Raw genomic sequence first — 68,525 nt, 5'->3', positions numbered from 1 at the left:
GTGCAGTGGCACCATCTTGCTTGACTGCAACCTCTGCCTCTTAGGTTCAAGCAATTCTCCTGCCTCTGCCTCCCAAGTAGCTGGGACCACAGGTGCATGTCACCATGCCCAACTAATTTTTTGTATTTTTAGTAGCGACGGCGTTTCACCGTGTTGGCCAGGAGAGTCTTGATCTATTGATCTCATGATCTGCCCACCTTGGCCTCTGAACGTGCTCGGATTACACGCATGAGCCACAGTGCCCAGCCTTTTTTTTTTTTTTTTTTTGAGATGGAGTCTCGCTTTGTCACCCAGGCTGGAGTGCAGTGGTGGGATCTTAGATCTCAGCTCACTGCAATCTCCACCTCCCAGGTTCAAGTGATTCTTCTGCCTCAGCCTCCTGAGTAGCTGAGACTACAGGTGCATACCATCACACCTGGCTAATTTTTCTATTTTTAGTAGAGACAGGGTTTCACCATATTGGCCAGGCTGTTCTTGAACTCCTGACCTCAGGTGATCCAACCACCTCAGCCTCTCAAACTGCTGGGATTACAGGTGTGAGCCACCATGCCTTCTCTCTCTCTCTCTCTCTCTCTCTCTCTTTTTTTTTTTGTAGAGTTTGTGTTTCACCATGTTGCCCAGGCTGGTCTCAAACTCCTGGACTCATGCCATCTGCCAACTTAGGCCTTCCAAAGTGCTGAGATTACAGGCTTGAGCCACCAGCCCAGCCAGAGATTGTGTATAGAAGCCAGAAATAGCAGTTCTGCAGGTGTGCATCGAACCTGGGCCACATGGCCATCTCTGTGAGGGATGAGACCTGTCCCTGACTTGCAGGGCATCCTGTGTCCTCCAGCAGAGAGATCCACACTAAAGGGCACAGAGCTTGTGACCACCCACCCGCAGTGGAAGCACAAGTGAAGGGACCCAGGGTGCAAAAGAAAGAGACCGGATCTCCTGGGAACAAGCAGGAGGCTGCGGAAAAGGCTGGAGTGGGTTGTTTTCACTTGGGAGTTTGTGTAACTCAGGTGGAGCTGGAAGGCTCCTGGCTGGGCAAGCAGTGTGAGCAGGAGCATGGAGGCTGCGTGAGGGCCCCATAGAGCCGCCACGGGAGAGCTCAGATAGCCGGGTGTGCACAGGGAATTATGCCCCCAGCACTTCCTCATTGCCTTACTGCCCTTAGTCCATTATCTGTAGGAATGATTCTTTCCCTGGGTGTGTGAAGGCTCTGGATCAGGGTGAATGAATGCCTAGAGCTCTGGGAAATTTAACTTGGTTCTGTCAGGGGGCCCTGTCTCCCCTACTTTTTATGGTGCCAGGAGACTAACAGTGAGGATGGGTCTGGTGTATTGGAGCTGCGCCTTGGTCTTCAGAATCAGGTTGACTTTGGCGGGAAACTCAAAGCCAATCCTGAGCTGTTCTGGCATCATCTTATCCCCAGCAACCTCGCTCTCCCCCTGCGACTCCCAGCTTTGCCTCTCCCAACCTTGGCATGTAAAATCCTCCCCCTTCGCTGTGTCCCTGCTGCCTGATCCCAGACACCAATTCTCAGTGGGGCTCAGAGCCCCAGCTTTCTCAGAAGTGAGCTGGGACTGATGTGGTTATGAGCTCATGGTGAGGACAAGGAGACCAAGCCCATGAGGAAAGCATCTTGCCAAATAGCTGCTAAAAGGGAGAACCTCCTCCCTCACGCTGGTTACATGGGAACATTCCCACTCAGAAGATCAGCATAAGATGTTCATTGAAGTTTACTAACCTTAGGGTGTAACAGCTCAGGCCCCGGGATTTCCTATCTCTGTTTCAAAAGATAAGGGATAGCCTCTGTCTCCAAGACGAAAATTCAGATTCTTACAGGATGAAGAGATTATAGGAACGCACACACAGTGAAATCTGAGATCTATATGTGTGATCTGTAGATAATTATTCTTCATGACATACATACACATCTGCAGCCACACACGGAATTATTCAGTAGGGGCACAGGTATTTTATAGAAGACAAAATGTATATCGGGCAAAAAAGATCACATGGAAATAAACCAAAACAATTTTTTTCACTATAAAAATGCTTCAGTAATGGTGTGTGTACAGCAGGGGACGTGGACAGGGAAAACCAAGTGCACACACAGAGGCACAGGCCAGAGGACAGGCTGGGAGTGAATAATGAGTTCACACCGCTCCCTGCTTTCCCCGGTGACTGCAGGCTCTAGGCCACCTCCTCCTCGAACTCGCCCTCCTCCTTGGCCATGGTGTCCTGGTACTGATGGTATTTGAACACCAGGTAATTCATGTTGCTCTTGGCCTGGGTAAACTCCATCTCATCCAGGCCCTTGCTCGTGTAGCAGTGCAGGAAGGTCTTGTGTGGAAACATGGCTGTGAACTGCTCCGAGATGCACTAGAACAGCTCCTGGATGGCCCTGCTGTTGCCAATAAAGGTGGTGGACATTTTTAGCCCTTGGGGCGGGATGTCACAGACAGCTGTTTTCTTGTTGTTGGGGATCCACTCAACAAAGTAGCTGCTGTTCTTGTTTTGGACATTAAGCATTTGCTCGTCCACCTCCTTCATGGACATGTGGCCTCTGATCACTGCAGCCGCCATCAGTTAGCGGCCATGGCAGGAGTCTCAGGCCACCATCATGTTGTTGGCATCCAACATCTGCTGGGTAAGCTTGGGCACTGTCAGAGTCCGGGACTGCTGGCTTCCCTGACTCATCAGGGTGGCAAAGCTGGGAGTGAGGCAGTGTCGGTGGGGGAACGGGACCATGTTCACAGCCAGCTTCCTGAAGTCAGCACTGAGCTGTCCTGGGAAGCACAGACAGGTGGTGACCCCACTCATGGTGGTAGACACCAGGTGGTTCAGGTCACCGCAGGTGGGTGTAGCAGGCTTAGGGTTCTGAAGCAGATGTCATAGAGAGCCTCATTATCCATGCAGTAGGTCTCGTCTGTGTTTCCTACCAGATGGTGGATGGAGAGGGTGGCATTGTAGGGCTCCACCACCGTGTCTGACACCTTGGGTGAGGGCATCACACTGAATATGTTCATGATCCTGTCTGGGTACTCCTCCGGGATCTTGTTGATGAGGAGGAAACCCATCCCAGACCCAGTCGCCCCACCCAGGAGGGCCCGGCCACTTTGCTGCTTTTTTATGTGTTTTTTAATGTACTTCTGGATTTAATATGGTATTTCTTAATTTTATGTTCAGATACCTTTCTGTTAGCTACTATATACCTAACAAATGTTTTCCTATATTTATTTAAAATGTTTAGATTATTAGAGGGCCTGGTGCGGTGGCTCACGCCTGTAATCCCAACATTTTGGGAGGTCGAGGCAAGTGGATCATGAGGTTAGGAGTTTGAGACCAGCCTGACCAACTTGGTGAAACCGTATCTCTACTAAAATACAAAAATTAGCTGGGGGTGGTGGCCCTCACCTGTAATCTCAGCTACTCAGGAGGCTGAGACAGTAGAATCGCTTGAACTGGGAAGTCGAAGGTTGCAATGACCCGAGATCATGCCACTGCATTTCAGCCTGGACAACAGAGAGAGACTCTGTCTCAAAAATAAATGAATAATAAAGTAAATTAATAGAGACGGGTCTTACTATGTTTTTCAGGCTGGTCTCAAACTTCTGGGTCCAAGTGATCCTCTCACCTTGGCTGCTTAAAATGTGGGGATTACAGGCGTGAGACACTGCACCCAGCCCAGCCCAAATATTTTCTTTTTTCTTTTTTTCAGGAGAGTCTTGATCTTGTCACCCAGGCTGGACTGTGATGGCAGGATCTCAGCTCACTGCAACCTCTGCCTTTTGAGTTCAAGCAATTCTCCTGCCTTAGTCTCCCAAGTAGCTGGAATTACAGCTTTCCACCACCATGTTCAGCTAATTTTTGTATTTTTACTAGAGATGGGGTTTCACCATGTTGGCCAGACTGGTCTCGAACTCCTGACCTCAGGTGATCTGCCCACCTCGACCTCCCAAAGTGCTGGGATTACAGGAGTGAGCCACCATGCCCAGCCTTAAACTTCTATTCTTTATAAATCACCCAATGTGTGTATTTTGTTATAGGAGCAGAAAACAAAAAAGAGTTTAGATGTTTTACTCTTATTTAATCAAAACCACCTGAGTCACATGTAGAAGACATTCTTCCTTCTCAGGATTCTGTGACGGCCCTATAACCAGTAGAAAAATGGAACCGTTGGCCAGGCGTGGTGGCTCACGCCTGTAATCCAAGCACTTTGGAGGCCAAGGTGGGCGGATCACCTGAGCTCGGGAGTTCAGGACCAGTCTGACCAACAAGATGAAACCCCGTCTTTAAAAAAAATAAAAAGAAAAAAGGAACCATCATTCTCAGCAAACTGACACAAGAACAGAAAATCAAACACCGCATGTTCTCACTCATAGGTGGGTGTTGAACAATAAAAACACATGGACATAGGGAGGGGAGCATCACACACTGGGATCTGTTGGGGGGAAATAGGGGAGGGACAGTGGGGGGTGGGGAGTTGGGGAGAGATAGCATGGGAAGAAATGCCAGATATAGGTGAAGGGGAGGAAAGCAGCAAATCACACAGCCATGTGTGTACCTATGCAACAATCTTGCATGTTCTTCACATGTACCCCAAAACCTAAAATGCAATAGAAAAATTAAAAAAAAAGGAGACGCCCATGATTTTTGTTTACACCTTTATTTAGGCTCCAATGAAGAAACTTCAGAGGTGTTGGGGTCAAATATAAACACTCTGGCTCCTCCTTCGCTCTGTTGGCCTAGCAAGTGGGTAGGAAAGACTGTTCCAAGAGTGGGTATTTCAAGAAACAAAAGTATGGGCCGGGCGTGGTGGCTCAAGCATGTAATCTCAGCTCTTTGGGAGGCTGAGGCAGGCGGATCACCTGAGGTCAGGAGTTCAAGACCAGCCTGGCCAACATGGTGAAACCCTGTCTTAAAAAAAAAAAGAAAGAAAGAAAAAGAAAGAAACAAAAGTATGTCCTGGCTGGGCACAGTGGCTCAAGCCTGTAATTCCAGCACTCTGGGAGGCCAAGGTGGGTGGATCACCTGAGGTCAGTAGTTCGAGACTCCTGTGTTGCCCAGGCTGGAGTATAGTCATGAGATCTTGGCTCACTGCAACCTCTGCCTGTCGGGTCCAAGCCAGTCTCCTGCCTCAGCCTCCCAAGTAGATAGGATTACAGGTGCCTGCCACTATGCCCAGCTAATTTGTGTATTTTTAGTAGAGATAGGGTTTCATCATGTTGGTCAGGCTGTCTCGAATTCCTGACCTCAAGCTATCCACCTGGCCGGCTTCCCAAAGTGCTGAGATTATAGACATGAGCCACTGCACCTGGCTCATACTGCTTTTTCAGTGAATAGTGTTTCTTTTTTTTTAATTAACTTTATCATCTTTTTCAGACTTTCTTTTTTTTTAAAGACGGGGTTTTGGCTGGGCGCGGTGGCTCACGCCTATAATCCCAGCACTTTGGAAGGCTGTGGCGGGTGGATCATGAGGTCAAGAGATAGAGACCATCCTGGTCAACATGGTGAAACCCCGTCTCTACTAAAAAAAATACAAAAAAAAAAAAAAAAAAAGACGGGGTTTCACCATATTGGTTAGGCTGTTCTTGAACTCCTGACCTCAGGTGATCCGCCCGCCTCAGCCTCCCAAAGTGCTAGGATTACAGGCATGAGCCACCACACCTGGCCAGATTTTCTTTATCAAATTACTCATATAAAGAAAAATGCAGGCCAGACATGGTGGCTCATGCCTGTAATTCTAGTACTTTGGGAGGCCAAGATGGATGAATCATTAGAGGTCAGGAGTTCGAGACTAGCCTGACTAACCTGGTGAAACACTGTCTTTACTGAAAATACAAAAAATTAGCCAGGCATGGTGGTGCATGCCTGTAATCCCAGCTATGCCTGTAATCCTCCAGAGGCTGAGGCAGGAGAATCGCTTGAACTTGGGAGGTGGAGGTTGTAGTGTCCTGAGATTGTGCCACTGCACACTCCAGCCTAGGTGACACAGCGAGACTCCATCTCAATAAAAAAGAAAAAAGAAAAAAAGCAGTTAACCTAAAAAAGGATGCATTCATCTTATGTTCTTATAAGTCCAAAATTAAAAACTACATGAGAAAGATTTAAATAGCACTACCATAGTTAGCAAACAAAAATATAGTGTGCCCACTTACATTTAAATTTCAGCTAAACTCTGAATTTTTAAAGTATAAGCATATCTCAGACAGTATTTGGGTTCCAATTATACTAAAAAATTATTCAGTGTTTAACTGAGTAGTCTGTATTTAACTTGACAGCCCTAAAGTACTGCAATAGCTCCGTAGTTCTTAAACTCCAGCTTGTATTAAAGTGCTTATTAAAACAGGGCTGGCCAGGCGCAGTGGCTCATGCCTGTAATTCCAGCATTTTGGGAGGCCAAGGCGGGTGGATTGTTTGAGGTCATCAGGAGTTCAAGACCAGCCTGACCAACATGGTGAAACCCCATCTCTACTAAACATACAAAAATTAGCTGGGCGTGGTGGCGTGCACCTGTAAACCCAGCTACTTGGGAGCCTGAGGCAAGAGAATCACTTGAACCCAGAAGGCAGAAATTGCAGTGAGCCAAGATCGCACCACTGAACTCCAGCCTGGGCGACAGAACGAGATTCTGTCTCAAACCAAACCAAACTAAACAACAACAACAAAATCCCAGGGCTGACCCAGTCCTGAGTTTCTGATTCAGGCAGTCTGGGTGGCACTTTGTAATTCACATTTGTAACATGTTCCAGGTGCTACTGCTGCTGCTTTGGGACTGCGCTTTGAGCTAATGCAATAGCTAAGAAATAGCGTTCATTTAGAAGTGGCTCTTGTATCAAACTAGTATCAGATGAAACCAAATGAAAAAATAATTATAGTTTATTTTTTTGAAATGGAGTCTTGCTCTGTCACCCAGTCTGGAGTGCAGTTTCACAGTCTCCTCTCACTGAAACTTTCACCTTCTGGGTTCCAGCGATTCTCCTGCCTTAGTCTCCAGAGTAGCTGGGAGTACAGGCATAAACTACCATGCCTGGCTAATTTTTTTTTTTTTTGAAACGGAGTTGCACTTTGTTGCCCAGGCCGGAGTGTAATGGTGCAATCTCGGCTCACTGCAATCTCTGACTGCCGGGTTCAAGCAATTCTTCCACCTGAGCCTCTCAAGTAGCTGGGATTACAGGCACCCGCCATCATGCCCAGCTAATTTTTGTATTTTTGTAGAGAACAGGTTTCACCATGTTGGCCAGGCTGGCCTTGAACCCCTGACCTCGGGTGATCCGGCCGCCTTGGCCTCCCAAAAGTGCTGGAATTACATGCGTGAGCCACCGTGCCCAGCCATGCCTGGCTAATTTTTTTGTATTTTTAGTAGCGATGGGGTGTCACTATTTTGGCTAGGCTAGTCTCAAACTCCTGACCTCAAATGATCCACCTGCCTCGGCCTCTCAAAGTGCTGGCATTACAGGCGTGAGCCACCAAGCCAGGCCCAAGGAGATAACTATACTTTCTGATTGAAACAGAAGGTGGTTTAAAAAAAATTAAAAAAAATAAAAATTGAGCATTATTTTCTAATTCTTTTATTTTTATTTCTTTTGAGACAGAGTCTCACTCTGTCACCCTAGCTGGATCTCGGCTCACTGCAACCTCCGCCTCCCTGCTTCAAGCGATTCTCCTGCTTTGGCCTCCCAAGTAGCTGGGATTATAGGCGCCTGCCACCACACCCGGCTAACTTCTGTATTTTTTAGTAGAGACAGGGTTTCACCATGTTGGCTGGGCTGGTCTTAAACTCCTTGCCTCAAACGATCCGCCCTCCTCCGCCTCCCAAAGTGATGGGATTACGGGAATGAGCCACCGCGCCCAGCCAAAATAAGCTCATTTTTAAGCTATTTAATTTTCCGGTTCCAGCCAGTTTTTCTATTTTTGACACATTGTTCCAATCTTTCGCAGTTGCAAGCAGTGGGAAAAGCAGCCCCCGCTTTTTAGTGCTAAGTATTAAGGTTCTGGATAAACAGGTCAAAAGAAAAAAAGAAAACCGTGAAACAACAAAAGGGAAGAAACTGAAGACAATTCAACTCTAGGTCAGCTATAACTAGCAGAAGTATGTTAATAATCGTCACTAGGGCAAACACGCCTGCAATCAAGACCCAGAGCCTGAGAGTCCCAAGCTGCCCGCAGAAGCGGACTTGCTGGAACACACCGTGAAGATCCCTGCGCAGGCGCAGAAAGCGGCCGCGCGGGCGACGGGGCGTACTGCGCATGCGCACCTGCCTGAAGGGCGAGAAGGGGCCTAATTTCCCCGCCCTCTGGTTCCGCCCCCTGAGCGACGCGCCCCGACGGCGTTGTCATCGGGACCCAGCGGCCGCAGCCAGCCTGTGGCGGCGCCGCCCGCCTCGTGGGCTCTTTGGGCCTTGCGGCAGCAAGAGTGGGAGCGTCATGGAACTTCCAGTAAGGACGGTCAATACGGCCGGGAAGCAGTGGCGCTTGGGCCGCTGCCGGCATTTCTTCTGGCTGGGCGTCGTCTTCGACACGGTGGGCTTAGGGGTGCTGCTCACCGGCGTCTTCTTGGACCCGGCCTTCTACGACATGCTGGTCTACCTGGGCTCCATCATCATCTTCCTCAGCCTCCTCTGGTGGGCTTCCTGGTACAGCGGCAACATCGAGCTGCTCTCGGAAGAGACTTTGAAGAAGGACTCCTGCATGCCCTCCGCCTCCGTCGTGGAGGCTCTGCGCCAGAGCGCCAGCCACCGCCTCTCTGTGAGCATCGGGAACATCTCCGCCAACTGGCTGATGCAGCGGCGGCGCCGTCTGAGGACCCTTCAAAAAGAGGCGTTCCTGACCATGCCTGTCTCCGTCCACATAGAAGAACAGCTGGGAAAAAAGAGCAGGGACAAAGATGGAGAGGAAGGGGTCAGGGGGAGCCATGCTTGTCAAGACTTTGGCAAAGAAGATCTGGGTCCCGAGCCTGAAGGTGACAAAAATTCAGAGACCATTGGCTCCCCAGGCTCGGATGCCCAGCCGCCGTCCATCGATCAACTGCCCCCCACCCATCCGGAGCGGCCTGTGTTGCCTCTTCACCAGCCTGTGCCTTCTGTGCCTTCCATCCTCCAGCCCTCTAAGAGCCTGACTGTAGCCCCCTCCATCTCTGCTACACACCCTGTAGCCATTTGTACTTCTGAGAGCCAGCCTGTGGTTTCTTTGGCCTCTAACAGCCAACCTGCTGTCCCCATGGCCTCTCACAGCCAACTCCGGGTCCCTGCGGTCTCCCTGAGCCAGCCCCTGGTGCTTGTACCCTCACAGGACCCGCTGCGGAATCTTCCTAGGGCCTCTCAAACTCAGCCTCCACCACCTAGTTTGGTTTCTGTAACTCAGTCACTGGCTACCCAGGTCCATGTGGGACAGTCTCTATCTGCCCAGTCCTTTCCTATTGCGGACCCACAGGCCTCTCAGGCTGTCGAGGATCTGCACGCCCTACTTCAAATGCAGCAGGCCATTCCCAGCACATCTGTAGTGCAGGAGAGTTCCTTAAGTCAGTCTTCAAGTGCCCTGAAGGTTCCTGAGATGCCAGTTGCTCAAGCTGTTGGGGCTCCACAACTACTACCCAGCCAGAAACGACATCAGGAACCATCTGCCCTGGCCACTGCATCATCTGCCTCTGAGGCTTTGGCTTCAGCTTCAGACACCGAGACCCAGCAGTTCGTCTCTGCTGTCAATGTTCCAGCCTCCGTGGCAGCGAAGAAAAGTCACCCTCTCTAGTAGGGACCAGACCCCAGCCATTGGAGTGGCTGCTCAAGCCGTTGCCACGTAAGTCCCTTTGGAAGAAGAGTCACCTATATTTGTCCTTAATGGATTCCCCATTTGTATTCTGGTGGTTTCTTCAACCCCTTTTGTCCAAAAATATAAAGTTAATGGAAGCCAAGTGGCCCTGTCTTTTGGGGATTAGCCGTTTTGGACATTGGTAGGTTTTTAAACCTAGAACTCTGCATGGATGAGTGTTATTAAGGTTTTGCCTACTGTATGAGATAATGAAATCTGTTCTTTTTTATTTAGGCTTGAGAGAGAGAGAGAGTGGTGATTATTTTCTTTTGGGAGCTATTAATATAAGATCTAGGAGTGGGTAGGGGGTTTGGGTTCTGCAGGGTTTCTGAAGCGATGATTTCAGATGGTACAGGGATCCAGCATTAAATTCCATTGAGTCCTAGGGAGGGAAAGTTATTGGCTTTTCAAGTCTTTTTTAGTGCTTTTTATCTTATCAGGAAGAATGTCTTTTGTTTGGAGTTAGTGACTTTTTTTTGAGTTGGAGTCTTGCTCTTGTCTCCTAGGCTGGAGTACAGTAGCATGATCTCAGCTCAATGGAACCTCTGCCTCCTGGGTTCAAGCAGTTCTTCTCCCTCAGCCTCCCGAGTAGCTCGAACTACAGGTGCAATCCACTACGCCCGGCTAATTTTTGTATTGTTCATAGAGACAGGGTTTCACCATATTCACCAGGCTGGTCTCCAACTCTTGACCTCGTGATCCACTCGCCTCGGCCTCCCAAAGTGCTGGGATTACAGACGTAAACTACTATGCCAGGCTGTAATTTTGTTTTTGTTGTTTGTTTGTGAGACAGTCTCACTCTGTCACCCAGGCTGAAGTGCAGTGGCATGATCTCAGCTCACTGCCATCTCTGCCTCCCCTGTTCTAGCGATTCTCCTGCCTCAGCCTCCCAAGTAGCTGGGATTATAGGCTTCTGCCACCACACCCGCTAATTTTTATATTTTTAGTAGAGACAGGGGTTTCTCTATGTTGGTCACACTGGTCCCTAACTCGTGACCTCAAGTAGTTCACCCATCTCGGCCTCCCAAAGTGCTGGGATTACAGGCATGAGCCACCATACTGGCCGATTTTTTTTTTTTTTTATTCTTTTTGATGTCCTATTCCAGGTTTAGTGATCTTTAACACTTCCCTATAAAACCAGCAGAAAAAAAAACAAAAACAAGAAAAAAAAAAAAAAACTTCCCTAATGTTACAGTAGGCAGAACAGCTGCATGCAGCTAGAATGTGATAACATCTGTATCTACAAACTTATTTTAATGGATAACTTATACTTGTGCCAAGTGATTCTGGTTTTCTTTTTACAATAGTGATGGCTGCTTTTTAAAATACATTTGTTGGCTGGGCGAGGTAGCTCATGCCTGTAATCTCAACACTTTAGCAGGCTGAGGTGGGTGGATTGCTTGAGACCAGTTTTTTTGTTTGTTTTTTTCTTTTTTTGTGACAGAGTTTCTCTCTTCACTCAGGCTGGAGTACAGTGGCACTGTCTCGTCTCACTGCAACTTCTGCCTCCCAGGTTCAAGTGATTCTCCTGCCTCAGCCTCCTGAGTAGCTGGGATTACAGGTGCCCAGCACCACTTCCAGCTAATTTCTTTGTATTTTTAGTAGAGACAGGGTTTCACCATGTTGGCCAGACTGGTCTCAAACTCCTGACCTCAGGTGATGTACCCTCCTCGGCCTCCCAAGTGCTGGGATTACAGCATGAACCACTGCACCTGGCCGAGCCCAGGAGTTTTTTGTTTTATTTTGAGGAGTTTCGCTCTTGTCGCCCAGGCTGGAATGCAGTGGCACAATCTCGGCTCACTGCAACCTCTGCCTCCCGGATTCAAGTGATTCTCCAGTCTCAGCTTCCCAAGTAACTAGGATTACAGGCACTCAGTAGCATGCCTGGCTAATTTTTGTATTTTTAGTAGAGATGGGATTTCACCATGTTGGGCAGGCTGGTCTTGAACTCCTGACCTCAGGTGGCCCACCTGCCTTGGTCTCCCAAAGTGCTGGGATTACAGTAGTGAGCCACTACACCCGGCCAAGCCCAGGAGCTTGAGACCATCCTAGGAAACATGGTGAAACCCCTGTCTCGACCAAAAAAAAAAAAAAAATTAGCCGGGCATGGTGGCACGTGCCTGTAGTCCCAGCCACTTGGGAGGGTGAGGTGGGAGGATCACTTGAGTTTGGGAGATGGAGGTTGCAGTGAGCAGAGATAGTGCTGTTGCACTCCAGCCTGGGCAACAGAGTAAGACCCTGTCTCAAATAAACAAAATAAATATATTTATTTATATTTTACATGAGTCAATATACAGGTAAAAATTGTACAAGTAAAACTTGGATGATTCTGAGGTTTGTGAAACATTTGGTTATTTATATTATCACAGGAGCTTTCTACTAAATGCCAAGACCCCTTGTGCCAACCTGCTTAATGAATTTATAGGTAAATCTCTTGAAAATGAGTTCCACTTAATTCCCCTACCTCTTGTCAATAAGAAAGGTAGAAAAGGTCATGTGAAGGGCAGAATTGCTGACCCTGCTTTACTGTGGGTTAAATGTGTCATAATAGTGTACATTGCTGAGTATTAATTTCCTGGTCTTTCACCATTTCTCTTTCAAAAATTACCCACTGTAGGGAATGAGGCAGAGCAATATGCTATGTTCTGTATTGTTTAAACTCTACCGATTTTCTCCGAATCTCAGGATTGCTTGAGCCCGGGAGTTCAAGCCTGGGTAATACAGTGAGACCCCATCTTTGTGTGTTTGTTGTTGTTGTTGTTGATTTTCTTTTTGGCGGGGGATGGAGTCCCGTTCTGTCACCCAGGCTGGTGTGCAGTGGTGTGATCTCAGCGTACATGCCATCTCTGCCTCCCGGGTTCAAGCGATTCTCTCATCTCAGCCTCCGAAGTAGCTTGGATTACAGGCGCCCACTACCATTCCTGGCTAATTTTTTTATTTTTAGTAGAGACTGGGTTTTACCATATTAGCCAGGCTGGTCTTGAACTCTTGACCTCAGGTGATTTGCCTGCCTCGGCCTCCCAAAGTGCTGTGATTACAGGTGTGAGCCACCATGCCCAGCAGAGACCCCATCTTTATTTAAAGCAAAAACAAAAACTAATGTTCTCCAAATCTCCTTTAAGAGAACATGTATACATTCTCTGTCTAGATGTATCCATGCATGTATTCTATAGATAATCTGTAGGGGCAAAGCATTTTGGCTACTTTAGTTTTGTACAGTTTGAACACTTGGATTTGACATAAGATATATTCAATGATTTATAGTTATTTCTATTTTTTAAAAAGACAGAAAAGAGCAAAACACCAAAAAAATCACAATTGCAGAAGGAAATGACTTAGTGGAACTGCAAGAACTCATGTTTTTTCCTCTTCATCTTATTCTCTCAAGTAGTTTATATGATTGAAGTAATTCTCTAAGCAATTATTGAAGACTTGAGCTAAGTGCCAGGAATAAGGTAAACAGAAATAAAGATGAAAGGAAGCAGACCTTGCCAGCATAAAGTTTTGTAGTCTTTGTTCTCTAAATCAAAGGAATAATGTTAAAGAGGAAAGAATTTGAGGCAATGAAAGAGAAGGGGTAGGCTACTTAGCAGTCTGGTGGAAGAATTATCTTTTTGACAGGAAGAGCCACACGGTACCCTTCAAATGCTTAATTAATTGACAAGTCAGTTACTGAATTTCTAGGAAGTGCTAGGCATTACATTAGGTACTGGGGATTCATACCTAAATACAATGTCTGTGCCTTCCAAGCACTCACCATCTATTAATAGAGACAGATACAGGCTGGGCACAGTGGTTCATACCTGTAATCCCAACACTTTGAGAGGCCAAGGTGGGTGGATCGCTTGAGCCCAGGAATTTGAGACTGGCCTGGGCAATATGGCGAAACCCTATCTCTACAGAATATACACAAATAAGCCAGGGTGTGCTGGTGCGCACCTGTGGACCAAGCTACTCAGGAGGCTGAGGTGAGAGGATCACTTGAGTCTGGGAGGCAGAGGTTGCAGTGAGCTGAGATCATGCCATGCACTCCAGCCTGGGCAATATAGTGAAACTCTGTCTCAAAAAAAAAAAAAAAAAACCAAACCAAAAAGGTCGGGTGCAGTGGCTCACACCTGTAATCCCAGGACTTTGGGAGGCCAAGGCAGGTGGATCACAGGGTTAGGAGTTCAAGACCAGCCTGGCCAATGTGTTGAAACCCTGTGTCCACTAAAGATAGAAAAAATTAGCCGAGTGTGATAGCACGCACCTGTAATCCCAGCTACTTGGGAGGCTGAGGCAGGAGAATCACTTGAACCCGGGCAGCGGAGGTTTCAGTGAGCTGAGATTGTGCCATTGTACTCCAGCCTGGGCAACAGAGTGAGACTCTATCTCAAAAAAAAAAAAAAAAAAAAAAGAGAGAGAGACACACACACAGAAATTACTACCACAACTACCACAATGTAGTATAATAGAAATCTACTCAAAGTGTTTGGGGTATAGGCATAGTCTGGGTGAAGGATGTTGAGTTGGACTCAAAAGTAGGTGTTACATTGGGAAAAGAAGATGGGAAGAACATTCTGTGCAAAGGGAAAAGCATCAATTAAAAGGTCCAGGGCCGGGCACAGTGGCTTATGCCTGTAATCCCAGTACTTTGGGAGGCCAAAATGGGCAGAGATCAGGAGTTTGAGACCAGCCTTGTGAAACCCTGTTTTTACTTTAACAAAGACAAAAATTAGCTGGGCATGCTGGCACATGCCTCTACTCCCAACTACTCAGTAGGCCGAGGCAGGAGAATAGCTTGAACCCAGGAGGCGGAGGTCGTAGTGAGCCGAGATTTCGCCACTGCCCTCCAGCCTGGGCAACAGAGCGAGACTCTGTCTCAATCAATCAGTCAATCAATAAAAGGTCCAGAGGTGTAACAGTCCGTAGCTTGTTGGGGACGCATTTGGGAAAGGGTTGCCTGATGCTATCGATAGTTAAGTGTACTTCACACTCAGAGGGGGAGAGAGAGAAATATGGAGTGTCCGAAGGTGAAGTAAGCAGGGTAAGATAGGCCTGGATAGTGAGTCTTTCCAGGGAATAAAAACCCATTAATCCTTGCAAGCATTGGGATACCTGTGAAGCCCTTTTAAGAAAGGTAGAGTTGTAATTCATAGTTCCCAGTTCTACCTGTGGCCACTACTGTAAAGTAATGGCAATCGGCCAATTATTAGTGATTAATTGCTAAGGTCTCATTTAGTTTTAAACTGAAAACTGTCCTCTTAGACATTAGCAATAGTTTCTAACCCAAGTGTAGGCTCCATGGGTATTTATGTTGGAAAAATCTTTCAAGTGTTTATTTACTTACTTATAGTTAACATTTTTTGCTACATAGATGATATCGTGTGGAATAAACGTCAAATGCCAGGACACGTTCCTGGGTGATTGGTAATTTAAATAAGTACTTATCTAAAACAAGGGTCAACTAGGTCCAGTGGCTCACACCTGTAATCCCAGCACTTTGGGATTGCGGCCAGGAATTTGAGACCAGCCTGGCCAACATGGCAAAACCCTTTCTCTACTAAAAATACAAAAATTAGCTAGGCGTAGTGGCACATGCCTGTAACCCTAGCTACTCAGGAGGCTGAGGCAGGAGAATCGCTTGAAACCGGGAGGCGGAGGTTGCGGTGACCCCAGATGGTGCCGCTGTACTCCAGCCTGGGTGACAGAGGGACTCCATCTCAAAAAACTGGGTAACACCCCTTCTGGGTACCAAGGAAGGAGAGTTAGGCAGACCTCTGGCACAATTAGTCCCTGAAGAATAATTTACTGCTCATGTATTTCTTTCTATGTATTCTTTATGTATATAATCATATCTTAGTTTGTAGTCGGAGGAATGTCAAGAGCAGACAGGGTGCAGAGCGTGTACTAGGGAAAAACAGCCATACCAGGACAACAATTTTTGGCCCAGTTGGTAGTGCCCCTGCTTGAAAGGGCATGCACTACATGGCAGGCTGGCCCAGGCATCAGCGTTCAGTATCGTAAAGATACCCGCTGTATGGCAGGCTTGGAGCAAGAATCGCTCCTCCTGTAAGGGAGTCGCAGTATCTTGTGTCCAGTTCTTGTGGAAAGCTGGCTTCTGGCAGGCAATCCCTCAACTGTCTGAGGGCTTAAAACCCCTCCAGTATAATCGCCCTTGGTGGCTATGAACGCTGTCAGCTCACTCTGAAGCCGCCTCCTCTAGAAATCATTGGAAGCTGCTAGTAGATAGCTGTATACCCTGTCAGCTCTTTAGCTACTGTGCTGACTCAAAGCATCCTCCTATAGAATTCCTTAGTAGTAGCCTGCCCCTAGATAAGAGATGTTGCACACTGCACCCTCTTCACTGCGCACAGCCCACTTTGCCTCAGTGACCTAATGGGGGTGGACCCCTTGCTGCACACGGCCCACCTTCTTGCCTTGGTGACCTAATAGGGGTGGACCCTTTGCTTATCGCACCTGTGATTATCTTGACCCTATCACTGTTCTTAAGATGACCTCAGTCACTACCCTGCCCCCTAACCTATACCTAATAAAAACAGACGCTCCTGGACATTTGGGGCCTTGCCTGTCTCCACTTAAGTGGCGTTGGCCCCCCGAGTCCAGCTGTGCTTTCTTTGTTTTTCTGTGCCTTATCTCTTTATTTCTCAGATCCAGCACCTTAGCACAATGATAGGGGACACCCCACAACCCTAGTAGGGGTGGACCCTACAAAAAATAATAAATAAATAAATAAATAAAACAAAACGAGGGTCAACAGATATTTTTCTTTTTTTTTTTTTCAAAGTAGCAGGCACCCGCCACCATGCTCATATAATTTTTGTATTTTAGTAGAGATGGGGTTTCACCATGTTGGTCAGGCTGGTCTTGAACTCCTGACCTCAGGTGATCCACCCACCTTGGCCTCCCAACGTGCTGGGATTACAGGCATGAGCCACCATGCCTGGCCCAGATTTTTTTCTATAAAGGCCAAGATAGTAAATATTTTAGACTTTATAGGCCAAAGGCAAAATTGATAATATGTGGTTACTTATGTTACATGGGAGAAAACTCTTAGGAGGCTAAGTCAGGAGGATTACTTGAAGCCAAGAGTTCAAGTCCAGCCTGGGAAATATACCAAGACTCCATGTGTTTAAAAAAAAAAGAGTCTGGGCATGGTGGCTCACCCCTGTAATCCCAGCACTTTGGGAAGCCGAGGAGAATGGATCACCTGAGGTCAGGAGTTCAACACCAGCCTGACCAAAATGGAGAAACCCCATCTCTGCTAAAAAAAAAAAAAATACAAAATTAGCTGGCATGGTGGTGCACACCTGTAATCCCAGCTACTGGGGAGGCTGAGGCAGGAGAATCACTTGAGCCCAGGAGGTAGTGGTTGCAGTGAGCCAAGATTGCACCATTGTACTCCAGCCTAGGCAACAAGAATGTAACTTTGTCTTTCAAAAAAAAAAAAAAATACTTAATCTTTGCAGTTTGTTTTGCTAAGTTTCCAACTTCCAAATTGAGAGTCTACCTTTTTGGTGCCTGACATTTGCCAGCAGTGGAGTTCCCAGTGTATAGGTGGTGATGCCCAGGTCCTGGGCAAACTGATGGCCAGAGAAGAGGCAGACGCTGGGATTGTTATAAAGATCAGGAGTAGAAACTCATATCCCAGCTTGGTCTTTGAGGCTGACATTGGTAGTCCACAGCAGTACAAAAATGCAGGATGGTGAGGGATGCTTCTGGCATCTAATGGGTAGAAGCCAGAGATACTGCTAAACATCCTACAATGCACAGGACAGCTCCTCACAACACAGGATTATCTGGCCCCCCAGAAACCCTGATATATGTGACTCAGAGACATTTCCAAAAGAAAATAGAGAAACCCTGATCTGTAATAATACAAAAAATTGCTCTGTAGTGAGATACTTTAACAAATCTTATTTTGACCTTCAGGTGACTCATTCTCTCTTAGATAGTGATGATATCTAAGGACCACGAGAATCTTACTCATCTTTCCTTTATCCTTATTTGTATCCCGAGTTTGTATCATCTTTGAGTTAACACACATATGGTGCATTTATTAATAATAATAGCTAACAATTATTGGATGTTTATAAAATGCTACACATGGTACTGAGTGATTTTCAGGCATTTGTGACAGTAATCAAAGTTGGGTACCATTATTATCTTCACTTCAAGGATAGTAGATTTGATATTGAGAGGTAATTTTTCCAATGTCAGACAAATGGAGAGCTGGAATAGACATATAGTTGAAGTGTAATATGTTATAAGGTATAATATATGTTTTAAGGTTTCCTTCCAAATTAAAGTTGTTAATGAGTCTTTTCTTAAGCCTGTTGATTGTTCCTTTAGCTGTAATATACCAGATCAATCTATGGGCAACTTCTCTATTTAAAGCTTTACTGGCAGAAAGAGAATGAGAATCAGCAATTCTCCCATTTTCTTGTTTCACTCTAGATTATCATGTTTATAAATAACATCTCAGAAATTGCCTCCCCCGCACCCTCCACAAAACTCACCAGTATTTGTTTCTACAGATTTAACTGCCAACTTCATAAAAGCTCAAATCCTTATCTTCATCTTGTTTTGGGAACCTCCATATGGAGTCCTGACCTCTCTCAGACCAGTGGTCTTAGTAAGACTGCTTCTGCCAAGTGTATCTGTTTCAGTGTTGGGACAGTGTTCCAGTTTCAAATGATAAAATTATTCATTGCCAGACTTTTAAGCCATAATAAACTGTGCTATTCCAAATGAACCTTGTTTTAAAATAAGTCGGTTTTAAAAATAGAGTTCTTTTGTGAAAGCATTCCAGCATTCCAATGGAAAATAATGTCTCACAGACTCTGGGCAGAGTGTACCTAAGTAATATTCCCATAGAAATGGACACTGAAAAATGCAACTCCTTGTATTTAAGGGTATTTTTTGAACTCATTATGAAACAGCTATTAGAAACAGTTAACACAATCAGTACATTCTAATCTGCTATAGTTTATATTTATATGCTCACAACTTGAGTTTTCCATTTTCCCAAATATTTAAAATCTGACTTGGTTGCATATTTTAATGATAATCTTATAAACTTCATTTGGGACTGACTGCCCTCCACTTCTGATTTTCTTCATATCTGTGGATTGTTTGTGTAAGATTGCTCTAAAATAGTAGCTGGGAATGATGGTGTGCACCTCTGGTCCCAGCTACTTGGAAGGTTGAAGTGGTCAGTTTCCGGAGCTGGAGTCATTCTAGCTATGGTGTGCTTCCAGTGTGAATTTACTTAACACCACTGAAATTTAAAAAGGTTAAGATTGTAAGGCCGGCTGCCTTGCCGGGAGCTAAATGGACACACTTATCTCTCCCCATGCCGGCCTCTCCATGCTAACACACTTATCTCTCCCCGTGCCGGTCTCTCTATGCAGGCTCCACACACCCACTCCTGCATTCCTCACTCGACCCCTTCAAAATTTAAAAAGCCCACCAAAGATTTGTCCAACGGCAGCTTAACATTAACCTCCCCAGCCGGTCAACCCACCAGTAGTCCTGCCTGGCAACCAATGGTAGCTCGCCCCATTGGCACCTTGACTTCCCCTCACCAATGAAACTGTCTGCTGTTTGTTTCCCTAGTGATCAATCAAACCCCCATACCAATGAAACTCACCAATGAAACTGTTTGCTCTTTGTTTCCCTAAAGACCAATCAATTACCTCCACTCCCTATAAAACCCCACACCCTGAGAAGCCCAGTGCGACTTCTCTGGCCCCTTCCCGGACCACAGAACCTCCTGGGAGCTGAATAAATTGGATTCTCATTTTCTCACACTGGCCTCAGTTTCCTTATTTTGACTCGGCAATATACCTTACAAAGATGAGGGCCAGGAGCAGTGGCTCATGCCTGTAATAGCAGCACTTTGGGAGACCGAGGTGGGTGGATCACTTGAGGTCAGGAGTTCAAGACCAGCCTGGCCAATATGGTGACACCCTGTCTCTACTAAAAATATAGGCTGACCAAAAGTGACTATATAATTGGAAGTAAATCACTCCTCAGTAATCGCATAGCATTTCATAGGTTTAAATGAAATATTGGTTGGCTGTTTGTTTGTTATCTTCTTCCCTTATTCCTTCCTGACTACATCATTAAGTATAATTATCAGTATACAAGAGGTTTTCAACACCCATTACTAAATTGTATTTTAGCCTGGGCAAGAAAGCAATACTCCCATTCTCTCTCCCTCTTTCTTTTCCTTTTTCCTCCTCCCCATTCTCTCTCTCTCTCTTTCTCTTCCTTTTTCCTCCTCTCCATTCTCTCTCAAAAAAAAAAAAAATATATATATATATATATATAGGCTGGGTGACAGAGCAAGACTCTGTCACCAAAAACAAAACAAAACAAAACAAATGGTTAAGATGTTAAATTTTATGTTATGTATATCTTACTACCAAAAAAAGGGTTACACTGGCAATTTATAAGCCATGTAACATTTATAAATGTCTTTTTTTTTTTTTTTTTTTGAGACTGAGTCTCTGTGTCACCCAGGCTGGAGTGCAGTGGCAGAATCTTGGCTCATTGTACCTCCACCTTCCGCATTCAAGCTATTGTGCTGCTTCAGCCTCCTGAGTAGCTGGGATTACAGGTGCCTGCTACCATGCCCAGCTAAATTTTATATTTTAGTAGATACAGGGTTTCACCATGTTGGTCAGACCAGTCTTGATCTCCTGACCCATTTTGGCCTCCTGCATTATTGGGATTACAGGCGTGAGCCACCATGCCCAGCCTTACAAATTTCTTTCTGGGCTGGGCGCAGTGGCTCCCACCTGTAATCCCAGTGCTTTGGGAGATCGAGGCAGGTGGATCACAAGGTCGGGAGTTCAAGACCAGCCTGGCCAACATGAAACCCCATCTATACTAAAAATATAAAAAATTAGCTGGGCATGGTGGCACATACCCTGTAATCTGAGCTACTCAGGCGTCTGAGGCAGGAGAATCGCTTGAACCTGAGAGACGGAGGTTGCAGTGAGCTGAGATCACACCACTGCACGCCAGGCAGTGCAAAGGATTGAGACTCTGTTTCAAAAAATAAAAAAGACTTTTTTTCTAAGTAATAATTCCATGCAGCAGTTGAGATTCTGTACATAGAAAGTATACCAGATGAGCACAGTCGTTTTAATAACTCTAGAACTACAGTTACGAACTTAGAGAAAAATCAACTTTAATGCAGAATAGAACAAAGACATTGTAGAGGATGGTGTGTTCATATTTGCAGAAGCAGCCTACAAAAAGCCTTTTATCTTGCACTGGCTAATTGATACTAGTATAACTGGATTTTTTTTTTTCTTTTTTGAGATGGCAGTCTGGAGTGCTGTGGCACAATCTTGACTCACTGCAACCTCCGCCTCCTGGGTTCAAGTAATTCTCCTGCCTCTGCCTCCTGAGTAGCTGGGACTACAGGCACATGCCAGCATGCCCAGCTAATTTTTGTATTTTTAGTAGAGATGGGGTTTCACCATGTTGGCAAGGATGGTCTCAATCTCTTGATCTCATGATCTGCCCGGCTCAGCCTTGCAAAGTGCTGGGATTACAGGCGTCAGCCACCATGCCTGGCCATATTACTGGATTTTATCTTGGGTGAGTAGAGGTCATTTTTAAGAACTGTGATTAGTCAGTTTCAGGTGGTTCCTATGGTATGCCTAGAAGCAGAAAATGCTTACCTTGAGAGAAAAATACAAACTACTTTAATTTTCTGATTCTTTTCTTTGTAGATGTGGAGTTTCGCCATGTTATCCAGGCTGATCTGCAAATACTGGGTTCAAAAGACCCTCTCACCTCAGTCTCCTAAAGTGCCAGGATTACAGGCATGAGCCACGATGCCCAGCCAGTTTTCTTAATGAATTAGTTGGTTGTGTACTTTAAAAACAGTAGGGAGTCTCTGTGAGTCTACTCTGGCTCAGGAGACTGCCTGATCAAAAAAATTAAAAAAAAAAAAACACACTAAAATTTTCTGGCATATTCTTTCCATATTTTAAAATATTTTGTTTGTTTGTTTTTTTGTTTGTTTTGAGACAAAGTCTTGCTCTTGTCGCCCAGACTGGAGTGCAATGGCATGATCTCAGCTCACTGCAACCTCCTTCTCCCGGGTAGCTGCCTCAGTCTCCCGAGTAGCTGGGATTAAAGGTACGTGCCACTATGCCTGGCTAATTTTTGTATTTTTAGTAGAGACGAGGTTTTACCATGTTGGCCAGTCTGGTCTCAAACTCCTGACCTCAGGTGATCTCCCGCCTTAACCTCCCAAAGTGCTGGGATTACAGGCATGAGCTACCACGCCCAGCCTAAAATACGTTTTTTAGAAGGGAGGAATTTTTTTTTTCAGGTTCCAACCTGTGAGGGAGGAATTTTTAAATGTAATTCTTTGACCATATATTTCTATACTACAAAATTCAAAAAAAGCATAAAATTAAACACTGAAATCTCCCTACTTATGTTCACTATATGTATCATATCTATATGAAGAGTTTACATTTCCAGTGTTTACTTACTGTGCAGCATGCAGCACCTTGCTTTTCTTTTGTTGTTGTTGTTGTTGTCTGAGACGGAGTTTCACTCTGTCGCCCAGGCTGGAGTGCAGTGGTGCAATCTTGGCTCACTGGACTCCACCTCCCAGGTTCAAATGATTCTCCTGCATCAGCCTCCCAAGTATCTGGGACTACAGGTGCACGCCACCATGCCCGGCTAATTTTTGTATTTTTAGTAAAGATGTGGTTTCTTTTCTTTTCTTTCTTTCTTTTTTTTTTTTTTGAGACAGAGTTTTGCTCTTCTTGCCCAGTTTGGAGTGTAATGGCGTAATCTCGGTTCACCACAACCTCTGCCTCCCAGGTTCCAGCAATTCTCCTGCCTTAGTCTTCTGAGTAGCTGGGATTATAGGCAGGTGCCACCATGCCCACCTAATTTTGTATTTTTAGTACAGACAGGGTTTCTCCATGTTGGTCACTCTGGTTTCAAACTCCCGACCTCAGGTGATCCACCCTCCTTAGCCTCCCAAAGTGCTGGGATTACAGGCATGGGCCACCGCACCCAGCTGGCACCTTGCTTTTCTCACTTAACATATATCTTGGAGAACATTTCATTTTGGGACTTAGAGAGATTTTTTGATTTGTTGTTTATTTGCTTGTTTTGAGACAGGGTCTCCCTCTGTTACCCAGGCTGCAGCTGGATCTCGGCTCAGTCCAACTTCCGCCTCCCGGGCTCAAGCCGTTCTCCCACTTTGGCCTTCCGAGTAGCTGGGTCTACAGGCACATGCCAACACATCCTGCTACTTTTTATATTTTTTGTAGAGACAGGATTTCATCATGTTGCCCAAGCTGGTCTTGAACTCCTGAGCTTAAGTGATCTACCTGCTTCGGCCTCCCAAAGTACTGGGATTAAAGGTATGAGCCACTGCACCCAGCCTACTATTTATGTAATATATACTAAGTGCCAACTACTATAGGGGGGACATAAAGATGATTCAGTCTCTGCAGAAGTCATTTCCCGTCTCTCTTTTTCCTGTTGTACAGCACATAATTAATGAAGTAAATAGTCCACTAGATAAGCCCTAAATAATCAGGCACTTGCTGCAGTTTTGAAAAATTTAAAAAGCCTTATGAAACAAAGTATATTCACAGTAATAAAAGGTAAAATATGCAAAGTGTTACTACTGGGCAATTTATGGACTATTCTTTTCTACAGTATATCTACTGTCGTATGCATGTATCCCCCAAAATTCGTATGTTAAAACTTAATCACCAGTCTGGTAGTATTAAGAGGTGGGACATGATTAAGTCATGAGGGCATGGGATTAGCAACCTCATAAAAGGTTGAGAGGAACAAGCTAGTCCTTTTCATTGCCCTTACATACCTCTGTCATGTGAGGACACAGCATTGGTCCCCCTGGGAGGACATAGCAGCAAGGTGCCATATTGGAAGTGGCCACCATGCCCTCATCAGATACCATCCTGCTGGCATCTTAATCTTGGACTTCCCAGCCTCCAGAACTGTGAGAAAGAAATCTCTGGGGTATTTTGTTTGTTTGAGACAGGGTCTCTATCACCCAGGCTGGAGTGCAGCGGCACAATCTCGGCTCACTTCAACGTCTACCTCCCGGGTGTGCACCACCACACCCACACCCAGCTGTTTTTTGTTGTTGTTGTTCTGTAGAGACTAGGTTTTACCATGTTGCCCAGGCTGATCTCGAACTCCTGCACTCACATAATCTGCCTGTCTTTGCCTCCCAAAGTGCTGGGATTAAAGATGTGAGACGCTGTGCCTAGCCAAAAGTTCTGGTTTTTTTAAGTAACCCAGTCTCAGGTACTTTCTTATATCAGCCACTGTGCCTGGCCATAATTTCTGTTTTTTTAATAAATAACCCAGTCTCAGATACTTTCTATATCAGGTACTTTCTTATATCTGCAAGATAGAAAATAAACAGATAGACTGTACCTATCTGTGTATCTCCCTCATAGGTCAGTTTCCACCTGACTGTAACCACATCAAGTGTCCCATATATCTCATATTTACAAAAAAATAAATTGGCAAATACTGTTATTTACGGAGAACCTGCTCTGTCCTGTACACTGCGACATATTTTGTGGTTTGTGCTTATGTGTTCTGGTCCTTGCAATAGCTCTAAAATAATCTCAAAAAGTTATTCCCATTTTGTAAATAAGGAAATTGAAGTTCTGGGAACATAAGACAATTGCCCAAAGTAATAGAGTAAATGACCAAGCTGGGATTTCTTTCTTTCTTCCTTCCATTTATTTATTATTTGAGATAGGGTCCCTGTTGAAGAATGCAATGGTGAGATCATAGCTCATTGCAGTTTCAACCTCCTGGTCTCAATTGATCCTCACTCTTCAGCCTCCCGAGTAGCTGGAACTATAGGTGCACACCAACACTCATAGCTGATTTTTGTATTTTTCTGTAGAGATCTACCTATGTTGCCTAGGCTGGTCTCAAACACCTGGGCTGAAGTGATTCTCCTGCCTCAGCCTCCCAAATAGCTGGGACTGCAGGCGTGTGCCACCACTTCCAGTTGATTTGTTTATACCAGTGGTTCTTTTGGAAGACTTTTGTCCCCCCAGGGACATTTGGCAACATCTGGAGATGTTTTTGCATGGGGAGGAGGGGAGTGCTACTGTCATCTACAAGGTAGAGGCCAGGGATGCTGCTAAACATCCTACAGTGCACAGAACATCTCCCTCCCCTCCCAACAAAGAATTATCTGGTTGGCTCCAAATCTCAATGATGTCAAGTCTAAGAAACTGCTTTGTATTTCTCTGACAGATTGGGATGAGGAGGACTCTAAATTGTTGTCTTTGAGAAGAATATATATATAATATATATGTACATATACATATATGTGTATATAACTAAAGATATATAGTTGAGATCTTGCATTTTTGTTAATGAATGTAGTTTTTATAAAGATAATCAACTCATAAAATAACTGTTGACTCTTTGGAAAGGAAAATGGAACAAATGAGATACCTGCTATTCGTTTTGTTATTTAGAATTTGTTCATCGGGATCCTCCCTACCATTCAGCCATTTACAAAACATTACTTGAGCATAAATTAATCCCTTCTTGTTCACAGCAAAGATTCATGGAAAGCCATCTGGTATACTGTCACCTCATCTCTCTACCAGTGTTAACTGGATTACAGGAGGGCACCTTATCCAAGTTGGCCAATGAGAAATTCTTTTTTGATACCTTACTATATCTTTATATCCTTAGAACAAATTCTCCTTTTCTGCTTAAGCTGGCTTGACTTAGTTTCTGTTACTACACGCTAAGAGGCTTTAGCCAACAGAGCTACTCTAGAAGTAGTTATACAATTTATCTCTAAGGAAAGACTGCTCTTTTGGAAAAACAGTTTAATGGGTCTTCTGGGTATATGTTAATAGTAAAGCAAAATTTCATTCTGGAATCAAGAAGCTCATTATATTGTTTGTTAGGTTACAAACAATACAATGCACAGTGAATTGAAAGGCCACCCTGGAGGCAGGGTGGTGACTTTGCAGGTAGCGTGTTAATTCTTGCTTGTTTTTTGTCGTTTCTGTTTTTGGAGAGGGAGGGCCTTTATTTTCTTAGACACCCCCCCAACTTTATTTTCTCTGGGGAAAGGCAAAACTGGATAAGGAGGCTTTTCCTGCCAAGACGAGTTGGCCCACAGACAATTTGACTGAATAGAGACTCCACAAAGAATGGACATGACCAAAGAACTCCAACAAGAAATTAGGCTATTTAGTTTCAGGTTTTTCCTTTTTCTTTTTTTTTGAAATGGAGTCTTGCTCTGTCGCTGCCCAGGCTGAAGTGCAGTATCACAATCTCAGCTCACTGCAACTTTTGTCCCCCGGTTCAAGTGATTCTCCTGCCTCAGCATCCCAAGTAGCTTGGATTACAGGCACCTGCCACCACACCTGGCTAATTTTTTGTATTTTTTAGTAGAGATGGGTTTTCACTATGTTGGCCAGACTGGTCTTAAACTCCTGACCTCAAGTAATCCACCCACCTCGCCCTCCCAAAGTGCAGGGGTTACAGGCATGAGCCACCACACCCAGCCAGTATTTTTCTTGTATTATGCTCAGAGTTTCATTTAATCTTTTTAAAAACTTGGAACCCTTAGTCTTAGCTGTGCTTTGGGAAAATAAGGAGTTGTACTCAAGCTTAAGAAGATCTTGCTAGGGCTGGGCACAGTGGCTCATGCCTGTAATCCCAGCACTTTGGGAGGCTGAGGTAGGCAGATCAGCTGAGGTCTGGAGTTCGAGACCAGACTGGCCAACATGGTGAAACCTTGTCTCTAATAAAAATACAAAAATTAGCTGGGTGTGGTGTCGTTTGCCTGTAATCTCAGCTACTCGGGAGGATGAGGCAGGAGAATCACTTGAGCCTGGGAGACAGAGGTTGCAGTGTGCCGAGACCTTGCCACTGCACTCCAGCCTGGGCAATAGAGCAAGACTGTATCAAGAAAATGAAGAAGATATTGCTGGAAGTGTACATTGGCACAGCCTTTGAAAAGCTTCTTGGTACCCTCTTGTAACCCAGTCAACACTGGCTACAGAGATGACATCATATTGCAAGAAATGGCTTCCAGTGACCTCTTTGCTGTGGATATGAAGGTCACTCTTTTTTTTTTGAGACAAGAGTTTCACTCTTGTTGCCCACGCTGGAGTGCAATGGCGCGATCTCGGCTCACTGCAACCTTCGCCTCCTGAGTTCAAGAGATTCTCCTGCCTCAGCCTCTGGGGTAGCTGGGATTACAGGCACATGCCACCATGCCTGGCTAATTTTGTATTTTTAATAGAGACAGGATTTCTCCATGTTGGTCAGGCTGGTCTCGAGCTCCCGACCTCAGGTGATCCACCCACTTCGGCCTCCCAGAATGCTGGGATTACATGCATAAGCTACTGTATTCGGCCACGAAAGTTGCTCTTTATGCTCGACAAATGTATTGTAAATGGCTGAATGGTAGGAGGGATCCAGATTAACAATTTCTAAATAGAAAACAGTAGATGGGCACGAGGGCTCACACCTGTAATCCCAGCATTTTAGAGGGTCGAGGCGGGCAGATCACCTGGGGTCAGGCATTTGAGACCAGCCTGGGCAACATGACAAAACTCCATCTCTACTAAAAATACAAAATTTAGCTGGGCATGGTGGCAGGCAGCTGTAGTCCTAGCTACTTGGGAGGCTGAGACACAAGAATTGCTTGAACCGGGGAGGCAGAGGTTATAGTGAGCTGAGATCGAACCACTGTACTCCAGCCTGGGCAACAGAGCAAGACTCTGTCTCAAAAAAAAAAAAAGAAAAGAAAAGGAAAACCAATCGTAGATATCCAATTTGTTCCTTTCTCCTTTCCCAAAAGCCTTTTGTGCCCCCTCCAACCCAACGGTTCCACCCTAGAAAAATGCTGGTACACATGCGTCAGGAAACTATAGAAGAATATTCAGGCCAGGCACAGTGGCTCTTTCCTGTAATGTCAGCACTTTGGGAAGCTGAGGTGCGAGGATCGCTTGAGCCCAGGAGTTTGAGACCAGCCTGGGCAACATAGCAAGACCTTTTCTCTATTAAAAAAAAAAAAATGCTGGGCGTGCTGGCTCACGTCTGTCATCTCAGCACTTTGGGAGGCTGAGGTGGGTAGATCACTTGAGGTCAGGAGTTCTCGACCAACCTGGCCAACATATAGTGAAACCCCATCTCTACTGAAAATACAAAAATGAACCAGGTGTGGTGGCAGGTGCCTGTAATACCAGCTACTTGGGAGGCTGAGGCGGAAGAATTATTTGAACCCGGGAAGCAGAGGTTGCAGTGAGCTGAGACCTCGACATTGTACTCCAGCCTGAGCAACAGGAGCGAAACTCTGTCTCAAAAAAAAAAAAAAATTAAAAAAGACTATTCGTAGTAGTGATTTACATAATGGAGGGAGAAAAGAAAGGAAATAATTTAAATGTTTGTGGAAAATTGTTACGTCATGATATGTTCATATAATGAATGCTGTGTAGGAAAGAAAATAAACCACAACTATGTTCAACAGGGATTTCAAAGGCATAATGTTGGCTAGGCACGGTGGCTTACACCTGTAATTTCAGTACTTTGGGAGGCTGAGGCAGGCGGATCTCCTGAAGTCAGGAGTTTGAGACCATCCTGGTCAACTCAAAATACAAAAAATTAGCTGGGCATGGTGGTGGGCATCTGTAATCCCAGCTACTTGGGAGGCTGAGGCAGGAAAATTGCTTGAACCCGGAAGGCAGAGGTTGCAGTGAGCTGAGATCATAACACTGTACTCCAGCCTGGGCAACAGAGGGAGACTCCGTCTAAAAAAAAAAAAGCATCATGTTGAAAACAAACAGCAGTATAATACAGCAGGGAAATAACTTTATAAAATGCAAAAAGAAATAAAAGTAAATATAGTGCATTGTTTAGGAGTATAAATACGGTAACTACATGGAGAAAAAATCATGATTGTGACTACTTTCGGGAGGAAAGCAGGTAGAAGGTGGGATCCAAGTGCAGCACACGGTAAGCTTCAATTGTCCTGGTTAATGTTCGGCTGCTTAAATTGGGTGGTACATTCACAGGTGTTCGTTATGTTTATTTTTTATTTTTTGTTTTTGAGACGGAGTTTTGCTGTTGTTGCCCAGGCTAGAGTGCAATGGCATGATCTCAGCTCACCAAAACCTCCACCTCTCTGGTTCAAGCAATTCTCCTGCCTCAGCCTCCCAAGTAGCTGGGATTATAGGCATGCATGCCACTGCGCCCAGCCTCATTATGTTTTTATAACTTACATTAACATATTCTTTTGTACATGTCAAACTTTTTTTTCCTTTTTTTTTTAGAGATGAGATTTTGCTTTGTCACCCAGGCTGGAGAGTGTAGTGGCTCAGTCATAGCTCACTGCAGCCTCCAACTCCTGGGCTCAAGTGATTCTCCCACCTCTGTCTCCCAAAAAACTGGAACTACAGGCATGTGCTGCCATGCCTGGATAACTTTTTAAAAAGTATTATTTGTAGAGACGGAGTCTGGCTTTTTTTCCCCTGCTGGTCTCATTCTGGCTTCAAGTTGTTCTTCTGCCTCGGCCTCCCAAAACTCTGGCATTACAGGCAGAAGCCACCATACCCAGACTCAGACTTTTTTTTTTTTTGAGATGGAGTCTTGCTCTGTCTCCCAGGCTGAAGTGCAATGGGGAATTCTTGGCTCACTGCAACCTCCACCTCCCGGGTTCAAGTGATTCTCCTGCCTAAGCCTCCCGAGTAGCTGGGATTACAGGCACCTAACACTGTGCCTAGTTAATTTTTATTATTTTTTATTTTTTAGTAGTGATGGGGTTTCCCCATGTTGGCCAGGCTGGCCTCAAACTCCTGACCTCAGGTGATCCACTCACCTTTGCCTTGTGAGCTGGGGTGCAATAATTTCTTCTGTCCTTGAGACATAGATGATTTCTGTACAACAGTCCCAAGGAACTCAGAACCAAATAGAGACTCAGGACTGACAGTTACTGATTTTACACTGTTGCAAAACAGATCTATGGTTCTTGTTTAACAAATTGCTGGCTCAGCAAGGTGGCTCATTCCTGTAATCCCAGCACTTTGGGAGTCCAAGGTGGGCGAATCACTTGAGGTCAAGAGTTCAAGACCAGCCTAGCCTGGCCAACATGGTAAAACCCCATCTCTACTAAAAATACAAAAATTAGCTGGATGTGGTGGCAAATGCCTGTAATCCTAGCTACTGGGGAAGCTGAGGCACAAAAATTGCTTGAACCCAGGAGGTTCAAGCAATCCGCTTGTAGTGAACCGATATCACGACACTGCCCTCCAGTCTGGGTGACAGAACAAGACTTCATCTCAAAAAAAAAAACCAAATCGCTGTATTTTATTTTGTGAAATAGGGTATAGCTCTGTCGCCCAGGCTAGAGTACAGTGGTACAATTATAGCTCACTGTAGCCTTGAACTCCAGGGCTCAAGCAATCCCCCCGCCTCAGCTTCTGAGTAGCTCGGACTACAGGTATGTGCCACCCTATGTTGCCCAGGCTGGTCTTGAACTCCTGGAGATAAACACACACACACACACACACACACAACACACACACACACACACACTCTCTCTCTCTCTCTCGTTTTTTTTTTTGAGATGGAGTTTTGCTTTTCTTGCCCAGGCAGGAGTACAGTGTCCTGATCTTGGCTCACTGCAACCTCTGCCTCCGAGGTTCAAGAAATTCTCCTGCCTCAGATTCCCAGGTGGCTGGGATTACAGGTGCCGCCACCACACCTGGCTAATTTTGTATTTTTAGTAGAGACAGGGTTTCGTCATGTTGGCCAGGCTGGTCTCAAACTCCTGGCCTCAGGTGATCCACCTGCTTTGGCCTCTTAAAGTGCTGGGATAAGAGGCGTGAGCCACTGGGCTTGGCCCACACATATACATTTTTTTATTTTTTTTAAATTTTTTAATTTTAATTTTTATTTTTTTGAGACAGAGTTTCGCTCGTTACCCAGGCTGGAGTGCAATGGCGCGATCTCGGCTCACCGCAACCTCTGCCTCCTGGGTTCAGGCAATTCTCCTGCCTCAGCCTCCTGAGTAGCTGGGATTACAGGCATGCACCACCATGCCCAGCTAATTTTTTGTATTTTTTTTAGTAGAGACGGGGTTTCACCATGTTGACCAGGATGGTCTCAATCTCTTGATCTCGTGATCCACCTGCCTCGGCCTCCCAAAGTGCTGGGATTACAGGCGTGAGCCACCGCGCCCAGCCACATTTTTTAAAAAAAATTGATTAATTAAATTTATTTCTAGATGGGATCTCGCTATTTCCCAGGCGGGAGTGCAGTGGTGCTATCTCTTGGGCTTAAGCAATCCTCAGCCTCCCAAGTAGCTGGGACTACAGATGTGTGCCACCACACCCACATAATTTTTATTATTTTCATTTTTATAATTTTTTGTAGAGATGAGCTTTCACTTTGTCACCAGGCTGGGTATTTTTGATAGGCCTGTACAGTTTCTAAAGTTGCAACCTTTTCTCCTCCCAGAGGGTAGGGGCAGCCCCTGTTCTCCCTCTACATCCCCCACAGTTCCTAGGTCTTGGCCTCTGCTGTTTCTATGCTTAGAACATCCATTGCTATTTTGTTGGTGGGGCTAACTCGTGTTCCTGTTTTAAAAGTTTAAGTTTTCAGCCGGGCGTAGTGGCTCACGCCTGTAATCCAAGCACTTTGGAAGCCAAGGTGGGCGGATCACCTGAGGTTGGGAGTTCAAGACCAGCCTGACCAACATGGGAAACCCCGTCTTAAAAAAAAAAAATTTAAGTTTGGCCTGGCACAGTGGCTCATGCTTGTAATCCCAGCACTTTGGGAGGCCGAAGCAGGTGGATCACCTGAGGTCAGGAATTCGAGACCAGCCTGAACAACATAGTGAAACCCGGTCTCTACTAAAAATACAAAAATTAGCCAGGTGTGGTGGCATGAGCCTGTAATGCCAGCTACCTGGGAAACTGAGGCATGAGAATTGCTTGAACCCAATCGCTTGAACCAGGAAGGCAGAGGCTGCAGTGAGCCGGATCACGCCACTGCACTCCAGTCTGGGCAACAGAGCAAGACTCAATCTCAGGGAAAAAAAAAAAAAAAAAGGTCTGGAAACTCCTGTTATTTCTCATTCCAGCATCATCACAGCCTTGAGGCTTTGGGGTAGGTCACTTCGTCGACCTCGTTTCCGTGAAGATAATGTTATCTTGAGTGTCTGTGAGGATGCTGCATTGAGTATACAGCCCAGGCTCCTGGGTCAGCTGGGTTTGAATTCCCTTTCCTCCGTGAGAATCTGGGTTAATCAGAGGGCTTCAGTTTCTTCGATTTGACTGACGGAGGCTTTGACTCCAAAATATTAACACTTGCGTGTACTCGGCCACAGCTTAACAACTCCAGGGTGTTTTCACCCTTTCTTTGGAATCCTCAGAGCTGGATGGAGCCGGCCGTTCAAGTCTCTACCCTTGCGCTTTCTCGCTGGGCTGTACAAGTCCTCCAAGTAGAATGAGGGAATGACTTTGTCGGCGCTCTAGCCCGCCGAGAACGCTCTCCCCAAGCGGGGGCTCTGATTGGCTGAAGGTTGCGCTGGTTCGCGCGACTTCCGGGACAGAGGGCTGTGGCTGGAAGGCACCGCGCATCCGGCGGGAGGTGCTGAAGTCGCGTTGGTTCGGCCCAATGGCGGCGTCGCTGCTTCACACGCGGTTGCCGGGAGATACGGCCGCTTCGGCCTCTACCGTCAACACGCTGGGCACGTCGAGGACCGGGTAAGAGCCAGGCCACTTCCTTCTGCGTGTCCGGACCAAAGCTCAGGACACGGCGTTGGGGAGCGGATTGAAAGGGTCTAGGACGAAGCTAATGGCTAGGTAGGAGCAGGGGATCGAGGGCCATCTCACGTTCGCAGGAGTGAGCTCATTCCTCTAAGTGGGTAATAGACATGGGAGGGGGCTGGAAAAGTAAGTATATTCTTTGTTCTGGAGGCCCCCTTTCCCGACTATGTTTCTTGGTGGTTTCCCAGGCCTGGGTACTGCCTTCTGCGCCTTGACTCCTCTTCCTTCAGGGAATCTCTGGGCTATTTGGTTTAGCTGCTCAATGTTGTCAGTCATGGCTAATAAAATATTACAATTTTTTTTATTTGAAATTTGTTTCGACACACATATTTGTTTAGCAGTCTTTATCTTGTTCCACTTTTAAAATCCCTAACCCACGTAGCATAGTTAGCGTTTAACTTTCAGAGTCATTAGGATGTTATGTTTTTTCATTAATTTACTCTGTGCAAGTGAAGCAGACCTTGTAAAGCATTTAGCATAATATGATTTATAATATTTCTTTCTTTCTTTTTTTTTTTTGAAACAGTTTCGCTCTCGTTACCCAGGCTGGAGTGCAGTGGCTCCATCTCGGCTCACTGCAACCTCTGCCTCCTGGGTTCAAGCAGTTCTCCTGCCTCAGCCTCCCCAGTAGCTGGGACTACAGGCGTGCGCCACCATGCCCAGCTAATTTTTATATTTTTAGTAGAGACGGGGTTTCACCATGTTAACCAGGATGGTCTCGATCTCTTGACCTCGTGATGCACCCGCCTCGGCCTCCCAAAGTGCTCGGATTATAGGCGTGAGCCACCGCGCCCGGCCTGATTCATAATATTTCTTGAGCTCCTGCTTAATGTATTAAATACTGGGGACAAGTAGTTTATCCAAAGACACGAATGTCCCTGCTTTCTACAGAGCTTACAGCCTAGTGGGGGAAGGCACTACAGCGGCCAGTAAATAAATGAACACGATGATTTCAGTTATACAACAGGGTAATAGGGAAAGGAGAAGGGAGAAAATGAATATTTGAGATTTCTCGTGGGGAAAACATCTGACATTTGAGCTTCAACTTGAATGAAGGCAAAAATCCAGGCCGGGTGCGGGGGCTCATTCCTGTAATCCCACCACTTTGGGAGGCGCAGGTGGATCATCTGAGGTCAGGAGTTCAAGACCAGCCTGGCCAACATGGCAAAACTCCATCTCTACTAAAAATACAAAAATCAGCCGGGCATGGTGGTGGGTGCCTGTAATCCCAGCTTCGTGGGAGGCTGAAGCAGGAGAAGTGCTTCTTGAACCTAGGAGACGGAGGTTGCGGTAAGCGGAGATCACCGCACTGCACTCCAGCCTGGGCAACAGAGCAAGACTCCGTCTCAAAAGCAAAAAACAAACAAAGAAAAAAATATCCAGCCATATAGATTTGGGAAAAGAGTATTTCCAATAGAGTGAACAGTAAGTGAAATGAGAAACAGCTTGACATATTTGAAGAGCAGGAAAGACATTACAACTGTAGTAAAACAAGTTCTTGGGAGATGAGGTCAGAGAGGTAGGCAGGGGCCAGATGAATGTAGGACCTTAAAGACCACACTAAGAAATTTGGATTTTTAGTATAAGTGCAGTGGGAAGACAATTTTTGGTTGCTGAGCAAAGGAGAGATTGTTGGAGAAAAGTGGAAGCAGGGAGAGCAGTAAAAAGGCCTTAACAACAGCCCCACTGAATGATGTTGGCTCAATAAATGTTGGCTATTATAATTTTTATTATTTTCATGAACTTAATAGCTTGTTAATCTTGTTTCCGCAGGATTTCAAATATGCTTGCATTAGAAAACGATTTTTTCAATTCTCCTCCAAGAAAAACTGTTCGGTTTGGTGGAACCGTGACAGAAGTCTTGCTGAAGTACAAAAAGGTACGAGGAGATAATGTATGAAGTTTGGTTTTGGTCAGGTCAGAATACAACTATTGCTGTTATACTAAAGACTAATAGAAATGTAAGATGAATTTAGATACCAGTTGAAGTCAAATATTTCATAATAGTTTGATGCTGGCAGTTCAAAATTAAAGTAATAATGTCATTTTTTTCCTGTACCATGGCCCATTTCATAGGTGAGAGTAATTATCTGTTTGCTGAGATTTCACCTTTTCACATGCTTTACTTTCATAGCATCTTTTAACTTTAGCAAGTGCTAGAGTTAAAAACAATTACAGCATTTTATTTTTTGAGGTACTTACCTAAACACAACTTTGGGACAGTAAGCCAGTTCTCTGAATAGAGATTTTTGTTTTGTGGTAGGTTAGAAGCATTTCTACTAAATCTCAGCAGTAGAGGGAAATGACTGGTTGTGTATACGTAATATCCATTTGTATCCACATTTGAGTGAATACTTTCTTAGATCTTCTTGAATTAGATCATTAGGTCTGATGTGTGAAAGTTAGTGTTCCTTTTATAATTTCATCTGATGTTAAACTGGTTAAAAGTCCTGTTGATACTAAACAGGAAACAAAAGCAAACATAACTTAATTCTTTCCCCTTCCTGTTAAGGGCGAAACAAATGACTTTGAGTTGCTGAAGAACCAGTTGTTAGATCCAGACATAAAGGTAATTAATTTTGTGTTTGATCATTAACAAAATTATTGCCACTTTATGTGGACATTAGTTTGCTCTTTGGATCCCGTTCTGTCCTCCAGAACTTGCTCTTTCCAAGGTCCTCTCCTCCTTTCATCTGGTGGTTCTAAACCAAGGACAATTTTACCCCCTAGGAATTTGGTGATGGCTGCAGATGTTTTTATTTGTTACAATTGGGAGGAAGGGGTGCTACTGGCATCTAGCGGATGAATGACGGAGATGCTACTGAACATCTCACGGTGCACAGGGCAGACTCCCATAACCAAGACTGATCAGCCCCAGATGACACCCGTGTGGCAGCTGGGAAACCCTGCTCTAGTGCTTCCTTTCTATTTGACTACCACCTCTTTCCTCCATGCTGCATGCAACTCTTTTGTCTCTTTAAAGCTAAAACAAAACAAAAAACTGTTTCAAGTTCAAGATTTACCTGTCATGTAGTAAAAACTCAATACATTTTGTTTCACTGTTCTTCCTTTACTGCCCAATTTTGAAAAGAATAGTTGATTACCATGGCAATGGTAGTTAGATTGCCTGGGATAAAATTTCAATTTTATTGTTACCCAGAATGTGATCTTGAGAAAATTGTTTTAACCTCTCTGCCTCTATTTTCCACTGTGTAAAACCAAGAAAACAATAGAGATTTTAAAAATACGGAGTGTTTTGTTTTGTTTTTTAAGAGATAAGATCTTGCTGTGTTGCCCCAGCTTCTCACAGGTGGGATCGTAGTGCAGTACAGCCTTGAACTCCTGGCCTAAAATGATCATTTCTCCTCAGCCTTCTAAGTAGCTGAGACTGTAGGTGCATGCCACTGTGCCTAGCTTTAAACATGGAAATATTTAACAAAGATTCAATAAGCTTATATACAAGAAGCACTTACAACAGTCTCTGACTCAAAGTAAGGGCAGTGATTGTTAGCTGATATTTTTGTTCCTGCTGACTGTCTGCACCTTATCATTTCTCACTCACATTTGAGCCCACTCTTCTTATCACTGTAGTAATTACCCTGACAGAGGTTACCTGCGTGTGTGTATTTTTTTTTTTACACACTGATTTCGGTGGACTTTAATTTTTTTGAGATAGAGCCTTGCTCTCGTCACCCAGACTGGAGTATAGTGGCGTGATCTGGGCTCACTGCAAACTCTGCCTCCCAGGTTCAAGCCATCCTCCCACCTCAGCCTCACGAGTATCTGTGCCACCTCACCCAGCTAATTTTTTGCATTTTTAGTAGATTTGGAGTTTTACCATTTTGGCCAGGCTGGTCTCGAACTCCTCACCTCAAGTGATCCACCCACCTCAGCCTCCCAAAGTGCTGGGATTACAGGTGTGAGCCACTGCACTCGGCCTAGACTTGTTTCATAACTGTCTGTTAGGTGCATTTACTCAGAATCATTATGTGTACTCCAAACTTAGCATGTCTTAAAATAAACTCTTTATCTTTCTCTCACACCCACCCTTTCTGCAGACTTGTGTGCTTAACTGTTCGTTGCTTACCACATTATTAAGTTAGGCACCTTGGGGTCTTCTTGAATTTTATTACCCCTCAGATCCATTCACTGGATCAAGTCCTTTGGGAAGAAAAATCTCTGAAGCCTTCCTGTTTTGTTGGTTCTCTCTTGTCTGGATTCTTCCAGTAACCTCTTTAGCAGTCTCTATGTTCCTAGTCCTCCTCTATCTCATACCTCTGTGGTCCCCTCAACCCCCATTTATCCTCAACAGTGTAGCCTAAATTATCTCCAGAATGCACATGTCTAGGCATGTCATTCCCCTACTGAAAAACTTCATGCCTATGGAAAATGAAGATCAACGTGGCCTGCAACCTTGTTTTATGTTTACTCTTTCTAGATACTTTATTCCTGGAATTTGCCACTTTTCATCTTTATGCCTTTGTATGTGCCTTTTTTTGGCTGAAGGAGGTCCCCTGTATGTACTTAATTTGCTACCTGTATCACCATGGGCTATAGCTACATTGCCTCCCTTCTTACTAGCTGTGTGACCAGGGACAAGTTGCTCATTTCTGTTTTAGTGTACTCTGTAAAGTGGGAATCAGTAGAAGTACCTACCTCGTGGAGTAAGGATGACATGAGTTACTAAATGTTAAAGTCTTCATAAGTTGCTAAATGTTAAAATCTTAGAACAGTTCCTAGCATACAGTAAGTGCTATATTAGTGTTCACTGTTATTATTATTGCCATTATTACTATAGTTTTTCCTTTTTTTTTTTTTTTTTTTTTTTTTTGGGTGACCTTCACCTGGACCATTATTGCTATAGTTTTAAAAACTCATGCTCGTTCTTTGAACTGAGCTGAAAAGTCATCTTTAATGGAGCTTTCCCCGGTTCTCTCTAAGCAGATGGCTGTTCCTTCATTCAGTCCGTTTCTCAAACATCAGATCTCTCTATAGATCTGGTTTACAAGGCCCTCTGTGGTCTATTTGCTGCTGCTTTGTTCCCAGATTTATTCTCTGTTGGCTTGCTCACTATACACGCCAGCCATAATAAACAACTTTCAGTTTTCTGAAAACAGACTTTTCCCTCTGTAAGAAGAACTTCCAGAAAAGACTCAACTCTGTTACTGTTTAAAGACAGCTGAAGCATCACTTTCTCTTTAAAGCTTTTCCTGACCCCTGCCTTTTTTCCCAGATACAAAGGGCCATTTTCTTTGTGTTCCTCTGTATTTTGTATCAGCAGTTCTCATTCTTGGTATTTTGACATATCAAGAAGTGCACTAGTTGTGTCTGTTAGTTCAGAGGAGTGTTGCACATAGACGTTTTTTCTTCTTGAGACAGGGTCTTGCTTTGTCACCCAGGCTGGAGTGTAATGGGCCCAGTCATTGGCTCACTGCAGCCTCAACATCCCAGGCTCAAGCACTCCTCCCACCTCAGGCTCCCCAGCACCTGGGATCACAGGCATGTACTACCATGCCTGGCTAATTTTTCTAGAGACAAGGTCTCCGTATGTTGCCCATGTTCGTCTCAAATTCCTGGGCTCAAGCAGTCTTCTCCTGGCTTGGCCTCACAAAAGTGCGGGGATTACAGGCATGAGCCACTGCTCCTGGCTGCTAGTAGAAATAATAATAGTTCAGTACTAAAGCACCAAAGTCTAGCACTGATTGACTTTTAAAAATGGAACAGCTTAAATGTTATCCTTGTAGTTTTGTTGCAGTCTTTTTAGTGGAAAAAGAGATAGGACAGATCTTTTTTATTTGCGCACTACCTTAGCTTGTTTTCTTTGTGCCTTTGGCCTTAGTGAGCTACCATGAATGTTATCCTTAACAGTTGTGAACATTATGAAATTACCATAGTACAAATGAGTTGTGGTTTATTTTACTGCCAGGCTACTTGGGATTTCATCATAAAATGGTTGATCTGTGGGAGTTTGTCACATAGATATGGCATAGTAAGCACTCAGTAGCTGAATTAAAGTGGGGAAAAGGTGACAGCTCCTTCTCTGCATGGAGGGAGGTGTGTGGGAGAATGGACGCAGGATAGCCTTGACTGAGACAGAGAGGTTTGGACTTGCTTCTTTACTGGCTTCTTGGTTGGGCAGATTGCTTATTCATCTCTCTTAGTCTCAGCTTCCTGAACAGCAAAATGGGAGTAACTAAACATCTTGCAGAGTTTTTAGGATTAGAAAAAGATACATATGTAGTGTCAGACACCATGCCTGGCATATGGTGTGTTCTCACTAAGTGATAACTCCCTATGAATATCCCTGTAGGTGTGGCCTTGTGTTGCTTTTATTTATATGTCTAACTCTTTCACAAATTAGGGACTTTTTATTAATGGTTTTTTTTTCTTGTGTAGTATATATGCATGAATATAATTAATATTAATATTTTACATAATTGACACTGTATTTTGTACATTGCTTTTCAAATTTAGCAGTTCTCTTGTCACTATTATGAACAGTAACTTGATTGTCTGAAAAATATTTATTTTTATTTTTATTTTATTATTTTTTTTAAGATGGGGTTTCACCATGTTGGTCAGGCTGGTCTTGAACTCCCAACCTCAGGTGATCCGCCCACCTTGACCTCCAAAGTGCTTGGATTACAGGCATGAACCACCACTCCCAGCCTGTCTGAAAAATATTTAATGGAGGAATGGAGTTATTATTTATACAAAACATATAATATATTTTAACTCATCCACAGTTTTGGTTTCGAAAAAGTTATGTTTATTCATGTCCACAGTTGATCAGCCTAGACTGAGTTTTATCAGCATGCTTTCTCGTCAGTGTCAATATAGAGGAAAGAGAGGTAGCTATTGATCCTCTGTGATCTTTTCATATTTGAGTCTGCTAGAACTCTGTAGTTTTTAAAAGTCCCCGGTGTCAACATTTGAGGTGATTTTAAGGGCAAACAAAAGTGATCACGCTGAAGTATTGCATTGAAGTCTTTTTCCTGTATATTAGAGTTACTAGATTACTTTTTAAAAACAGGTAAGTTTATTATAATATCTTTTTCTGTTTTGGTATCCAGTTTTGATTTCCTTTCAAGTTTGTGACCCCCCAATGTAAATATTCTTGATAAATGATTGTTATAAGATAGCTGTAAGTTTCTGCTATCTTAGAGGATTTGTGGTTTTGAAAGTACTCTTTGTTTAACTTAAGGATGACCAGATCATCAACTGGCTGCTAGAATTTCGTTCTTCTATCGTGTACTTAACAAAAGACTTTGAGCAGCTTATCAGTATTCTATTGGTAAGTTCACCATTTGTTTCACTGACTAGTATGTAATTGAGTACTTTGGAAATAGTATATATTATATTAATAACATGCTGCTTTTATCTTTCTTCCCCAACTCTAGAGATTGCCTTGGTTGAACAGAAGTCAAACAGTAGTGGAAGAGTATTTGGCTTTTCTTGGTAATCTTGTATCAGCACAGACTGTTTTCCTCAGACCATGTCTCAGCATGATTGCTTCCCATTTTGTGCCTCGTAAGTCACCACTCTTTGCTTGCTTGGAATCTTCTCTCTCTTTTTTTAAATACTTCTTTATTAAAATACTACCTTCCCCTTATACATGAGAGAGACTGCTACCATGGAAGATTCCAGACGAGGCCAGGCGTGGTGGCTCACACCTGTAATCCCAGCACTTTGGGAGGCCGAGGCAGGTGGATCACAAGGTCAGTAGTTCAAGAGCAGCCTGGCCAACATGCTGAAATGCTGTCTCTACTAAAAATAGAAAAATTAGCCGGGCGTGGTGGCAGACGCTTGTAATCCCAGCTACTCGGGAAGCTGAGGCAGGAGAATCGCTTGAACCTGGGAGGCAGAGGTTTCAGTGAGCCGAAATTGTGCCACTGCACTCTAGTCTGGACGACAGAGCGAGACTTTGTCAAAAAAAAATAAAAAAGATTGCAGATGCATATTGGCACCAGGTTTGGTAGACATATTTTTCCCATAATAACCCCCGTGGAGGTGTCTAGATTCATTTGTTGCTGTGATTTTTATGAATTGTAATTTGCTTTTTTGAACTTCTGATAAAGTCTTAGAACTCGTCTAGGAATTTTTAGCTGTTTAAAAACTTTTTTCAGATGGTACATTTAATTAGTCATTGTGCTGACTTTGGATTATGGAAAAATAGTTTTTTTGTATAGCTGTTAATTGTCTAGGTCAATGACAGAATAATATTTTCTTTTTCCCTCAAAAGCCCGAGTGATCATTAAGGAAGGCGACGTAGATGTTTCAGATTCTGATGATGAAGATGATAGTAAGTATAAAAAGGTGTAAAGCCTGGGCACAGTGGCTTTCACCCACAGTCCCAGCGCCTTGGGAGGCTAAGATGGGAGGATCACTTGAGGCCAAGAGTTTGAGACCCGCCTCAAGGCAACGTAGTGTAAGATCTTGTCTCTCTAAAAAAAAAAATTTCAAATATTTTTTAAAAAGAGGCTTAAAGTTGAACTAGGCAGGATGGTGTGTGTCTGTAGTCACAGCTACCTAGGAGGCTTAGGTGGGTTTATTGCTTGAGCCCAGGAGTTCAAGTCCTGCCTTGGCAACATGGCAAGACCCTGTCTCTCGAAGTAAAGCACAGAATACCTCCTGTGTCTTAGAGAATGCATGATGAATGAGAAAATATACTGGCACCTATTCTAATAAGTAGACTACAACAAATGACAAAACCTTTGATATAATCTTTTTGTTATATTTAGCATTGATATACAGTCATCTGTCCTGAATGCATTATTTATATAATTAGTCTATTCAGTTTTCATTGATGATTGTGGAGAAAAATCTTGAAATTTATTATTTCTCTGATAAATTGTTCTATTAGCATGTGTTTTTACCTTCAAGTACCTCACTTTTTTTTGTTTTGTTTTGTTTTGTTTTTTTGAGATGGAGACTTACTCTCTTGCCCAGGCTGGCGTACAGTCGCACGATCTTGGCTCACTGCAGCCTCCGCCTCTCAGGTTCAAGTGATTTTCCTGCTTCAGCCTCCAGAGTAGATGGGACTACAGGCATGTGCCACCATGCCTGGCTAATTTTTGTATTTTTTTTAGTAGAGACGAGGTTTCACCATGTTGGTCAGGCTGATCTTGAACTGCTGACCTCAGGTGATCCCCCAACCTCAGCCTCCCAAATGGCTGGAAATACAGGCATGAGCCACTGTGCCTGGCCAGTATATATTTTTAGCTTCATGTGTGTTACCTGTTTTATTTTGATCTTCATACTCTCAACTTTTCTCTTTGCAGATCTTCCTGCAAATTTTGACACATGTCACAGAGCCTTGCAAATAATAGCAAGATATGTACCATCGTGAGTATACTTTTGCTTATTTTGAATGCTTAATTCCCAATAAAATTGTAATCAATAAAATTATAAAATGTTAATAGCATTAAAACTTGAGTCTTACATCACATGTTTTTTTTGGTATCCAGTTGAAGAAACATTACATTCTACAAAAAGTGGCATTTCCATTTTCTATTCATTGTCTTTAATTATTTTTCAAAGTTTGTATGCAGATTCTTCCCCAATTTTGTATGGTGGTTGGAATTTTGCTTTTATCTTCAACAGATATGCTCTCCAAAATTTTCAGTGAGAAACCCCTATGTGTGTTTCTGTCATGCCATATGAATAAAAATTACACTTCTAAGAAATACTTTTCAGGTTTGTAGATTTCTTTTGGAGGGGTGGACTTAGTTCCCACTGCTCGTTGATTATTTGTTATCTTAAAAAAATCCAACTTGATAATTTTTTCTTATTTTAAAAATAGTATACATGTGTAGTGGGAAATGTCAGCTGAATTGCTATTATGCTTCTGTAGGAGAGAAGCTCTCCCTTTGATTTGCTGTTGATGTCAGAGTTAACAGGAGCTTATTTTCCCGAAGTTATTATAGATTTTCTCAGAAGCTATACATTTTTTTTTTTAAGAGACAGGATTTCACCATGTTAGCCGGGATGGTCTTGATCTCATGACCTCATTATCCTCCCTGCTGAGCCTCCCAGAGCGCCGGGATTACAGGTGTGAGCCACCATGCCCAGCCAAGAAGCTATACATTTTAAGTTCCGGTACTGGCTGGGCATGGTGGCTCACGCCTGTAATCCCAGCACTTGGGGAGCCTGAGACCGGCAGATCACCTGAGGTCAGGAGTTTGTGACCCGCCTGACCAACATGGCAAAACCTTGCCTCTCCTAAAAATACAAAAATCAGCCTGGCGTGGTGGCCCATGCCTGTAATCCCAGCTACTCAGGAGGCTGAGGCAGGAGAATTGCTTGAACCCAGGAGGCAGAGGTTTCAGTGAGCCAAGATCATGCCACTGCACTTTAGACTGGGCAATAAGAGCAAAACTCTGTATCAAAAAAAAAAAAAAGTTCCAGTTCTTTGAGGCAGGGGTCCCTATTTGCCTCCTATGTCTATCCATGTTTGCTTTTAGAATGGTAGTATTACTTTTCTAGAAAGTAAAGTTAACATGGCTTGATTTAATTTTTTTAAATAGGACACCGTGGTTTCTTATGCCGATACTGGTAGAAAAATTTCCGTTTGTTCGAAAATCAGAGAGAACACTGGTAAGAAATCTTTTCATTGAGAAAATCATGGGAAAGTTGTTTGTGTGATTTCATTTTAGATGATATTGGGTCTTTTTCTGAAGAGTTATTTTGTCTTCTAGACTTTAAACTGATGTCTAAGAATTTGACTCAGATTCCTTTCTTACCAAGTGGCTTTGGGGCTTCCTGGCGCCTTTTTCTCTTATTACTATGTGCAAGTCAAGGTCTGAGTCCATTTCAGAAATATCTGTAGAGGCTTCATGCTCATACAGATAAGAATTACTAGACAATAATAATTCATGTATTACTAATTTTAAACATGCTTTATTTTAACCTGAAAGGAAAGCCTTCTATAGATGAATTCTGCTTAGTTTTTGTACAATGTTTAGATCATCTGGGTAGTTTTTAATAATAGTGGTTGGTTGCCTTACTAGAAAACTCAATCTCGCAGCATACGAAAAGAATTATGTGCCAAGACCAAGTGCGATTTATGCTAGGAATGCAAGACTGTTTTTTTTTTTGGAGACAGTCTTTCTGTGTCACGCAGGCTGGAGTGAATGCAGTGGTGCCATCTCAGCTCACTGCAACCTCTGCCTCCGGGGTTCAAGCGACTCTCTCACTTCAGCCTCCCGAGTAGGTGGGACTACAGGCATGGGGCACAACACCCAGCTAATTTTTGTATTTTTGATAGAGACGGGGTTTTGCCACATTGGCCAGGCTGGTCTTGAACTCCTGACCTCAGGTGATGCACTGGTCTCAACCTTGGAAAGTGTTGAGATTACAAGTTCAAACCACCATGACCGGCCGAGATAGATTTAATACCTGAAAATGAATTAATATAATACTTTGTAGTAATAGAATAAAGGATAACAACCACATGATGATCTCAGTAGATGCAGAATTGTTTAACAAACAACGATACCCTTTTGTGACAAAAACAGAAGGAAATTTTCTCATCCTGATAAAGGGCATCTGAAAAACCCACAGATAACATCATATTCAATGGTGAAAGACCAAAAGTTTGTCCCTAAGATAAGGAACAAAACAAGGATGTCCGCTCTTGCTGCTTGTCTAGCCATGGCAGTTAGGCAAGAAAAAGAATTAAAGGCATCCAGTTGGAAAGGAAGGCGTAAACTCTCTTTTGTAAGATTATTTTATATGTCATCCTAAGGAGCCCTCAAATAAATTTTGGAGATAATAAATGAGTTCAGCATGGTTATGGACAGAAGACCAATATGCACCAGCTGTCCAAGACAATTGAATAAGGGACAAGAATAGTCTTTTCAACAAATGCTGGTGGCACAAATGGTTATGCACATGCAAAAGAATGAGGTATATGGATATCCATATACAAAAATGAACTCAAAATCAATAAAAGCCCTGCATGAAGAGTAAAAACTATAAAACTCTTAGAAGAAAATGGGTACAGTTTCATGATGTTGGATTAGGCAATAATTTCCAGATTTGATGGTTGGAGCACAAGCAACCAAAGAAAAACTACATCAGTTGTACTTCAAAATTAAAAATTGTTATGCTTTATAGGACACCTTCAAGAAGAGGAAAACAATCCCCAAATAATGGGAGAAAATATTTCTAAATTATATGTCTGGTAAGGGACTTGTACATGTAAAGAACTTTTGTAGTTCAATAATAAGTGGGCAAAGGATCCGAAAAGTCATTTCTGCAATAAAAGGACATGAAAAGAAGCTCAACATCATTAGTCATCAGGGAAATGGTTTCACTCATGCCCAGAAGGATGACTATAATAAAGACGCGACAGTAACAAGTGTTGACAAGGATGTGGAGAAATGGGAACATGGGAACTGTCATACATTGCTGGTGAGAATGTAAAATGGTGCAGCCATTTTGAAAAATAGCCTGGCATTTTTTCAAGTTAGAATTACCATGTGACTCAGCAGTTCCACTGCTGGGTTTTGTTTTTGTTTTTTTTTGTTTGTTTGTTTGGTCCTAAGCATCAGCACACTGCTGTGTTTTTACAAGAGAAATGAAAATACAGTTCCACACAAAAACTTGTGTGTACGTGGATGTTCATAGCAGCTCCATTCATAATAGCCTCATTTAGAAGCAACTCTGTCAACTGGTGAAGAGATGACAAAACATGTTAGCTAGGATGGTCTTGATCTCCTGACTTTGTGATCCATCTGCCTTGGCCTCCCAAAGTATTGGGACTACAGGCATGAGCCACTGTACTCGGCCCAAGACCCTGTCTCTTAAAGAAAAATAAATGTTCTGAAATTATGTTGATGGTCACATAACTGAATATATTAAAAACTTAAATTGTATACTTTAAGTTGGTAATTATATGATGAGTTGTTTTTTTCTTTTTTCTTTTTACTGAAAATTACAAAAACCAGATATGAGTTTTATTAATACAGCTATTTAAAAAAAGTATAGTTATGCAAATTTAAAATTTCATTTACTGGGGATGATTGAAATGATTGTACCGAACATAATACATATGTAGAAACAGTACAGTTTTTATATTGCTGGGTAGTCTGGTTTTTCAATTTAAATATTTGAAACTAAAGGTTCTGTAATTGATGTTTTGCTTACATAATTATGAAAAATATTTATTCTCTGTTGAAATGTTTTATGTTTTCTGCTTTAGGAATGTTATGTTCATAACTTACTAAGGATTAGTGTTTATTTTCCAACCTTGAGGCATGAAATTCTGGAGCTTATTATTGAAAAGTTACTCAAGTTGGATGTAAGTATTGAGTAATCTATTTTTATTTTCATTTACTGACTTGAATTTGGTATAATCATAGTATGTGGAAACAATAGTCAGTGATAGAAAAGAATCCACTTGCACCATTCTTTGCTTCCTTTCTTTGAATGTGTCTTGAGCTCCATCTGTGTATGTGCTGGGAGTTATAAACAGTTCTTTCTCATGATTGGCGAACAAGGCATTAAGTAGTCACCAAGATGTAAAAGTACAATTGTGAAGAATGCTGTGAATGCAACATACATTTTGAGTTAAACAACTTGAGAGAATCGCAGTGGGGTCAGGAAGGCATTACAAAGGAAGTGATTTTTCCTGCTTGGCCTTTTTTAACAAGTGCAGATTTTAATTGCAAACAGCTAAAACTTTGTTTAAGGAGGCCCGCACTAAGGTGCAGTAGGAATGAAAGGAAGTGGTTCTAGTAACATTGTGAGGAAAAGTGACCTGGTGCTTGAGACTGGTTTGGAGGAAGAGAGGCAGACAGCAAGGGAAAGGAATCCTTCAAAGATGGCTCCCTGTGGAGTAGAATCTTGGTGCTGCCATTAATGGCAGTTAGAAATCTCAATAGGAGGCTGTTGGGAGAGGAGTTCTATCTTGGCAGGTTGAGTTGTTGGTGGGCGGCCTACCAGAGAATACTCACAGGCAGTCATGGCTGGAGGTGGGGACCTGAGCATAAACCTGTGGAAAGATACAGTTTAGGACAAGGGAGGACAAGGGTGGTGATCAGAGGTGTGAGGAAAACCAAGAGTCTGGATGCTCAGGAAGGATCTGCAGGAAGGAGGAGTTTGGTCAGCAGCATCAGATACCACTGTCATTTTTTAGAAGGATGAAAAGAGCAACAGTCCTTGGATTTAGTGGTTAGAAGATAGTCTTTGTTCCTTTCTGGAGGAGCATGTCAGTGAAGAGGCAGAAGCTGCATTTCAGGAGAGGATGTGGATGGTGGGGAAGCAGAAGTGGGACTGTTAGAGACCTTGGTGCAGGGTTGTGGTGGAAGGAGGGGTGGAGCAGGGCTAGGGGCCTGCGTGGTTCAGGAGTCAGGAGACAGCAGGTTTGTGGACTGAGTGGAGAGGAGCTTTGGTGGAGGGGAGCATTGATGCTGTAGGGAAGCAGGAAGATGGAATGAGGTCTCACAGGAGCTGGAGCTTGGGCCCACTGGTGCATTGCTCACTTGGAGTTGCACCTCTCTGGCCAACTGTGTGTCTTTTCTTTATAGTTTTTCTCTGGTATATATTTAAACAACGTTTTAGAATGTTTACAAAGAAGGTCAAGCATAGATAATTTAAAAAGGCGTGGTTTGAGTGGTATTAAGATATTTGACGGGTGATATACCAAAATAAAAATAATTCACATTCTGGTTGCAGTTCATCATTTTTCTGCTCAGTTGATGGACGATATGTTTATTTTACACAATATGTCTGTGACTGTGTTGTGCATATTTTATTAGCCCATTTTCATGCTGCTGATAAAGACATAACTGAGCCTGGGAAGAAAAAGGTTTAATTGGACTTACAGTTTCACATGGCTGGGGAGGTCTCAGAATCATGGCAAGAGATGAAAGGCACTTCTTACATGGTGGCGGCAACAGAAAATGAGGAAGATGTAAAAGCGGAAACCCCTGATAAAATCATCAGATCCCATGAGTCTTATTCACTACCACGAGTACAGTATAGGGGAAACCGACTCCATGATTCAAATTATCTCCCACTGAGTCCCTCCCACAACACATAGGAATTACAGGAGTACAATTCAAGATGAGATTTGGGTGGGGACACAGAGCCAGCCCATATCAGAGATAGAATAAATGTTGAATTTGTTGAGGCTGCCTGGCATAGAGCATCATGTGATAGTTGTTGATTTTATGTAAGTATATAGTAAAAGGGGCTTGGTTTATAAAATTTAAATTCCTTCATGACCTAGGTCATTTTACAGGCTTGCACCATAATTGTGTATTGTGTTGGAGTGCGATACAAGGTACTCATCTGGACACCTTGAATGTGTGTATATCAGGTGAATTTCCAGTCCCAAAATAACATAGTTGTGTTTTAAAAATCCTTTTATTTTTTTTCCCCCTCTGTTATAGGTGAGTGCATCCCGGCAGGATATTGAAGATGCTGAGGAAACAGCAGCACAAACTTGTGGCGGGACAGATTCCACAGAAGGATTGTTTAATATGGTTAGCATTTTTTTCAATGAAAGCAAACATACAGTTTATCATTTCAAAGGGTAGAAATCTCTAGTGCTGCTCATCTTTGTTACAGCTTTAGATTGAAATAATTAAAATAGTTTAGCAAACTTGAAAACAATTCCTTATATGAGTCATTTTCTGCCATGTCATTTAGCACTTGGTGTAATTATTTCCAGGGCTTTGAATTTGGGTTCGATGAACTACGTTTCACTTTCGTGCTTATAACTTTCAGAGTTTGTTTTTGTAAGCCAGATGCTGTTTGTGAGGCTGTCGTATATAGAAAAGCATACCTGTTTAATTTCTACATTTTACCATTTGTCCACTTTATAACAGTGCTTCTTCGGGTGGTGTCTGTGAGATAGGGATTCAGGTGCCCTTGGGACAGAGGATGTCAGGGAGCAGAAAAAGGCAGGGAAACTAAGCCAGGGCTGGGTCTCACTTGGGAGGTTGCTACAGCCTGATCCCACCTGGCACTCTGGGGTATGGATTGCTCTACAAAGTTTGGTGTCAGTTTGAGACCAAGGAGATATCCTTTCTGACACCTTGCCAATCAGTCATTGATTCTAAAGGGAGGGGCCGGAAAGAATGCAAGGGTGGTCCTGGCTCCTTTCTGCTCAGGGCAGCTCTCTGGGGAAGGTAGGCAGCTGTGAGCTGTTGGCTTTCGCTACTCACAGCTGCAGGGAGATGGATATCCTGACCTGGAAAAGGGGGCCTGGCTCCAACAGTGCCCACCAGGAGCAAAGGTGGGGGGCATCTGTAATGTTTGCACAGCTAGCTCTCATTGGGTCTTCTAAATGAGAATCGAAAGCTGGTGCTCTGAGTCTTGGCTTTTATTTTAAATTTCACAGGTGGTTCCGATTCACATCCCTGAATGAGACCCTGGAAAGATGTCTGCATTTCTCTTTCTTTCTTTCTTTCTTTTTTTTTTTTTTTTTTTTTTTTTTTTTTAAATTTGAGCAACGGTGTTGCTCTGTCACCCAGGCTGGAGTGCAGTGACGTGATCTTGGCTTACTGCAGCTTCGACCTCCTGGACTCAAGTGATCTGCCTACCTAAGCCTCTCAAGTAGCTGGGACTACAGTGCCACCACACCTGGCTACTTTTAAAATATTTTTTTAGAGATGGGTCTCACTTTATTGCTCAGGCTGGTCTCAAGCTTCTGAGCTGAAGTGATCCTCCCTCCTTTCAAAGTGTTGGTAATTATAGACATGAGCCGGGTCTCACTTTGTTGCTCAGACTGGTCTCAAGCTTCTGAGCTGAAGTGATCCTCCCTCCTTTCAAAGTGTCGGTAATTATAGACGTGAGCCACTGCAGAGTGTTTCTCTGTCGCCCAGGCTGGAGTCCAGTGGCATGAACTAAGCTCACTGCAGCCACCTTCACCTCCCAGGTTCAAGCTATTTTCTTGCCTCTGCTTCCCAAGTAACTGGAATTACAGGTGTGTACCACCATGCCTGGCTAATTTTTGTATTTTTAGTAGAGACGGGGTTTTACCATGTTGGTCAGGCTGGTCTTGAACTCCCGACCTCAAGTGATCTTTCCGCCTTAGCCTCCCAAAGTGCTGGGATTATAGGTGTGAGCCGCTGCACCCAGCCTCTTTGTTCTATCTTTTAGGGGAAATAATCACTTAGGACGGTTTTTCTACTAAATCACTTTCACATTGAATTTTTTAATGTTAGCATTTACTTTTTTTCCTTCAAGGATGAAGATGAAGAAACTGAACATGAAACAAGGGCTGATCCCGAACGGCTTGACCAAATGGTGCATCCTGTAGCTGAGCGCCTGGACATCCTGATGTCTTTGCTTTTGTCCTACGTGAAGGATGTCTGCTATGTAGATGGTAAATCACCGTAGCAACTGTTTATTGAATACCTGCAACGTACCTGAGTCTGTGCTGGGCATTTTCCATACATTATCTCTAGTGCTAATAAAAATCCTGTAAAAACCTCTCTTGAGTATGAGTTTAAGATGGTTTAAGGAAGTCAAGTTACTTGCCAATCACGTAGCTTGAAAATGGGACTGGGATTCTGGCTGAGTCATATTTGTCTTCAGTTTTTTCACTGATTGCTGTGTTAAAAGATTATATATGGAATTTGGCCAGGTTCAGTCAGATCAAATTATGATTTTGCTGAATGCATTTAAGAATGGTGTAGAGGGCACTAGTATATGGTGCTCTGTTATGTATTGAGTTTAGAGAGTCTTTGCTTGGCACCATTGTTGTGCCAGTATTGGTACTATATGTTCTTCTTACCTTCGTGGAACTTTAATCTAAAACCTTTGCCAATGCAAAACAGAATTTCTTTCTTTTCACATTGCTAAGATTTAAGATGAGCTCAGTGAGTCAGAATAATAGAACTGGAATCTGAGTTGAATGCATTACTATTTTAATGATCTTGCAGTTGTAAAAATAATACATGTTGATTAGAGAAAATTTGGAAACTACAGGAAAGGATAAAAACCATTTAAATGGCCACATTTCTGCTATTCAGAGAACCGTTATGAGCATTTTGAAATTTGCCTTTTTTCCCTTTTTTGTTAGCATGTGTACGTGTAGGAGTGTATTTTTTAGTGGATTTGGGGGGTCACACTAAACATAAGTGTTTTATAATCTGCCTTTTACATGGATGGTGAAGGTGAACATTTTTTCGTATCATTACTTATTTTAAAATAATTGTCATTGAATTCCAACACATAGGCCAGGGTGGGAGGATCACCTGAGGCCAGGAGTTCAAGACCAGCCTGGGCAATATAACAAGACCCCATCTCTTAAAAAAACAACTGTAATAACAAATGTTATTGATATATGGGTTTAACTGTCTCTTACTGTTTTCACCATTATAAGTAACAGTATAATGAACATTCTTGTGCCTATATATTCAGTTGTTTACTAGCAGTAGAATTATTGGATCCGAGGTCTTTTGCTACATGAATTGCAGAATTACCCTTCAGAAGGGTTTGCATTTCTCACTTTGCCACAGTGTGTGGGGTGAGGGTCTGCTTCCTTGCAGGGGTTAGATTATTATACTCCGAGGAAAATGTGTGCAAACTAAAAAGTAGCATTTTGTTTTAATCATATTTTAATGAGTGTCTTTGTTGTTGTTGAGACACAGTCTCACTCTGTTGCCCAGGTTGGAGTGCAGTGGCACGGTCTTGGCTCACTGTAACCTCCTCCTCCCGGGTTCAAGCGATTCTCCTGCCTCAGCCTCCTGAGTAGCTGGGATTACAGGCGCCCGCCACCGCGCCCAGCTAATTTTTGTATTTTTAGTAGAGACAGGGTTTCACCATGTTGGTCAGGCTGGTCTCAAACACCTGACCTTGTGATCCACCTGCCTTGGCCTCCCAAAGTGTTGTTTTTTGTTGTTGTTGTTTATTTTGTAAATAGACACGGTCTTACTCTGTAACTCAGGCTGGAATGCAGTGGCATGAACATGGCTTACTGCAGCCTTGACCTCCTGGGCTTAAGCTGTTCATCTGCCTCAGCCTTCCATGTAACTGGGATCACAGGTGTGCCACCATACCTGGCTAATTTTTTGATTTTTATTTGTAGAGACAGAGCCTCACTATGTTGCCCGGGCCGCCCTTGAACTCTTGGGCTCCCTCCCTTTGGACTCCCAAAGTGCTGGGATTGCAGGCAGGAGCCACTGTGCATGGCTGGATAATGGTTTTGTTTGATTTTTTTTTTTTTTTTTTTTTTTGAGCTGGTGGTTTCATTCTTGTTGCTTAGACTGGAGTGAAATGGCGTGATCTCAGCTTACCGCAACCTCTGTCTCCCGGGTTCAAGCGATTCTCCTGCCTCAACTTCCCGAGTAGCTGGGATTACAGGCATGTGCCACCATGCCCAGCTAATTTTGTGTTTTTAGTAGAGGTGGGGTTTCTCCATGTTGGTCAGGCTGGTCTTGAACTCCCGATCTTAGGTGATCCACCTGCCTCGGCCTTCCAAAGTGTTGGGATTACAGGCGTGAGTCACCATGCCTGGCTTGATAATGTTGTTTTTTTAATGGTGTGTGTTCTTTATTAAAAAAAAAAAATCCAGCAGATGAAACTTGAAAATATGTCTTTATAAAAACTAAAACGCCATATTTTCTCCATAGGTAAGGTTGATAACAGCAAAACGAAGGATCTGTATCGCAACCTGATAAACATCTTTGACAAACTCCTGTTGCCCACCCATGCCTCCTGCCATGTACAGTTTTTAATGTTTTACCTCTGTAGCTTCAAATTGGTGAGTAAGAATGCCGTTAACATTATCTTAACTTATTTTGTTCTTGCCCAGAATTTTTCCCTAAAAACTGGGGTGGACAGAGACCATGAGGTAAGTAATTACTTTCCTTGAGCTTACTTGCTTGTCCCTTGCTTGTCCCCTTAATAAAAATCACATTCTCTTTTCTTTGTTTTTTTCTTTTCTTTTTTGAGACAGAGTCTTGCTCTGCTGCTCACTGCTGCAACCTCCGCCTCCTGGGCTCAAAACAATTCTCAGGCCTCAGCCTCCCAAGTAGCTGGGACCACAGGTTACCACATTACTCTATTGTATTTTTTTTTAATTGCATTTTAACTCTATTGTATTTTTAATAGAGTCGGGGTTTCACCATGTTGGCCAGGCTGGTCTCGAGCTCCGGACTTCAGGTGATCCGCCCACCTCCTGCCCACTAAAGTGCTGGGATTACAGGCATGAACCACTGTGCCTGGCCCACATTCCCTTCTCAGTGCACTTGGAGAGCAAACAGAATTGCTGCCTGCCCGCCTAGCTAGGTGCTGCGAAAATGTCATTCTGCCTTTTGGTCACTAGGTGGAGGTCTTCCCTTAAGCCTTTTTCTTAAAATCTCATATGGGGTAATTAACTGTATTTCCTTCATTCTTTTCAAGGATTGAGTTGTAACTACCCCAAACCAACTTTTTAATCTAGAGTTTTAAAACTTTAGGCTTTGGCTTTTGTTGTTGTTGTTGGGGAAGGCTCTTCCTTCTCTGCAACGATTTTGCGGCTTCGTAGAGGTTAGGAGAGTGCTTGTCATGGGAAAGAAGGTTGAACTTAGTCTGCCCACATGGATGTGCCTAGCTTCAGAAAAGCGCTATTTGGTAGAAGTTGGAAGTTACACCCTTTACTAAGAAGCTGTGTCTGTTTTTTTTCATGATTGGCATAATTACTCAAATACCAGCTGTACTTTAGACCGTATTTCTGTTGATGGTTGATTCAGGGTGTGCAGAGACGGGAAGGGTGCTTCATGCTCACAGGAGTGCCCATGTGGAGCTCCATGGGGTTTGAGTTATTGTTGGTCACAAGTTCTGGCTGACATTGGAATCACGTGAAGAGCTTTTATAATATGCAGATTCCTAAGCCCTGTCACAAACCTATGAATTTGTACCTTCCTGGCTTTTTTTTTTTTTAGATGGTGTCTCGCTCTGTTGCCCAGCCTAGAGTGCAGTGCTGTGATCTTGGCTTACAGCAGTCCCTGCCTCCCAGGTTCTAGTGATTCTCCTGCCTCGGCCACTGAAGTGGCTGGGATTACAGGCACCCGCCACCACGCCTGGCTAATTTTTGTATTTGTGGTAGAGATGGGGTTTCACCATGTTGGCCAGGCTGGTCTCAAACTCCTAACCTCAGGTGTGAGCCGCCGCACCGGCCACGGGTTGATTTGTTTGGGATCCACTGGATTATTTAACACCTGAGATGCCTTTTGTTTTTAATAGTATTCTCTCAAAGTGTTTAAAAAATGAAGACCATGAAGTACTCATGAGATACTGGAACTTTTCCCCACATTGGTGAAGTAAAAATCTTAGGATTTTGATAGCCAGATTATCTTAGGCATTAAAAAAAGATTACACCGACACATTCTCTTTTTATAGGGATTTGCAGAGGCATTTCTGGAACATCTCTGGAAAAAATTACAGGATCCAAGTAATCCTGCCATCATCAGGCAGGCTGCTGGAAATTATATCGGAAGCTTTTTGGCAAGAGCTAAATTTATTCCTCTTATGTAAGTAGCCTAATTTTTCAAGTACTTTTTAATATCATGCTTTAAAATGAGTGTAGCATTGTCTCAAGTCAAAAATATCTGCCTCATTTTTTTGGTATGATTTTTTAAGTGAATAAAATCCCCACTCTGTGCAAGATGTTGATATTTCTAAGCAGTGATTTTAGAATAAGTTGTCTCTTTTTTTATATATATGAAACCCCATATGTAAGGCTTTTGTCATCTGTTCTGTGTGGTTGCATTTGAAGATCCGTTTGTTTTTGTGGATAAAGGACAGTGTTGTATTCTGTTTTGATTCTTTTTGTAGGTTTGTCATTTTTTCATTTACATTCCGAATCTATTCTATCTGATAAAGCTGAAGAAAAAACCTTTTAAAGGTAATAGACCTATCTAAGTGGCTAGTTTCTTCCAGTGGTCCATGAAGGTATCTTTGGACAAGGATGCTGTTGAAATCCTTCCCCAATCACAAAATCATTGACCATAGGACTTCACTAGGCTCCATCAGGGAATACTAAAGTCCACCAGACTGTCTTTCTCTTAGGAGATGTTGGTGAACCTGTCCTGTTTGGCCAATCACCCTAAGAGGGCTGCTTTTGAGATGGTTAGGAGAACCTGCTTTCCATCCCTTGGGACGTTCTTAGGGGCTCACGTGTTCCTAGAAGGTCAGAGCCACTCTGCCTTGTAACCGGAAGGTTGTCTTCCTACGAACCCATCCTTATCCTTCCTTTGTTTGCTTTTCCTTTGTGTCCATGGGTATTATTTAAAGAATCCTATGAACTTACTTAGTGTGGTTTGTAATGAAAGGCAGTTGTGTGTTATGTTATTCTGTTTTGTTTTGTTTTTTATGAAGTGTAAAGTTGACCTGAATTTTTCTTTTCTCTAGTACTGTAAAATCATGCCTGGATCTTTTGGTTAACTGGCTGCACATATACCTTCATAACCAGGATTCAGGAACAAAGGCATTCTGCGACGTTGCTCTCCATGGACCATTTTACTCAGCCTGCCAAGCTGTGTTCTACACCTTTGTTTTTAGACACAAGCAGCTTTTGAGTGGAAACCTGAAAGAAGGTCAGTGTTGTGGGAGTGCTGGACTGGATTTTCCTTGTTCTTATCACTCTTTAGAATGGTGATTCTTTACTCTTTTGGGGATTTTAATAAAAACTATGGATTCAGAAAACTGCATGTACACTCAAACTTTCAACAATAATTTCAGGCACCTCATACTCCCCTACAAACCCCTTTAGATAGATTTGAGCTTGAGAACCCTACAAACCCCTCAAGATGGCTTTGAGGTTAAGAAAGTGGTTTCTAGCTGGGCGCGGTGTCTCACGCCTGTAATCCCAGCACTTTGGGAGGCCGAGGTGGATGGATCAGGAGGTCAAGAGATCGAGACCATCCTGGTCAACATAGTGAAACCCTGTCTCTACTAAAAATACAAAAAATTAGCTGGGCATGGTGGCGCGTGCCTGTAATCCCAGCTACTCAGGAGGCTGAGGCAGGAGAATTGCCTGAACCCAGGAGGCGGAGGTTGTGGTGAGCCGAGATCACGCCATTGCACTCCAGCCTGGGTAACAAGAGCGAAACTCCGTCTCAAAAAAAAAAAAAGAAAGAGGTTTCTGCTTTTGAGGGTTTGAAATGTGAAGATGTCTCCAGAGGCGAGAGGCTGAGCCCTGGGCTGTGCCAGCATCCTGTACAAAGCTGCAGGTAGATGCACTCTCTCTTTGTTGTCTTTGTAACAGCCCAGTAAATGGCACATATTCTCCTTTCACAGACAGCAAAGCAGAGGGCAGTCATTTTCCCAAGATCACATAGTTACTGGCAAGATTAGAAACTGAAGCCAGGTTCGGCTGACTGGAAAGTTTGGGTTTATTCAGATTCAACTCTGCTTGAAGCCTTGAGATTTCATTGAGCAGTATTTTTTTGCTAATTTCCAAGAGTTATTTATAATTCATACCTATCAGTTGAAACTTGTTTATTAGATTAGTATATTTTAGTTGAAGAGAGTCTCCAAGAACATAGTTTAGAAGTCATTGTAAATTGTTTTGTTGATGTTTATGAATAATTCACGTGGTTTCATGAGCTACTGTCTCTAAACCAGTGCTCAACCTCGCACAGTTGGCGTTTGGGCTGCATCATCCTTCGTCACTGGGGGCTCTTGTCTGCCCTGTAGGATGTTGAATAGCCTCCACCTAGTAGCTGCTAACTGCAATCCTGACTACTCCCAGTTGTGACAACTAAAACTCTCTTCAAACACTGCCACGTGTCCTCTGCGGGGGTCACAGCCCCCTTGGGTTAACAGCCAGAGCTCTGAACTGAAAGTTGTATGTGTTGCATTATATACATTTACCTACATCCTACATGCTTCTAAAAAGATACTGTATGGACTAGTAGGACAAGGTAAGTATCTCTGCTGGTCTTTGTATAAATTAATGCCAGGAATCTGAAGTAAAGATCTTGTTTTTTTAAGCTGTGATATCCCATTTACGTAGTTTTTATCAAAATATGCAGCAGAGAAACTCCTAAGAACATATTCTTAAGTACAAGTTGGTCAGCTTGCCTCTTAAAATAAATGAAGTGTCTTTCTTTTACTCATGTAGGAGAGAATTGTATTCAGTAATTCTGAGAAAGAGGTTTCTGTCTAAATTTGCCTTCCACAGAAGTAGAGGCAAATTTAGAGTTTCTTGTTGAGAAAAATAAAAACTACAAATAACTACTGTGCACCTGAAAACAGTGCTCAGCCTCACTAACAAGTTAAGACACACAAGCTAGAATCAAATTGCTGTTCTGTTTTGTTGCCTGTCGTGATTGTTAGCTGAAATCAAATCACAAGGTCTATTTCCCCCCTGTATAAACTCAGCATACACTAAGCTTACAAACATATGAACTTCACATTGTCATGTAGTGTTACAGCCTGCTACTTCCTGAGTGTTCTTTAGTGAAGCTGCCTTGGTGATCAGTGAATGTGGTTAGACTAGTCACACTCTTCTGGGCCATACACTATGTGACTGTCTGTCTGCATGGACCTTTATTTAAAGCATTTCTGCAAATAATTTTTTTAAGTTTTTTTTTTAATGCGAGTGAATTTATGGTTTTAAAGATATCTTACACTTTTCTCTTATATTTGTACGTTAAAAATAAATTTTTTTTTAATTAAAGGTTTGCAGTATCTTCAGAGTCTAAATTTTGAGCGGATAGTGATGAGCCAGCTAAATCCCCTGAAGATTTGCCTGCCGTCGGTGGTTAACTTTTTTGCTGCAATCACAAAGTAAGTTATTTAACGCTTCCTTGATGGGAATTATTTAAAATATTTATGTTTATCTGGTATTGTAAGGTTCCATTAAATTTCTTGGAAATTAGTAACATTAAAAAAGGCCAGGCGTGGTGGCTGTTGCCTGTAATCTCAACATGTTGGGAGGCTGAGGTGGATTGCTTGAGGCCAGGAGTTCACGACTAGCCTGAGCAACATCATGAGACCCTGTCTCTATAAAAAACATTTAAAAATTAGCTGAGGGTGGTGTCATGTGCCTGTAGTCCCAACTACTCAGGAGGCTGAGGTGGGAGGATCACTTGAGCCCAGGAGGTCAACGAGGCTGTGAGCCCTGAATGTGCCACTGCACTCCAGTGTCGGCTCCAGAACAAGACCCTGTTTCTTAAACAAACAAAAACAGCCAAGCACTTGCAGGAAATACTGTAATACAGCTATTGTTTAGTTTTTGAGACAAAGTCTCGCTCTGTCACCAGGCTGGAGTGCAGTGGCGCCATCTTGGCTCACTATGACCTCCACCCCCCAGGTTCAAGCGATTCTCCAGCCTCCTGAGTAGCTGCGACTACAGGCACCCATCACCACACCCAGCTATTTTTGTATTTTTAGTAGAGATGGCGTTTCACCATGTTGGGTAGGATGGAGAAATTGCTACTTCTTATCCAAGGGCATAATTCAGCAGAAGCCTAGGCACTTTGAAATAAGTAAGGCAACCAGTTAGCTGAGAAGGGCAAAGCCATAGATGCTTATTGGAGTGACTCCTATAATAGTAATAGACATCAGCTGGAAGTGAGGTACATGCTGACCAGTAGGAGAGTGGTTTCGAGAGAACTGTTCTCTCAGGTCTGGTAGCTCTGGCTAATACATAGCCTTTCCTCTGTGCCAGGCAGTTCTAAGCACTTTACATAGAGCTCATTTGATCCTCAAACAGCCCTCTAGGATGAAACCCTGTTTATCATGGAGAAGTGGTTATACAAAGAGGTAAATCACTTGCCTAAAGTTATAAAGCCGGACTGGCAGCAGATTCAAATGTAGTCTGGCTCCTTTGTAAGCTTTCACTAAGTTATTCTGCTTTATGGAGAAAGCGAATTGAGAATTGAGTATTTAATGAGGATATTCAGGCGTGTTATAGCTTATAATCTTCAACAAGTCAGAGCTGGAGGTTGCTGAGTTCCTTCACCCTCTTTAGTTCTCCTTTGCTAGGCATCTGGGTCAAGGTATCCTCTCTTGTGAGATCTCAACAGTGATAGTAAAGGATTAGGAAAAGGCTTAAAGAGACCAGCAAGCAACAGCGGTGAGTAGGTGGAGGCTTCAGCACATTGGTTAAGATGGTGAGCAGCTCAAAGAGTGAGGTCGGAAGAAGCAAAGGCAGCTGCCCCTAGTATATTCTCAGGGTGGGGACAGAGGGCTTCATTTGTGAACCAACTGGTCCAGGGGCTCTCGATTTGAGGTTGGCATGCGCATTGGAGGCACACTGCGATACGAGACTAAGAGTGGGGGCTTGAAGTAAAGGTCTGTGCCTAGGTACAGATATGGCAAATAAAGGTGTGTACCATTCTGTAGCTGTTGATTTTGTCTGCTTGATGGTTTTGAGATTCAGCCATATTGACACAAAGCTTAATTTTGATTATAACTGCTGTATAATGTTCTGCAAATCTTTCTTATTGAGTCTTTTATGTGATTTCAGCTGTTAGTTTTTTGTTTTTGTTTTGTTTTGTGTTTGAGACAAGGTCTTGCTCTGTCGCCCAGGCTGGATTGCAGTGGTGCGATCTCGGCTCACTGCAACCTCCACCTCTTGGGTTCAAGTGATTTTCCTGTCTCAGCCCCCCTAGTAGCTGGGAATACAGGTGCCCACCAGCACACCCAGCTAATTTTTTTATTTTTAGTGGAGACAGGGTTTCACCATGTTGGCCAGGCTGGTCTCAAACTCCTGAGCTCAAGTGAACTGCCTGCCTCAGCCTCCCAAAGTGCTGGGATTACAGGCATGAGCCACCTCGCTCAGCTGGCTGTGTTAAATGTTTTAGTGCTTAGGAACATTCTTGTGTGAGTGTCCTGGTGTGTGGGCACATGCTTCCTTGTCACATACCCGGAAGCGTGGTCGGCTGTGGGGCTGTAGGAGATGCAGATCTTCAACTTTACCCGTTAGTGCAAACCGCCCTCCAGTGTCGTTTTGCTGATGGGTCCTCCACCAGGAGGAGGGATGAGGGGTTAAGTGCTGCGAGCCTCAGTAATGGGGCAGAAATCGAAGTATGTGGCTTGAAGTTGCCATAGTGACCTGAGAACCTGAGGTGGATAGTGACAGAAGTGAGATCTAAATCCTTGTCTTGGAGAAGCTGTTTAATAAATGATTTTTCAAGTTGCTAAATCATTTAGAGACAACTGTCAGAAAAATTAACAACATAATTGCCTTTTTTTATTTTATGGTTTCTTCTATGCATTTAACTGTTCTCACTCACCATGCCTAGTCCTTTCTCTGCCTGTTTTTGAGGTCATGACTTAGTCAACCCCATGTCCCTCCTTCAGTAAAGGCCTAATTTCTTCTTCAGCAAGTCTCTTCACCAACCACTGTTTCCTCCTCAGTGACTGAGTCCCTCCTGAATCCCTTTTCCATCAACCCTCTAATTATTTTGCAATCAGTAAAAATAAAAACACCTATAGTTACGTAAACTAAGAGTTTTGCCTTGCAAACGTTTATTTTTAATGAATAATATCTATTACTCATTGAAACCTAAGCCCAGTTTCACATTCTGAGTGATAGCCACATTTTCTTTCTCCTTAGCAAACTTGGCGAATAGAAGATCCAGAGAATGGTACCCTAAAAGTGTTATTTTCTGCTTTATATTATAATTTTATTAGCACTTGTTATGTGTTAATGCCTCTGTCTGTGTTGTTTTTTTGTTTCACAGTAAGTACCAGCTCGTCTTCTGCTACACCATCATTGAGAGGAACAATCGCCAGATGCTGCCAGTCATTAGAAGTACCTCTGGAGGAGACTCAGTGCAGACCTGCACAAACCCGCTGGACACCTTCTTCCCCTTTGATCCCTGTGTTCTTAAGCGGTAGGTACTTTTAAACATTGACAAAAGGTGGGTTGAAACGTGATACATGTTTGCTTTTCCCAAAATTGGGATTTAAGGCTCTTTGCTGGAAGTGGCCCTTCCTTGCTGTTGATGAGCGTCTCGTGGTCTCCCTGCGTATATTTCACAGGCACAAAGTAGAGGATGCCTAGCAGGACCTGCTGAGTGGCACAGGCACCCCAGAGTGGGTAGATCTTTGCCTCGGTAGGAGCCAGTTTGACACCAAGGGTTTTTGTTTTACTTTTTATTTTTCTTTAACTGTTGTTTAAATGTGTGAGGTTATGGGGATAACAGTGCCAGGATAGGGGAGGGTGCTGTCTTTGCTTCCTTCATAATTTTCTGCCAAGTGTCTTGTTCCTTCCTCTGGAGACCACATCCCATTCTGTTGCACAGGATAAACAAAAAACAAATGATTGGCTGGGCGCAGTGGCACATGGCCTGTAATCCCAACATTTTGGGAGGCCAAGGCGGGTGGATCCGTTGAGGTAAGGAGTTTGAGACCAGCCTGATCAAGATGGTGAAACCCTGTCTAAAAGCCAGGCATGGTGGTGGGCACCTATAATTGCAGCTACTCAGGAGGCTGAGGCGGGAGAATCACTTGAACCCAGGATGTGGAGGTTGCAGTGAACCAAGATTGCACCACTGCACTCCAGCCTGGGCAACAGAGTGAGACTCTGTCTCAAAAAAAAAGATTTATCTAGATGAGTTAGTCTAGAAAACCACTGAACCAGCGTTAACTTGTAACTTCTATAAGGAAGCAGGATTTTTGCTTATTATGGTTTCTATAATAACTGCATGACCATCTGGGATTGTCTGGTCCCTGAAGTCTTGGTTGACTGAAACCAGATTAGTTATTTTTCCTAGACTTACTTTTCAGCAAATTAGTATAGAAATATAAAAAAGAGAGTTCCAGAATATTATAGTTTCATTTTCATCTGGATATACTATATATAACTGACTTGTCAGTCTTTGTCAAGTGTAGAAACAATTTTACTTGAAAATGGAAAGATGGAAAATGGTAGGTGCAATACTCCATCCACATGAGTGAACGAACTCTTACACAGAAAGAGCCGCTTAGTTACAGCGTAAATTTATATAGAGGGTTTTTTGTGTTTTTTTTTTGAGACAGAGTTTTTTGCTATTGTTGCCCAGTCTGGAGTGCAATGGTGTGATCTCGGCTCACCGCAACCTCCACCTCCCGGGTTCAAGCAATTCTCCTGCCTCAGCCTCCTGAGTAGCTAGGATTACAAGCATTTACCACCATGCCTGGCTAATTTTGTATTTTTAGTAGAGATGGGGTTTCCCCATGTTGGTCAGGGTGGTCTTGAACTCCCAACCTCAGGAGATCCCCTCCACCATGGCGTCCCAAAGTGCTGGGATTATAGGCGTGAGCCACTGCACCTGGCCTACATAGAGGGTTTTTTGATGTGATTATTTGAGGTATAGTTTTCACTTCTAGGTTTTGGGTAATAGGTCTTGTGAGAAAAGATCCAAACCAGTTTTGACTTGTGCTGAAGTATTTAACTTGACTTTGAAATGTGATCTTTGTTGACAGGTCAAAGAAATTCATTGATCCTATTTATCAGATATGGGAAGACATGAGTGCTGAAGAGCTGCAGGAGTTCAAGAAACCCATTAAAAAGGTAAGTTTGTGATTCAGCACATTTTCTTGGAATCCCCTCTCTGGTTCCAGGTCACAATCAAATAGTAAACAGCAAGTTGCTCATGCATGTAGTCCCCACACTTTAGAGGGCCAAGGGCAGAGGATTGCTTGAGCCCAGGAATTTGAGACCAGCCTAGGCAACATAGACTAATTTTAAAACAAAAAATTTTAAAATTAGCTGGGCATGGTGGTGCACACCTGTAGTTCCAGCTTCTCTGGAGACTGAGGTGGGAGGTCAAGGCTGCAGTGAGCTGTAAACGCAGCACAGCACTCCAACCTGGGCAACAGAGCAAGACCCTGTCTTCTTTCAAAAAGCACACCAAGGCCGTGCACTGTGGCTCACGCCTGTAATCCCAGCACTTTGGGAGGCTGAGATGGGTGGATCGCCTGAGGTCAGACGTTTGAGACAAGCCTGGCCAACATAGTGAAACCCTGTCCCTACGAAAAATACAAAAAATTAGCTGGACGTGGTGGTGGGTGCATAATCCTAGCTACTTGGGAGCCTGAGGCAGAAGAATTGCTTGAATCCAGGAGGTGGAGGTTGCAGTGAGCTGAGATCGCACCACTGCACTCCAGCCTGGGTGACAGAGCAAGACTGTGTCTCAAAAAGAAAAAAAAAAACACACCAAAACTCTGTCTTATTCCTTCTGCCTTTATAAACTTCCAAGCCCAAGTTTTGTTAAAGAGTCTGTGGCTTTTTTTTTTTTTGATAAACTGCTTAAACCAGACACTTAACATACTAACATGTGAGAAGTGAAGGTTAATTACAAATTAGCTGAACAAATGATCTTTGCCACTTGAGCATTCTCACCAAGTAACAATCTCCAGTTGACTCATGTTGAAATTGCCCCAGCAATTTACATTAGTTTTATAGATCTCCCTGAATTGGTGGTGAAGATGCAGGTAGGTAGCATACCCTCCAGGTCACATGAGGTGGAGTTAAGACAGTTACTGCCAGAGAGAAAAGTTAGAATCCAGTAATAAAAAATTTGCTGTTCTGGCATGGTGGCTCATGCCTGTAATCCCTGCATTTTCAGAGACTGAATCTGGTAGATTACAAGGTCAGGGGTTCAAGACCAGCCTGGCTAAGATGGTGAAACCCCATCTCTCTCTACCAAAAACAGAAAAATTACCTGGGTATGGTGGCAGGCGCCAGCTACTTGGGAGCCTGAGGCAGAGCTGGGAGGCAGAGGTTGCAGGGAGCCAACATCGCACCTGGGCGACACAGTGGGACTCTGTCTCCAAAAAAAGAAAAAAAGAATTTTGCTGCTCTTTTGCTTGGTAGCACATTTGTTTTCACATTAAAAACAGCTTCGAGATATCTTCTTTTTTGGTTAATAAGTAACCATTGGAAAGCTCATTTTATTTTTTTATGTTTTGCATTTGTTGAAGGGCATGTATAATTCTTTCACATTGTGTCAGGTACAAGAGCTGTAACGCTGGGCAAGAATGACTCTTCATGTTTCCTGTCCCCATTGAGCTTCAAATCTGTTTGCAAGTCAGACTTTAAAAAAATGATTACAAGGTGTGATGAACAAGCAGTTATGTGGGTGTGTTGGTAAGAAGGAAGTGCTTGGCCGGGCGCGGTGGCTCAAGCCTGTAATCCCAGCACTTTAGGAGGCTGAGGCGGGTGGATCACGAGGTCAAGAAATCGAGACCATCCTGGTCAACATGGTGAAACCCTGTCACTACTAATACAAAAAATTAGCTGGGCATGGTGGCGCATGCTTGTAATCCCAGCTACTCAGGAGGCTGAGGCAGGAGAATTGCCTGAACCCAGGAGACGGAGGTTGCGGTGAGCCGAGATCGCGTCATTGCACTCCAGCCTGGGTAACAAGAGTGAAACTCCGTCTCAAAAAAAAAAAAAGAAGGAAGTGCTTATCAGAAGGAGCTTTTCTGTTTTGTTTTTTTTGTTTGTTTTTTTTTTTTTAGAGACATGGTCTCACTGACATTTTGGGGCTGGATGATGCAAAAAACAAAAGATATAGTCTTACTATGTTGTCTAGGCTGGATTCGGAACTCTTGAGCCCAGGCAGTCCTCCCATGTCAGCCTCCCGAGTAGCTGGGACTACATGCCTGTGTCACTACATTGGCTTTCTTTTGAAATTAAGATATTGTCTTCACCATCTTTACAGACATAGCAACTTTCTTTGGAAAGAATTCTGGAAAACGTTTCAGTCAGCACTGATGATATTACTGATGATTTCTGATGTTTATGCAGGAGATAATGGAAGATGAAGATGATGATTTTCTGAAAGGTGAAGTGCCCCAGAGTGATACTGTGATTGGGATCACACCGAGCTCCTTTGACACACATTTCCGAAGTCCCTCAAGTAGCATGGGCTCCCCACCCTTGTTGTACATGCAACCCAGTCCCATCTGACCTCAAAGAGTTGTGACTGAGATGTGACATTCGGGATTCCCCATCACTCGTCACCCCCTCAGCACCCAGCTGGTGCCGTTGAACATTGACTGCATTGAACTAGAGTGAGCACCTGCCTCAGCTGTGGCACTCCAGGTTAGACTCAATCAAGCATCTGAAGGCTTTTTTTTTTGTTCCTCTTACAGACAAAATGAAAAGACTGAATATCATGTGCAATATTTTACTGTGGAGTTGATGATAAATTTGGAAGGCTCTGCTTATTTAATATGTACATTTTTTAACAGCTTTTTGACATAATTACTGGGTAATTTCTAATATAGGCACAGACTGTTTTCATGATGGCTCCTTAAACATGGGTTTTTGTCAGATCCATGGTCACAGGACTTTGCTGATCAGCTTTCAGTGAAGAATCCTCTCGGATAAAACTTCTATTTAAAGACTTTGGACAGGCGTGGTGGCTCACACCTATAATCCTAGCACTTTGGGAGGCTGAGGTGGGCGGACTGTCTGAGCTCAGGAGTTCAAGACCAACCTGGGCAACATGGTAAAACCCTGTCTCTCTCTTTTTCTTTTTCTTTTTAAATTTAGAGCCAAGAAAGGGTAGACAAACCCTGTCTCTTAAAAAAAAAAAAGGTAAAAGACTAACTAGAAAGTTTATTTTGGCTATGTTGTTTACCATCTGCTGTATTGATATTTGTGTGTTGGGATTTCAAGGGAGTGTGGAGAAGATAGAAGGAGAGCAGAGAGTTGGCCTGACATGGTCTGCCACACAGAGTTGGAGCTGGCACTGAAGGAGATCTCCAGGGACTTCAGAAACCCATAAAAAAGAGAGAGGATTGGCCGGGCGTGGTGGCTCACACCTGTAATCCCAGCACTTTGGGAGGCCGAGGTGGGCGGATCACGAGGTCAAGAGATCGAGACCATCCTAGCCAACATGGTGAAACCCCGTCTCTACTAAAAGTACAAAAATTAGCCGGGCATGGTGGCACGCACCTGTGGTCCCAGCTACTTGGGAAGCTGAGGGAGAAGAATCGCTTGAACCCAGGAGGTGGAGATTGCAGTGAGCCGAGATTGCGCCACTGCACTCCAGCCTGGCGACCGAGCAAGACTCCGTCTCAAAAAAAAAAAAAAAAAGATTTAGGAAAACAGAATGAGATGTATAACATACTAGGTACAGCGTAAAAATGGACTTAAAGAAAAATGGAGGTCCAGGTAGTTATAATTCACACAGACTGAAAGCTTGGGCTTGTGTAAAACACATGAGATCGTATTTTACCCCTGGGCTCTCAAGCATCCAGTTAGATCTAGAACTGCTCTTCTGTAGCAGTTAGATCGAGTCAGTTTTGATCTGCATCAGTAGGTTGTTGAGAATTTCTTTGTTCCAACAGGAAACATTTTTTTAGATTGGTGGAATGGTTTTGCTCACAACAATAGGTGGAAGTTCCTAGTGCAGTCTTCGTATGTGGCTTTGCATATCATAGATTTGGCTTGGTGAAATCCTTCTCCAAAGCCTCTTTTTGTATTTTTATAACTAAAAAGAGGTCTTCAGAAGACCTCACTTTATAACAAATCTGTGCAAACACCGCTAGAGTCATTCTGAAGCTCAAGCATTTTCGCTTTGTTTCTTACATGTGTACCTTTTTTGGTTTACTTGTGAAAATGGCCATCTTTTTTTTTTTTACCCTCCATCCCTGAAAGTGGCCATCTTTAAGCATATTTATTTTTCTGCCACTTCTATTTATTTAAAGGCAAGCAATATTTTCTTGATCACAAATATTTTGTTTTTTTTTGTTTTTTTGTTTTCTTTTTTGCCCAATCTCATTGTTGAAGCTTGTTGAGAGATCACAAATATTTTGTAATGAAATTCTTCCTCTTTCCCAAGGCTTTATATGTTCTTGTATGATTACATCGATGGCAATGCATAATATATGAATTTCAGTCTGTAAATACTTTTTTGGAAAATAGAAATTTTTATTGCTTTAAAGTTTTGGATATCGGTGGTTTTCTTTTGGTGGCTTGGTGGAAAGTCATTTGAGAACCTTAAGATTCTCTTTTTTAACTACTGGCACAATGTGGATTTTTGTATATTAGATAAAATGAGTAAATGAAATTCCCCAGAAGTTAATAGTAAGTGGGGTCTTTGTGGGTTGGGAGGTAGTTTTAATGTAGAAAGATATTTACAAATAAGTCTGTTTAACTTCAAAGGAGTTTGTGAAAAGAAGATCCATGGTGAAAATAAAACAGTGACATGGTTAATTTTCCGGAACTTTCATTCTTATACCAATAAAAGGAGGTACCTTGATACATGTTCTTTTGATTTCTGTTTTTTGTTACTTTTTAATTTAATGTATTAAAGCATTTTGCAGTGGAAAACTCCTGAGGCATCGCTGTTGAGGGAGGAATAGTGCTGGTGTGGTGGGGAGCTTGATGAAATTCATGGCATGCCAGGGTGAGGATGGCATCCCTGTGCACTGTATAAAGTATCCACGACTCTCCCTAATCACGCCCAGCTGAGAGTGAGTGAGGCTTGAACAGGTCCCAGGGAAGCAGACACTTCTTTCAAAAACTTACATGCTTTGAAGGATATCTGTGGGGAAAAATATTGTGAAGTCTCCTTATAAATTACAAACCAACAATGGGAATTTTCTCTTTCACTAAAAAACAAGCTGTCAGTTTTAGGAGTCTCCAGGGTCCGTCCTTTTGTCTGTGTTCTCTGGTAGTATCTTCCTTGATGAGAAGTGGCTGAATTTATACAAATGTGAAAGGACTAGCAACTACAGACTGCCACGGGCTTCCTTTCCTAACCAGCTGTTTGACCTTGAGCAAGTTACGTAACCTCTGAGCGCAAGTTAAACTGTAAAATGGGAATAATAAGATACTAGTGTAAGGCATTAAGGATTTGATGCATGTAAAAGTTAATGGGCCGTTGTTTTTTTGTGAGAAAGGAAGCACTTTCATGGGAAGCTTTTTTTCACTTAAAGATAACTTCATTTCTTCCATAATACCTCGCTCCGTGGTACCAACTAAGATCTGAACTGGAGAGGAGGGACCAGTGTGTTTCCATTGCTGGGCAGTGCTTATGATGGTGGTTCCTAACCCTGGCTATGCCCTAGAATCCAATCCCTCAGGGGGCGCTGAGAAGCTAAGGATGCCCAGGCTCACATCACACGCTAATTCATCCTCTCTGATTGAACCAGTCTGCAGAGGAGGAGTTTGGACATTGATGGGTTTTTTTTCTTTTTTTTTTTTTTTTTTGAGACGGAGTTTCTTTTACCTAGGCTAGAGTGCAGTGGCACAATCTCGGCTCACTGCAACCTCCGCCTTCCAGTTTCAAGAGATTGTCCTGCCTCAGCCTCCCAAGTAGCTGGGATTACAGGCGCTCGCCATGTGTGCTAATTTTTGTATTTTTAGTAGAGGCAGAGTTTCACCATGTTGACCAGGCTGGTCTCAAACTCCTGACCTCGTCATCTGCCCACCTCAACCTCCCAAAGTGCTGGGATTACAGGTATGAGCCACTGGGCTCAGCTACATTGATGTTTTTTAAAGCCCCCTGGTGATTCACAGGTGCAGGCTGCATTGAGAACTGTTCATTGGTTTGCAACTGCATACTTTTAACTGTCGACTAATTGAACATCCAAAGCTCCACCATGCTTGCTTCCATTAAATGCTTTCCTTTTGTGTATTTCATTCTGACTTGTGGATCCTTGAGTAGCATTTGTAATGTATATAATTTGGGGCCTGGGTCTTCCAGCACTTTGGGAGGCTGAGGTGGGCGGACCACCAGGTCAGGAGTTGGAGATGGCTGAGGGGGAAATTTATGAAAGCAGATGAATACAGATGATAGCTCATGCCTGTAAAATGAGCACTAGGGGCCGGGCGCGGTGGCTCAAGCCTGTAATCCCAGCACTTTGGGAGGCCGAGGCGGGTGGATCACGAGGTCAGGAGATCGAGACCATCCTGGTCAACATGGTGAAACCCCGTCTCTACTAATACAAAAAATTAGCTGGGCACGGTGGCGC

The 68,525-nt window shown here is 43.4% G+C and overlaps 1 protein-coding gene and 1 pseudogene across 4 annotated transcripts; one reads left to right on the top strand and one right to left on the bottom strand.

Annotated features, from left to right (window-relative positions):
• Nucleotides 1-2,070: 2,070 nt before the first annotated feature.
• On the bottom strand, nucleotides 2,071-3,068 carry LOC135269016 (tubulin beta chain-like; annotated as a pseudogene).
• Nucleotides 3,069-9,587: 6,519 nt separating this feature from the next.
• Nucleotides 9,588-66,808, top strand: RRN3 (RRN3 homolog, RNA polymerase I transcription factor). Of its 4 annotated transcripts, none has more exons than XM_064362480.1 (18): nucleotides 9,588-9,786; nucleotides 34,428-34,533; nucleotides 35,167-35,223; nucleotides 39,859-39,948; nucleotides 40,055-40,184; nucleotides 40,897-40,956; nucleotides 41,936-41,999; nucleotides 43,181-43,250; nucleotides 45,859-45,957; nucleotides 48,053-48,145; nucleotides 49,854-49,992; nucleotides 52,244-52,374; nucleotides 53,994-54,124; nucleotides 55,005-55,189; nucleotides 57,278-57,386; nucleotides 60,290-60,442; nucleotides 62,016-62,103; nucleotides 64,345-66,808. In XM_064362480.1, exons 1-18 carry the CDS (start codon nucleotides 9,695-9,697, stop codon nucleotides 64,504-64,506), a joined length of 1,959 nt encoding a protein of 652 aa, XP_064218550.1. In that variant the 5' UTR covers nucleotides 9,588-9,694; the 3' UTR covers nucleotides 64,507-66,808. The 4 variants fall into 4 exon arrangements, with proteins under 4 accessions (XP_064218550.1, XP_064218551.1, XP_012332851.1 ...); XM_012477428.3 differs by lacking the exon at nucleotides 9,588-9,786 and adding an exon at nucleotides 32,451-32,591; XM_012477430.3 differs by lacking the exon at nucleotides 9,588-9,786 and adding an exon at nucleotides 32,613-32,690.
• The last annotated feature ends 1,717 nt before the right edge of the window (nucleotides 66,809-68,525 follow it).

This window comes from Aotus nancymaae, unplaced genomic scaffold, assembly GCF_030222135.1.
Source record: "Aotus nancymaae isolate 86718 unplaced genomic scaffold, 86718_ANA_hifiasm-v0.15.2.pri h1tg000049l, whole genome shotgun sequence".
NCBI lineage: Eukaryota > Metazoa > Chordata > Mammalia > Primates > Aotidae > Aotus > Aotus nancymaae.
The sequence above is the reverse complement of the archived record's forward strand: the minus strand, read 5'-3'. Positions and strand labels throughout refer to the sequence as shown.

Excerpts from the sequence above, each read along its gene's own strand:
- RRN3 (XM_064362480.1), top strand. The coding sequence starts at position 9,695 with ATGTTCCAGCCTCCGTGGCAGCGAAGAAAAGTCACCCTCTCTAGTAGG. Across the intron at positions 35,224-39,858 it reads TGTTAGATCCAGACATAAAG|GATGACCAGATCATCAACTG; the intron begins GTAATTAATTTT and ends GTTTAACTTAAG. Across the intron at positions 39,949-40,054 it reads AGCTTATCAGTATTCTATTG|AGATTGCCTTGGTTGAACAG; the intron begins GTAAGTTCACCA and ends CCCCAACTCTAG.